The sequence below is a fragment of the Hirundo rustica genome, chromosome 3, assembly GCF_015227805.2.
Source record: "Hirundo rustica isolate bHirRus1 chromosome 3, bHirRus1.pri.v3, whole genome shotgun sequence".
Classification (NCBI taxonomy): Eukaryota; Metazoa; Chordata; class Aves; order Passeriformes; family Hirundinidae; genus Hirundo; species Hirundo rustica.
In genome coordinates, this window is record NC_053452.1 from 44,995,608 (window position 1) to 45,067,696 (window position 72,089).

General features: G+C 41.2%; 1 protein-coding gene across 1 annotated transcript; it reads left to right on the forward strand.

Annotated features, from left to right (window-relative positions):
• Positions 1-22,246: 22,246 nt before the first annotated feature.
• Positions 22,247-56,119, forward strand: KCNK1 (potassium two pore domain channel subfamily K member 1). The gene is made up of 3 exons (XM_040059261.2): positions 22,247-22,642; positions 50,220-50,615; positions 53,521-56,119. Exons 1-3 carry the CDS (start codon positions 22,288-22,290, stop codon positions 53,778-53,780), a joined length of 1,011 nt encoding a protein of 336 aa, XP_039915195.1. The 5' UTR covers positions 22,247-22,287; the 3' UTR covers positions 53,781-56,119.
• Positions 56,120-72,089: the final 15,970 nt, after the last annotated feature.

Below are 72,089 nucleotides of genomic sequence, written 5' to 3' on the forward strand. Positions count from 1 at the left end.
ATGGAACACAAAGTGCTGGAACATGTAGCTTTGAGATGTTTTGTGTGTTAACAATCATGAACATCCATGCTCTAAGAGGCTGTTTTTTCTTGCTGTGCTTAGTGCAGATCTAGTATATGGAGAAACAGAGCACCTACTGATTAATTTATCTGGTAAGTAGTAGATTTTTCAAGCAATATCTCCAAAGAATAAAAGAAGAAAATAATGTCAGTTATTGCATGCTAGAGACACATGGACAGTAGATCGAGCAGACATTATGTGCCCTGCTCCTTCTTTCTAAGAGCTACACACATATTAGTAGTTTTAAATTCAAGCACAGAATTTACTTTCTATTTACATTATTTCAAACTACTGTCACAGGATAACTCAGTCACTGAGCAGAATCAGTTCTATCTTACTAAGAAATGCCAAAAACCTGTTGTGTGCCACACCACAGGTGTGACAAGGAATCTGGGAAATCAGCCTCATATCCATTTTAAAGGTTCTGTTTAAAGACTCCCAGCCCTGATCCATGTCACAGACACTGCACAGCCGTGCTCTTACCAGGAGCTTGTGACCCAGCTCCTGGTCAGTGTGATCTGGCTCAAGCAGATCACACTAATGTGATGAAGTGAGCTGAGACCTCCTTCCATCGCAGCTGAACTGCTGCTTCTGCTCTTCATGGTATGCTGGGAAGCTAAAGGTCCTCCATGTGTCGGGGGTGCTCCTCTGCAGGCAGAGCACATCTACACACAGCCCTGAACCCAGCAGGGCAGAAGACCTGAGGACTTCAGCCTTTCTGGTGCCAGTGTTGGCAGCAGTGACCACTGCTCAGCGCACTGTGCAATGGCCCGGCAGCCTCTCCTTCCCTGCCTTCCCACTCAGCTCGCCTCTCCCTGTGCCCAGCTCAGCAAAGACCCATCTTTGGAGGAAAGCAGAATTGAGTCACGAGTATTTCAAGGGATTTCGCTATGAAAATGGCTTTGTTTAGATAGAGATGCTCCTTACGCTCAAAATGTGTAAGCTGAAGAGCAGCAAGCTCTTCTCTGCAACAAGCTTTTCTCTGCAACAAGCTCTGGCCAAGCATTTGCTTTTTTCCTTTGCAGATCCCCCTGGATCTACTCCATTCTCTCCTGCTCATTGTGCAATTAAGAACTGAAATGGGAATGTGATCATTCAGCCCAATACTGAGGCCCCTGTGGACGGGCACTACATTTCTCTCCTATCTCTTCTAATGGCAAGTCCCCACATTTATTCCCCTGGTGCTCTGCTGTGCTGCTCCGGTAAGAAAGTCATTACCCTTTTTAGGGAAAAACTCCATGGCACGTCAAAGGCCTGAAAAGCCAAAAAGCTGTTACTTTTGAAACAAGAAAAAAAAAAAAAAGGGGGGGGGGGGGGGGGGAAGAAATGGAAAAACAGGTTTTGGAATCTGTAGCAGTTTTCTCGAGGACAGCTGTAAATGGTACTTACTGCATACAAATAAGAGCCAGCAATGATGAAAAGAAAGCAACAAATAAACAAATCAATGACAATACCAACAAAAAAGTGTTCAGCTGCCAAGAACATACTTTATCTCTCATTAGCATAATTATTGCTTGGAGTTTCAACTCCAAATGCCACAAACCATTAAAAAGTTATGTTATGCTTAAATATTTTGTCATTTTTTGGCAAGAAGGCAGGCTTAGGGAGAGGAGGGTATGAATTGCATTGCTGGCTTGTTCTAGGGAGTTATCTCACTCTTTTGAGGAATTACCCTCTTGCACTGATAAGCCAATGGCAGTCCAACTTGACAGAAGCCACCATGGCCCCCATGCAGCGGAGAGAGTAGAGGGAGCTCCTGCCAAACTGCAGCAGCTTGTCGGTTTTTAAGATGCTAAAACCATAACCAACCATTTTCGCCAAAGAACATTTCACACTGAATTTTTTACTCCTAAGGAAAGGTAGGGAGAGGCAAAGAGCTAAAGTCTGGTCAAGGAAGGTTGTTTAGATTGTTTTTCCTGGATATTGCTTCAGCTCCTCTTTCCCCAAACCTTACAGCATATATCGATGGAGCCTAAGGACCCAGCTGGGCAGGAAGCAGAAGAGCAAGGAGTTGGGACTCGCTCAAGCCAGAGAAAGGAGAGAGGATGTAATCTCCTAATCCTCCACAAAGCACTACTTTTAACTGTGTACGAAATTTATCACATATCCCTCCAAATGTAGCTTATGTTTAGGCAGTGAAAAATCTGCATGAAAACTGTAATTTTTACCCAACCTGATCCATTCCATTTAACTTGGAAAATAGTTACTGGCTTTTTGGGTAGCAACGACATTCTGGACCCTTTATGAACGGGTAAATTCAAACTACGTATTTCTGCCTAAGTATACTGCACTTTCTTATCTCAAGGATGGTCCATATTATTTTCAAAATAAATTAAAGGGAGCTTTGTCAGTAACCTCTCTGGGATTAAGGTCCTGAAGCTGATTGAGTCATGTATCCACCTCTGAGAAGTCCCATCAATTAAAAACCAGGTGTGCTGCAGGAAAGTGCTCTGGCAATAAATCACCATCAGAAGGACCTTTCAGAGTCAAGTCCACCCTTATTTTATTGCAGGGGCCTGCTGGGTCATTACCTTTGGAAATCAGTTCTAAAGCGTGACAGATGCTTTCAGCTTGCAGAGCTGTGCTCTGTGGCAGGCACCAAACAGCTGCAGTGCTGCTGTGGCTTTTGTGGGGTCTGTTGATAGCTGGTGGCTATAATTAGCTGAGCCCTTTATGCAACTGTCACATCCCTGAGAGAAATCAATGCTGCAGCATTGCTTTACCTTCCTTGCCTTACCTAAACTGCTCTAAACTGAAAAGCAAACGCAGCCACGAGCTGCAGGCTTTGAACCATTACAAAGTTCCAGCTGTAGCATAAGGTGGTGCAGAATAACGCTGTTTGCTCGTAAAATTGCCTGGGGAGACCTCAGGGCTGGGAATCTTCAACAGGTTAGACAGATGTTTAGCAGGTATGACACAGTATCATTTATCCAGTTGGCTGGTTTAGAAGCCCCCCAGAGGTCCCTGTTTTCCTTATTTTGCAATGGCTCTGTACAGGTGGGATGATCGGGTTACTTACAAATTGTTTGGCAAACTGGAGGTTTAATAAAGCTTTAATTGCACTCCTGAGCGGATTCCCTTACATGTATAACGTGGATGGTGTTTACATCTCTTTCAGGAAAAGCGTGTACGGAAAATTCTCCCTCCACAGAGTTTTCTGTTGTTGTAAATCTTACAGGACCAGAATACCTCTGAGACCTCCAAAGCTCTGACTGAAATTGGCTGGTTAGTGCAGCAGCTATTAGACAAGTGCTGACACACCTACCTGCAAGCAAGCACAGAGAGGGATTGTGAGAGCCCTATTACGCCGTGAAATCAGGCTGAAATGTGAAGCTGATGCAGGAGCCTTATGAGGCAATTTAACAAATGACCACTCCGTGGGGGAAACAGAGGAGGTACACAAGGTTTTAATTACACTGATTATGGAGTGGATTTTTTAGTGCATTGCAGCCATGATTTTGTGATAATTAAGGCAATTCAGAGCCATCAGAAGCTTCTCTTAAATTTTTCTCATTTATTTTGTGTCACCAGTAAAGGAACCTGAGTGTTCCAGTGTATCTAATTCCTTCATAGTAGCCATCACTGGTAAAACACTAAGGACTATAACATGCACTAAGGGCTTATTAAGAGGGGTTAAAGCAAAGCAGAGATTAATAGCATGAATTTTATGTGGAATTTTATTTTTTGTATGCTTCAATGACACCTACTCCTGAAGGCAGAATGAGAGCTGCAGGTGATGAACGCATGCATGAGTTTAGTGCTGATGATTTTTACTTTCAGAAGGCAGAAGTCTTGGGGATGCATTTGACCCCCTGTGTAACATTGCAGGAGTATATCCACTCTAACCTCTCTCAGAAAACCAAAGGGGAACATGCCAGGTAATGCTAGTTAGCTGTGTGTTTGGGGTTTTTTTGTTTGTTTGTTTGTTTGTTTGTTTTGTTTTGTTTTGTTTTTGTTTTGTTTTGTTTTGTTTTGTTTTGTTTTGTTTTTTGTTTTAATAAAACTCTAAATAGTGACAAACAAATGGGGAAAGTTGAGTGGGAAATTCCTTTGAACCTCAGAGGCTGGTGCAGATGATCGTTAAAAGAGCGAGTCTGAACACAGGGGACACGGACGAGGGAGCACATCAAGGAACAGCATCCTCATTAGGGCAGAGAGTGATGCATTCCACACTTAGTGGAGGTAGAAACTATGCCTTTTTTTCCCCCGTATCTTCTGCTGACAGAAGAGAGAATAAGTAATGTCAAAGGAATCACACTGAGACCAGGTCAGAGGAGCTAAAGAAACACTGTGTGGATCTACCTAAAGAAGTACAAGGGATTAAAACAAAACTGACCAAGAGATTCAAATTTATCTTTCTGCTGTGATCCTTGCTTTTCTCAGTTTGTGCACTGCTTGTTTTATCAGTGTGCATTTTTACAGTTTCATGCAAATTTTTTCCCCAGGGTTTCTGAACAAGAAATGTGTAGGTGACCAGCCTACATGGCAGAATTAGATGGAAATATTTTGCTCATCTTTCATTTGACTGCAGTAGGTCTGACTAAACACCAAAATGCTGCCTGAAAAATACCAAATGGGATGCTCTGGAGTTCAAGACTGCAAACGGGCTAAGGAAAAAACGTGCCATTAACGGCTGCCACAGGCAAATGCTGTTAAAAATGCCACTCAAGCTTCTCCTGCCCTCCTCTGCTGACATGTATTAAGAGGAATCATCCAGGGGAAGCCACTGGAATTTGATGAACCTAGCCTTATTTCAGGTGATTTGGTGTGCAGGGTGGAGGCTATTGGGAATAAGCTCTGGAAGCACAAGTTAGAATAGATTATTTGTCCATTTAGTGGCTTGGAGTCTTCTGTCAAGTCTTACCCACTGATGGCTTTTGCTTTTGCTGGTCTCTGAGATGGAGTGTGATGAGGTTCTATGCCTGTTTCCAGACTGAATTGGGAGTTCCAGACCTCTACCCTTATTCCAGCTCAAAATGGTGACTCAAACATACTGCCACTGAGCTGCCATCCCTCTGTCCTCTGCGGGATGTTTATGCAGAGCTGGAATGGTGGACACAATGTTCTACTGGGAATGGCAGCATGCAGACAGCTCTGTCTCAGTCAGACTGCTCAGGAAGGGCACAGCATCAAAGAAAATACCTTGTTTTGTGGCGTTGGGGTTTGTTTTCTGATGTGTCTGTTTTTAATTACCAACATGTAGGAAAAAAACCAAACCAAAACAAACACAATATGCAAAAGACTTTCCCCCTCGATTTCTTAAACCCCCTGGTGCCACCTGTTTGTAGCACACAGTGTATTAATGCTGGATACAGGACTCTAGCAGCCAGGGTAGGTAGCATTTTAATTATTCATATGTGGTCTGCTTGTCAGAGCTGTTTTCTCTCTCTTCACAACAGGACAGCAGCGCTTTCCTTATGTGACAACTGGAATGTTCCCTCCAGACTACCCTATGCACAGTCACTCCACACTGTTTTCAGGGCCCAGGCAGCAGATGAAAATTATCAAGGATGCATAAATCTTCAGCAGAAGGCAAGGGTGGTACAGAGTGGAAAGATGAACTGATCTCTGGATTTATTCTTGTCTTGCCCTGCTGCTGGCTATTTTAGCAATTTCAGCAGATTTTTGAAGTATACCAATTCTACAGTTCACTGCTGGTTCTTGATAACAAAGAGTCTTGCCAGGGATCATTTCTAATTAAAATATTAAAGCACAAGGATGAAATTGAGAGGCAATCAATTTAGAGTTCCAAGTTTCAGATGCATGGAAGTTGTTTTCTTAGCTCTGGATTCAGAAAAAAACCTCTGTGCTGATATGTGTCATGTTTTCTTCATCCAGCTGCTGAAGAAAAGAGGCATCACTCCCTTTGAAGTTTACCCTTCTGAGCTTAGTGCCAGTACAAGTAACTGAAGTGGCAGCTTTGCCCTTTGAAGACGCCTCATTTCTGTCTCAGAGTTTCCTTCATTTTTTCCTTTGGAAGCTGATGGAGTTAAGGGAATACAGAGCCAGTGTGAACTCAATATCAGAAAGACCCTAAAGTCCTGGTAATAAGAACACTGTAATAAGCTGAGTGAAGGAGTAACATTATAACTATCAGGTTTCATCATATCTATCCCTGATGAAAAATACTAGTTCTGGTCTCTCCATGGAGTGTTGTGGTGTTGGAAGCGACTCCCTCACCACAACTACAGAGGGGTGAGTCTTGTAACTTAGCACTGCCATTAGGTACGTAAACCCAGATGAAGTGAACACCCTACAGCACCCCATCAAATCCATTCACACACCACAATTCCACTAGCTCCTTAGAGATATGTATAACTGGAGCCACTTCATCATATATTTTACATATTCCGTTTACTTTTTCTGTGTTCTTAATTAGCAATTAATTTTACAGCATCATTCTGACTTCTTGATTATTCAAACATCTTTTCTTTATTTAATATGCTATAGACAGATTTAAAAAAAAAAAGTTAAAAAGTTCAGCCTCTCCCAGCCATTTTCATCATTAATTTCATCCATTTCTCATTTTTAATTGCTGTGTTATCTCTCTAGCTCCATTTTCACTCCAATGTGTTAGGGGAAGAAAAAACCCATCCAGACCAACCTTCTGGTTTCTCCTAGCCCCTTTGGCTAACAGTAACTCATTCTAGAGTTTTAATTGCATTTTTAAGTAAGGCTGCTACAGCTATTGGCTTTGAGGCTTTCATCACGCACAGTATTTTGTTAGCATGCAAGGCAGTGCACATTATTCAACAGAGACAGCCTCTCACAGAGGCAGAGATAAAAAGTAGAGCACATAACACTGTCTGCTTTAAGTACCTGGGCAGGGAATATGGAGATGTTAGTTAATTTCCTAGATGTCTCACATGTTTGGGTTTAATTTAGTCACCTCGTGTCTCGGTTTTCTGCCTGTAAAATATCCTCTCTTACCAGCTAGTGGCACAACTACTCAGAAATGCTTAGCCACCTTCTGCCTCAGTCATCCTACCATTAACCAGCAGGTTCTTTGGCACACGCCCTCGCACAGGTATCAAACAGCCCCTGCCTCAGCACCAACACTTCTGGCATTTGCAGGGTGCCAGGATGGCTGCCTTCTCTCACGTGTGCCAAACCCCTACATCAGCTATTTTCCCATATCCAAAACCCTTATCTACGGCACAGAGCCCAAGGATGGATAGAGTGCTCTGGCTGCCTGTCCCTACCTAAACCTTGCCCTTCCCCTGCACGTTTGCCCATCCTTTGTGTGACCCAGGGTGGGAGTGCACGCTCTCTGCTGTGGACAGGGAGAAAATCCATCCTGTCTCTGCAGAGTGCCGCAGTTGTGCCACCTTACGCAGGGTGGTCACACGCCATTAATGCCCAGCTAGCGTGGAGGACACTCGCCGGGGTGTGGGTTCAGCGATCCGCTATTACGGCACTGTGAATGACTCATCCCTCTGACCTTGCGTTAACATAAAATCCAGACGGGTGCTAATGGGAGCTGTGTTTAAGCAGTTGTAAGGGCACACCCTTGACACCGCAGTCATTAAAAACGGCATTATTTCATTTCCAAGAGTACGCAGATTCTAGCTTCCATGTCCTAGTCAAATTCTGGGTATTTACTTTTTGCATCTCAGAGTGGTTTCTGTCATTTTCTCTAGCAACCATAGTTTTGCTCCCTACCATAAACCCTATTAGATTGCTCATAGACTGTATACAGTGCCACAGAGAATGAAGCTGTTAGTGAATTTGTATATTGGAAAACATTCTGAGAAGAAAAGACAGCATATATATCCAAATATAAGAATGTATCTTATTAACAATTGATATATTCTTCCAAATGTTCTGAGTGTTCATAAAATGCTCCGAGTTTCTCTGATGCAGTGTGAGCTGTGAGAGAACAGTCCCTGCTTACACAGTGACAAACTATAATCACAAATGGACCTGAAGTGTCATAATTGCTCTGCCTCCAGATTCAGCAGATTTCACAATTCATTAGAAAAGCAAGACCAGCAATAAGACTGCAGGGTAATTCAATCATTAAAAGCAGGGTGGACTTCTTGTAAAACAAGCTCATTTATTTCAGCTTCTTCAGAAAATCTCTTCAGGCTTCCGATAACCACTGAGCCAGGTGCTACTCAGACACCACATTTAGGGAACTGGTATCAGATCAGCCCTTCCCACGACGAATCCCCTGGCCAGGTTCTGAGGAACAACTGGTAAGCCTGGAGCTCACACGTTCCCCCTGCCCAGTGAGGACAACCCCAAAAATGAGAAATGGAGCAGCTGCACAGAATAATTCTAGGAATAATTCATAGGTAACTTTCATAACATTAGCATTTTAAAGTTAGTTTCTAGAGAAAAGCTGCTGACTCTGATATGGTACCCTGAAAAGTTTATTCCCATGGATTCAGATGTCAGAAGATGTTTGTCCAACTAAAGTGTCATTTTAGAGGCTTTTAATGTGTAATTATTTGTAGATCCCTGCTAGTGGTTTGTGAATGCCATTAATTTCTTTACAAATCCTTGAGTTTCACTATATTCACATATACTATTTTATTTCAGCCATCTCTGCTTTTCACTGATAGTCAAAACCTTGTTTTCTAAGTGTTTTAATTTCTTTTCTTTTCATTACTTTTTCTCTTGAAAGAGAGTTTTAAAGGAAATATTTGATACAATGATATTTAGTAGAAAATTATAACCCTTGCAGACTTTTGAAGCACCCTGTGGAGTTTAAAGGATAGCTGCATCTTCTGTAGAATGTTAGAAGAAGCCTCAAGAGTATCACCAAAAGATGCTTGTAACAGGTCAGAGGTTTGATAGCAATTTTCAGTAGAGCCTTTTGAATGCATCCATAATTCCCCTGCAAAATTAATAAGGCCTCTTGGGACAATCTCAGCTCACTGTTTGCCAATGGATTTGCTGCACACCATTTCCTTGAATGTTCATGGCCTGAAGGCTAAACTGTTACATGTCCAAGACCCTTCCCTTTGTGTTATATGGGCACTATCGATGAGCCTTAGTAGAAGCACATAAGCAAAAAAGGAAATTAGCTTCTACCCCTTTATGTTTGGGAAGACACAAATGATGTGTCTTAGAGACTTTCAAAGTTGTGGGAACGAACCACTTCCCTGATTTCAGAGGGTCTTGAGCCAGGCTGTTTCCAGAAGGGGAGTTTCCTTGCAATTTTTCTGCCTTTGAGTAATCTCTGTAAACCTTTCTTGGCTGCTTCATGTGCTTTGCATTTTCTTTGTTCATCTATTTTTAAATAACCAGAACAGACAGACTATTATAGTTAAATTTATTCATCAATATTGATTTTTTAGGCTGGCATGTGATTTGCTCCCGTGACGGTTTCAGTGACAGATCTTTGGAGTCAGGACTTTTTGATAAAAGAAATCGTATTGTTTCACCAGCCACATGATCTGTAAGCAAGGAGAGCCAGGCAGGCTGGGCCACCTGAGCTGGAAATCATGGCTGTACTTACATGGCAAGTTAGTGGAAATCCATGCATATGTCCTAATTAGATTTGAAATATCTGAACTCAATGTTGTGTGGTACAAAGGGTGCCAAAATGGAAGATGCCACTTTACCTACATAATGTAAAAAATTGTTCCTTTTTTTTTTTTTTAATGCCGGAGTTTAAAGTTAACAATTTAATTAGGTTAAAGTTTCAAGTACAGTCAGAATTCATGTGGGCTGAGGTGTGATTTTTACAGTTCATTTCTGGCTAACAAGGGAAACTGTTTCTTCTGAAAATCAGAGGGCCTGAAGGGAAAATACTTCCACTGCACTATACTTCAATTGATTTAAACACAAATCCAGCATTGGTTGAACACCTGAGAACAAAGTGTACGTGGTAGAGGAGAGGGTCAACTCTGCTCTTTTCAAGGATGAAGGCATCCACATCAGAATTGCAGGCGTGACAAACCATCTACATTGGTCTTGTTCATTCTGCTCAATGCGTGATGATCTGGCCTTGTGCATCTTTATTCCCCATTCCCTCCTCTCCCTGTCACTGCTCAGAGACTGATTTGGGGGGCAGATCTGAGCTGGTCAAATGTTAGAAGTGGACTGGAAGAAAAGGAGGAAAGGATCATGGACGCTTGTTTCAGCACTGCAGCAACTACTACACGAGTGCACATCACCAGGACACATGGCAGAGTGCGAGGTGGCCGGGGACAGCACAGGTTGCTTGTGCGTCCCCCTCCTCTTTCCATCTCTCCACCCTATACATCTCCTATGCACTGCAGGTGTACCCAGAAGACATTAAAGCATAGCAATGTCTTGATAACCAGATGAACTAGCAATATGGTGTCAACAGTTTCTTTAGGAGTCACTTTTTACTTTGCAGTACAGTTTTCAGAAAACAAGTCGCAATTTGGAAACAGCCACCACAGGTGGATGAGTAAAAAAACCTAACCTCATAAGTGATGGCATTATTGTAGGCATTAAAAAAAAACCAACTAAACAACAAGAGCTGGTCAGTTGGCATTTTTTTCTGCCAAAGGACAGCTTTATAAATATCTTTCATATTAATAATATTTTTCTGTATTTATAGAGTAAGATTGCAGAATGAGAAAAATTACTACCGTCGCTGAAATTCCACTGCTCTTTATGTAAATAGCACTTCATATACACAAGCATCACTTGTAAAATACAAAATAGAGACATTTATAGTAAAATTCTGTACTATCCTTAGCTACAGAGGAATAATTTTCCTCACAATCTTACAACACGCAATACATAGAGAACAGCAAATGAAAACAAATTATGCCACAGGAATGAGACTGCATCAACTATTAGATTATCTTTTACAGCTGATATAAAGACATAATCTCCTGAAAGCATGCCACAGGGTCGTAATCTTCAAAAGACGAAGGCTATATTCTCAAACTATATACTTCATAAGGACTACGGTTTGCAGAAATGCTAAAATGCACTGAATGGAGTGACATTTAAATCTAATTATAGACAGATTTTCTAACTCAGCAGACAATATAATTTCCTCTATAGTTTAGTGAAGCTATTTTAAAAATAGCTTTCTTGATTATTCCATTTTCATAACCAGAACCATTACAATATAAAATGATGAGGTGGAAATGCAGTTTTCTGCTTTAACATGAAGCAGAAGAAATATGTCTTAGGGAGTTCATTTGGGGGGCTGGAGGAGAGATCTTTCCTTGCTGTGAAGCATCACACCATTTTTCTTCAATTTAATATCTAAAAGAAGTGCCTTGGGAGCAAAGTCACAAAAGTATATTGCACAATTTTATGTAAAATGCCGTGATATATATTTTTCATAAATGTTTAATGCTTTAGGATTGTTACATCCAGATTATCTTTCACTCTGAACTTCCCAGAAGACAAGGAGGATTTATATGATCCTGTGGTAATAGCCCATTTTGTTCTCACAAAATAATGTCTATCTATCACAGAATATGAATGTGAATGTCTAAACAGAAAGAAGCCTGTGGCTAAAAATTTTGGAGTGTCTATCTTCAAGTTTCAGAATTGGTGTTTAGGGAATTAATCACAAGATTCTAGGCTTTCCTGAGCTGTTACCGGTTCTTTTGTGCAATGGTCCTTCAGATCTCTTGTCCCCTTTTCCTGTGGAAAACCATACATGAGCCACATAATGCCACATGAGGGAGAAGGCAGCAAGCCAGCAGCTGCAGTGTCCCTGGCAAGTGTCCAGCATTTCCACCACAGCCTGGACAGCATGGCAAGCCACTCAGGCCAGCTCCGAGGAGCCATGCTGGAAGGTAATGACTGCACACCAATAGGATTCTGCATCCATTGCCATTTAAACTGGAAACAACTGTTGCTCTTTAGTGGGGGGTGATGCTTGATGTATCATTAGCAAGGGAAGGTGTCAAGTAGAAAGGGCTGATGGCAACTAGCATCAGAGCAGCTGCGACATGGATGAGTTTTGGACATGCCTGCATGCATACAAGCAACCAGAAAATCCTGCAGGAATTACTGTCAGGTAAAGAGTGTGGCCCAGAGAAAGAGCAAGGTAAGACCCTGCCAGGGCAGAGGGCAGCTTGGAAATCAGACATCCCTTCCACATGCTGTAGAAAAATACACTTTCCCTGTGCTTTGCACATAGATTTTATTTCCAGGCAGCGAGCAACTGATTCCATCATTGCTTTCTCCTCCATGGAGTGACTTCAGTCACTGGGGATTAGAGGTTCAGGAGACTGCAAAAAAGTCCTTCATGAGAATGCAAAAAAGTACTGCTACCAACTGTACATGTCAACTCCTAAAGATGTCAGTAGGGGTTTGCTGGCACTCCTGACTACATTATTAGGTGGTCTCTCCCCACCTCATGGTGACTGGCTTTCAGAAAGTGATCTTCTGTTTCCATGATTCCATTTTCCAGATATAAAACCAGAAAACCAGAATTTCTTCACTCACAAGCTATCAGGAGATTTAAAGCACTGAAACTTTCTCTCTTTTCAGTGCTCAAAATTATTAAATTGTTCAGTAAGTATGGCACAATAATATAATATATTAGATAAATGTTGCAGCTGAATAGATTTGATAATAGCATGAGGATATAAATATTCAATAATATTGAGGCTTTTTGCAACCCTGGACCAAATTGCTATGGTTTTGGATGATAGGAATAACCATCATCATTTTCTTTATCAATATAATCCCATACAACTCCACCCATCGTGTGATTCTTGTAACTATTTTTACCTGACAAATAGTATTTTTCTTCTAGTTGCCTTAAACTTTTGAGGCAGTTCCACAAGATCCTTTCACTGATCTTAGCTAGGGGAGATTTGTCCTTACTGAAATTCTGGCAGGAGATCATTCAGCCTCTAGCTGCTTGCTGCATATCCTCCTTGAGTTTCATGCTTGTTTCCCTCGCGGAACGGGGCTGAGAATCCTTTGAGGACTAAGGGGTTTACTCAGCACTAACCTAAATGCTTAGCACTGTTCATTAAACAGTGAAGTTTAATGCTTAGTATGTATCAGCATGCACTATTCTCACAAAAGTCTTGCTGAAACATTCCTTTATTACAGTCTGATTCTTCTGGTTTCACTCCTTCGAATGCACTGTTTTACATTACATGGTTGTAATCAAAACTCCGATTAACTGAAGAAGAGGAAGAGTATTCAGCCCATAAGTTATTCCTCTATAAAGAATATTTTCCTTTTCAATTCAGTAATAGGTTTTGGATGTACTGAATTTCATCAGCAGATTTATTTTTGTTCACCAACAGTGTTTTGTACTGTTGCAAGTAAATTGCACTCTATTAACAATGCTTTTTGAAAAAGGAGACATTTAATGTGGTATGGTAGGCACACAGCCTTTGTATTTTATAGTCAAATGCAACACAGTAAAAATTTAACTGCAGTGAAATAGAAGACATCAGTACAATGTGAAAACTATTCATTTGTCTAATCCACTAGTGACATTAAAATTTACTCCAATAACCAATAATATTAGGGTTTCTCTGTCATCTTTCTTCTCTGTGTAGAAGAGAAGAAAAACATTTCCCTTTAGTTAATGAACACAAAATAAAATTGTCATCTCAACAATACATCTGATTATTATTAGTTATAACTTTATAATAATCATTAATATTTGGATTGGGTTTATGTTGATGAGGTATATGATATTGACTTGGAAACAGAGGTTCATCCAAAGTACAAAACCTATTAGCAAGATTGTTCCATATACTAAGCTGTATATCTACTGTCCCAAAATTAATTTAACACCAATTCAGTTTCATTGGAAAACCCATGCTAATGGTTAACTCTGCAGCCTGGTTTAAGATTTGATCATTAGCTTTTTGCACTGAGGTGATGCTTAGGACTTCATTCATGAAAGGATAGCTTGAAAAATACACACAGTGTTAATTTTATTTCATTTTTCTGTTTCTAGAAATATAGTCCTAAATTCACTTTATGGGATGTGTAGGAGAAGAAGACTTTAACTAGGAGCAAGAAGAGGCACAGGTAGCACTAGTTTGAACAAAGAAGTGGGGGAGGTAGAGACAATCACAATGCAGCAGAAAAAGAAAATCCACAGTTGGCAATGTTCAAAGGGGCTGAAAATGTTAGGTCCCAACCTAACATTTTCAACTTTTTTTGTAGATCCGTCTTAAAATCAGGTGTAAGACATCAGAGGGCAAATGGTGGCAATGTGAGAAATGTGGGATGTTTTCCCTGGAAACTGGGATATTTCGGTCTTTTATTCTTTATTCCTGGCCAAGCTGAAGACTTTTTGAAGGATAGCAGACTGGATTCTGGAAAAGAGTTTCTAAGAGGAAGGAAGGAATGATCTTCTAGCATGTGTTGTTATTATTTCCTATTTAAGTCTCATGAATCAGACAGAATAGGATCAGGCCACTGACACTTGTTTCGCCACAACAACAAGAAAACCAGATTTTGGTGGTAGGGGTGGTGGTGAGGTGTTTTTAAATTGCTTCATGCACTTTTGAAAGTACAGGGGGAAAAAATGTCAGCTTTTTAACAGAGGTTCTTTTAGACAGTCCTACATTTTAAGCCCTTTCTTTAACAGCTTGTAGGCCAAATAGCTTTTATAATTCTGTATCTGGTAAATGTTATAAGAGCATACAATGGACTCTGATGGAAGTGGATAAAACAATATTACTATTGTATTATATTTAAAATTAAGCAACCTAGTAGTATAAAAGCTCATATTAAAATTGTCTTACTTCACAGAAGTTTTACCCTGTCCTGTGATGTTCTTTCTATCTAAGCGTACCTTTCCAAGGAAGAGTGTAGGATTTGGCCTTGCTGAAATTGCAATTTTTGTAAACTTTATAACACCTCACATGACTCAAGATTTGCAAGGGTATAAGGTGACAAAACCTTTCTTTTTTACTTCTGATCACTTTGTTAGGTTGATTGAAAGTCAGTGGGTGATAAAAAGATTCAGCCTCGGTTTTGATTGATGAGTCAGATGACACAGTTGAGATAAAGTAGGACACTGTAGCTTGTGCTCCCTCTAAGTGGATAAAAATAAAGGACTAAATTTTCAAAAGATTCAGGTCACTGAAATAGGCTTTGGTATTCATTATAGCAGGTGCATGTGGCAATATAGTACCCATAGGCTGTTCCAGACATTGGCTCAGTCAAGCAATGAATAGCACTTATTAAAATTTAATATTGCTGAGGCAGAAGGGTTGCCTGGAAAAGGGACCAGTCCAAATAGCATGGCTAGGTGGGAGTATCACAAATTAGAAGGTTTTGCCTGTGTTTCCTCATTGGTGAGTAGTAATTCCTGCTGACTTCATTGTGGTAAGGCGGGCCTTCAGCTACCAGGAATAAATGCCATGGCTGAGGGTATCTGGTACAGTGTGTTGGTTTGTGCTGCACTCCCAGAGAACTATTAGTCCTTTGAGCTATCAGGACCAGCCACAGAAATACACGGATTTGCCCTGCAGGAATGATGAGAGGAAGGTTTCTGTTTGAGTGCTCACCCCCCACCATGTGCTGGCTGTAAACCTGTGCCCAGGGAAGACGGGTTCTCCATCCTGCTGGACACTTTCAGGGAAGCATTGGAACTTATGCCGCCCTACAGTTAAACATTAAGCTCCTTTAAGATGTAGGATCCAAACAGCACAGGAAATGCTCGAGGTCAGACCCAAGTGTTGTTTTCAGGTATGCCTGAGTATCTGTGTTAGAAAGTTTTTTACATTCTAGAGATTAAAAAGATGGGCCTCTCATTAGGATTGCTCTCTAGGAGCCTAGAGCCCTGAAAAGCCAAGCTGCAGTACATCCTATCAGCTATGGATGCAGCAGGAAAGAGAGATCCTTTCCCAGACCTTCAACCTTACTTCTTCCACAGCTGATTACTTCTTGGGCAGTATCTAGCAGCACCTGAAACTCATCCTAAGAACCTGCCCTGTATGATCCACATGCAGGCAGCCACATCCAGTGCCAGACTTCCCTACTTTAGCGAAGTATCTTGGCCTGGAGGTGATGTGCACTATCCACTAGGTCTCCTACGGGCTGGAACCATTGCGTTGCGGGCATGAGACATTCACTGCTACAAATGACAACAGCCTCAGAAACATCTCCAGTCGCTGGAGCCCAGCTGCCTAAGGCAGAGTCAAAGAGCAGTCAGTGTCCAGACCAGGTTCCAGCACACCGGCCCCAGTACATCCTGTCCAAGCATGCACATATTGTTCTGTCCAAACTCACAGCCCAGGGCAAGGAGGCCTCGGAGAGCTGTGCTGTGTACATGTGCTGGGGCCCGGGAACACAGAGTCAAATGGAGCTGAACCTGAAAGCTGTTTTGACAAGTTAATGTGACCTTTCTGTGAACGGATAAGAGGGTGCGTGAGCTGTCAGAGAGAACGTCACCACTGCTGGGTCCAAGCTTTTGTCTGCCACTGTAACACAAGTGCAACTCAGCCTGTTGCATAAAATTGATTTTACAACACGTACACAAATTCTGCAGTGATGCAAACCAAATTAAAAGAGGCAAAAGGATGTACCACTATTGCCCAACAGCACCACTAAACTAAGACTGAGACAGGGCCCCAGTTAATCAAATTGGAGACCATGGAAATATAGCCCAGCTACTGTAAAAAGTAATTACAGGCAGACCATTTGGGGTGTAATCCATTCTAGGTCGGTATGTTTTGAAACTAGCCCAGACAAAGCTGGTGGGCTTTGCTGACACCATCATTTCCTGGGCGCCCAAGAACTGGCATCTTCAAGACAAAATCAAAACTAGTCTCAGATCTGGTAAGATGAGGATGGAGGCTTGGACACCCACAGTTGCTTGAGCCCCTTCAGCTACTGCATTCTTTTATTTCCCACTATAACCACCTTTAAGAGCAGACCTCCAAGCTGGGGGAAGGACAAAAAATTCTACAGAGTAGATGGAAGAGATACAAAGTATTTTGTGACTTGAACCCTAATTTTTCAGTACAAACTATTAAGTGTATCAACCATTTGTCTTTTCAATATCTTGAACAAGAGATTAAAAAGACCAAATCTGCTGGGTGACTGTCACAGGACTTAGGAGGGAAAACTCACTTTATTGAAAACATTGAATTTTATTTAAAGTAATTCTCTAATAAGGTCAAGTTTAGTTCCTGAATTCTTGGAGCTAGTACATTTCTTTAGTGTTAACACAATGCTACAAATAACAGGTAATTACCTTTCTACAAAGATATGGCACAGCTTGGAACATAATAGTGAGGAAGTGGAGTTTGAAAAAGCATTGAAAAATTATATATATAATTATATAAGACCATATCCATATATACAAGGATGTGTGTATTTATGTGCATATAGCCCTCACTGCCACTGGACCTATACCTCTTAGAGAAACCAAGCTGCTTTCTGAATACTGTCATTGGTAAACCTGATGGCAAATATACATGACATTACTTTTTCCATGACATAAAATTCTTATCTTAGTAAACAGTTATCTATCAGTTATTCTACTTGGACTATTCTACCAAGATCATTGGTTAAACATGAACACTTACTGCAACTCTAAGGAAAATGATACTTACGCTGACCAAGGATGACTCACTCAAGAAAGAAATTGTGCCTGACCATGCATATAAACTTCCTTGATTCTAAACACTACTACTTTATGATTCAAACCTTCCCCTAAATATAGCTCCAAACTAGGCACATTCATTCCTTTGCTATCATACATCAGTGGTCTTAACCTTTGTGGAGAGTGTTGCGCCATTAAGTAAACAGCATAAAATGGGTTTTTTTGAGGAAACCACTAAATCTCAGGCTTTCTCCCTTCCCTCTCAAGGAGAATTTAGCCAGGCAGGTTTTGTTGGAAATGGCACGAACATGGACACTCTTTTTCCTCCATAGCAAGTCACCAGTATGGCTGCTGAGAAATTTTAAAGACCTAAATACATCTGTACTCTCTTATTGCATCTCCCTCCTCCTGACAAATTAAAATGGGAATGCATCCCCTCTTCAGAGATTATTTTTTTCCCTGAAAAGTCAGGCTTAACTTTTCTAAGTTTTACTTTATTTGACCCAAATCTAGATGATTCCATTTAGCCAAAATAGAACACCTTACCATTGGAAACAGAACACACGGCAACCCATCTGACTGCTTCTCAACTTAACTACATTTGTCTCAGTGCCTGTGAGGATGTGATTCTTGTAATTCACATCCTGCCTGCCCACAGGGCCACGACATTCAATCAGAGCCCCTAGCCAACCTTGTACTAATTTCTGCAAAAGCTTGCAAATTGAGTATTTAGAAACAATTGATCAGAAGAAATTTCTTCTATAAAAGGAAATGTATTATGTTCCAGCCTTCACTTGATAGAGCAAATCATGAAATATTCTACTTCTTATCAGTTTCATTAAAAAATATTCGAGGGACAGAATCATTAATTGAAGTGAATTCAGAGAATCTCACATTTACGGCAATCTTTCTTCATGTATACATAATTTAGGACTGATCAGTCAGACTTCAAATTTGCCATAACCATTGAATTTATATCCATGCCAAGTTTGAAGAAAGGTTCTGAAAGACAAATCAGTTCCCTGCTGCTATTCAATATTCAGCTGTCAGGGTGACACAGATTTGATACTGCCTCACATTCTCTTCACCTAAGTTTTTATTGCCTCCTACACTGTCCGGGTTCATCGCACCGTTCCTCACCAACACCTCCTCTGTTCCTTGTACTGTGAGGTCATGCTGTAGGTATGCCAGAGCAGAACAGGTTTGGCAGGATAAAAACTGCCTGGTAACTAATTTTATTTACACTGCTTCTAGCACTTAAGGTGCAACATAATGAGAGGAAAGGCTTATTCTTCCAAGACTGATGTAAAAAGTTTTGTGATCTGGCCACAGGACTGCCCTTTTGGGGAAAAAAAAAAAAAAGGAAAATAAATAATCTTCTCAGTTAGCTTGAAGTTTCTCTGCATATGAGTAATTTCAGTTTTCTTTTTGGTGCTGAAAATATTTCATACTCTTTATATAAGTAACAGTGCCAAACATGGGTGTTTCCCTTTCTCCAGATTCATTCCTGCCCACAGACTAGAGCTCAGCGATTACAGCAGCAAGAGTCCCCATGTCAAATCTCCTCTTTGGTCTAAGCCACCCAGCACAGACCAGGCTCTGGGCACTGGAGCACTGCTGTGAGCTATTCTTGCTTTTCACCGAAGCTCCTGTTTTTACCTATTGTCATTTTCAGTCACTGGACAAAAGACCAGAATCCAGTGATCCCCCTCTCTGGTCACTGTCTGCCACCAGGTTGTCCTCCTCCTCCTACCGCAATCTCCTTGTCTTCTTGTCTGGTGTTTCAAGCGCTTCAGCATTTCATTGGAAATGTTTCAGTAGTTAAAGATTATTTTAGTTAACCAAAAATCTCAGAGAAAAGCAGACTGCCATTAACACAAAGCCTCTTTACTTAAACTTCACTTCTCCCAGTAGAAAATGTCAGTGATTCATACAGCTCTGAAAAGGTCTTACACTTCTCACGTACAAGAGAGGATTTTCTCAGCCTCTGGACTATGCTATAGAAGCTGCTAGCCCCGTGATGTGGTAGGGAAGTTGTCCTACCTCCCCAGGCAGCAGAGTCAGAGACTACTGACTTTCTCTGTGGTTTTCTAGCACAGCAGGACACAACTGTGCTTTCTGTCTCAGTTTTATGGTGGATTAGAATGTCTGCCTTCTTTTCTGCCCATGTAGACAGGCAGTTTCTATTTGCATTTTCTGTAGCTCAGAGGGAGTTTTGTGCAGTGGAGAGCAACAGTATCTACCAATAGTGGGTTTCTTCACTCTGCTTGCAGCTGGACTTTTCCAACAGTAAGGAATCCAGTCACTACAGAGCATTGAGGGTGGACAAGCAATGTGATGATGAGGTACACTTTATTAACTAATTAATGTTTTACTAAGAGGGATAATCACCATAGAATGAAACTTCTGTTCTGTAACAGCCTGCTCACCAGTTTCAGTCACTTCCTGCTGAAGCATGTTGTGATGTCCTGTTGTACAGGACATAACACGGAATTCAGTACACTGAATCCTTGACTAGCCTAATCTTTGACTAGCAAAACACAAAAATGGATATAGCGTGCTATGGAATGAAGCTGGAATGCCATAACTGCATTCACATGTGATATCACCATGTTAAATACAAACACCCAAAATCAGAAAACTGACTATGAAGACACCTTTATATCCCAAAGAAAACCAGTTATGTTAAGCGCTTTGAGTTAAAACATGAATATCAATAATGGTGCCAAAAACACAGACTGTCCAGATGCTTGCTTTGGAAGCAAGAACTGAATGCTTTGGTGACACAGCTGTGATGCTCTGCCATTGTTCCCCTTAGCCCCTGCCTCTAAAAATCTTTGGGGAAAAAAAAAAAAAAAAAAAAAAAAAATTAGTTAGGAGAGCATTGCAGGCTCTGTTCAGCAGAGTCCTCCTCTTCTATTCAGCCCAGCAAGCCTCCAAGTGTGAGAGGCTTCTAAAAATGGAGAATGACTGATTCATAAAAATGGAAAACTGAAGGAGGCTGGTAAATAAAACAGTTCAGCTTACCCAGCCACAGTTTCCTATAACTGAAGAGAGGTGTGTTCTTAGGCAAACATTTTCTAACCTTTAAACAAATATTTGGCTTGAAGGTTGGGAAAATACTGTTTTACAGCAAAGACATGTCCGCTGCCTACCACGAACACCGCACATGTGTTCTCCCAGCACGTTATCGAGAGAGTCTGCCCACTCAGCCTGTCTCCTGTGTACCTCCCACATCCCCCAAGCACTCTACTGACCAACCATTCGAGCAGCTGCTGTTTGCATGTAAAAACACATTTACATTTTAATTAAACGGGGGGTGGGGGATGTGTTGAAGGGCCTGGAATGACCCAGCTGTGGCTGGCAGTGGGGAATAGACCAGGAACTGGATGAGCTGTTCTGTCGGGCCAGATTTATCCCATAGCTTCATGCAGCTGTTGTATAAAAGGAAATGCTGACATATAGCTTAAGTTTTTAGCCTGAGAATTTGTTTTTTGCCTTTCATTTCTCTATTCTTTTCCCACAGCAGTCCTTAAAGCTTAGAGGGGTTCCTCACATCTTAAGATAGGTTGCTGGATTTAATTCACTCTGTACAAATTCCCTGGCTCAGCCCTAGTAAATTTCTAATTTGCAAGTTAGTCCTTTGTGTCTGTATAAATTGCCATCAGCTGAGAGGTGGAAGGGCTGTAGCAGAACTTTGTGAACCTTCTGCCTTGCCTTTAACAGAAGCTGTCTTTATTCACCCTAAGGGATAGTTTGGGAAGCTGTAATTTTTACTGATCCTTTTCATCTGGTGGGGAACCTCATCTGGCAAGTTTACGGTGTTGCTGGTAGGAGTTTGAGATGGATGAATAAAGAAGCATTCAGAGTGAAACTTGTGAAGGTTGCTGGCTGGGGCTACACAGAGCATTTGTATTCACTGTGGATGTTGCTCTGAACACTGGCCAGGCACTCTGCACCATTAAAAAGTGTCTCCAGGAGCCCTGCACAAGAGCAAAGGCTCCTTTAGCTTGTTAGGGGAGCTGCTGGAGGTCACCTGGTTCAAACCGCACCCCCAAACAGGCCCCATTTTGAAGTTACAGGCCTGAGGGAAGACTTCAACACCTGACGTCTGGGTTTCTCCTTGAACTCACTATATCCTGCACTGAATGAAATTCAGCCTCCTGCTTCACACTGCGTCACCTTATTCTGCGTTGAAACGTGAATGAATGAATAAGTAAATGATAACAACAACAAAAAAAAAAGTGGCAGGAATTGCTGTTTTGGGGGTTTCTCACTGCAGGGGGCGGGGAGCAGGAGGGCAAGGAAATCTCCAGAGGTTTTTGTGCGGAGAGGGGAATAAAGCGTCCGCCGCAGCGCGCGGCGGGGGGAGGCTCTCGGCCGGCGTCCTGAGCGCCAGCGGGGGATTCCACGCGTTACTCGCGGACAAGGACAGTGAGAGAAAGCGCCGGCGTCCCGACACGCGGCCACGGGAGCAGCATCGGCGGGAGCAGGAGGAGGAAGAGGAGAGGGGGAGGCCCTTCCTCCCTGCGTCCCTCCCTCCGCCGCGGTACCTGCGCCGCGCGGCCACGTGAGCGCCACATCAGCGCCGCTCCGCGCCCTCACAGTCAGCCGCCGGCCGCGCAGGGGGCAGGCGCCGGCCGCGCTCCCCCTTCCCTTCCCTCTTTCCCTGAGCCCCCGCTGCCCTCGGCGGCCCGGCCCGGCCCGGCCCGGGGCTCGGCCGGCCCCGGCTCGGGAAGATGCTGCAGTCGCTGGCGGGCAGCTCCTGCGTGCGGCTGGTGGAGCAGCACCGCTCCGCCTGGTGCTTCGTGCTGCTGGTGCTGGGCTACCTGCTCTACCTGGTCTTCGGCGCCGTGGTCTTCTCCTCGGTGGAGCTGCCCTACGAAGACCTGCTGCGCCAGGAGCTGAGCAAGCTGAAGCAGCGCTTCCTGGAGGAGCACGCCTGCCTCTCGGAGCAGCAGCTGGAGCAGTTCCTGATGCGGGTGCTGGAGGCCAGCAACTACGGCGTCTCGGTGCTCAGCAACGCCTCGGGAAACTGGAACTGGGACTTCACCTCCTCCCTCTTCTTCGCCAGCACCGTCCTCTCCACCACGGGTAAGGCGAAGGGGGCTCGCCCGCTGCCCGAGGCCTTCCGGGGAGGCCCGGACCCCCGAGGGCCGGTGTGGGGCGGCCGGGGCTGCGGGCCGGGGCGCGGAACCGGCGCCGGCCCCGGGGCCTTGGGCGAGAGGGGGGCTCCCGAGGGAGCCGTGCTTCCCAAACTCTCCCGTGCGACAGGCATGGTTTGTGTGGGATGCAGCCCCCATGATTGACCCCCGCTTGAATTCAGCGCCAAGAGCCAGGCTGCTAGTTCTTCCACCTTAAAATCCTTGGCTGTTTCGAAAATCCGGCGAGATGCCCGTCTCTTTCTTTGAACTTTTAAGTGCTTCTAGAGGTGGCTCCTTTGCGTTCTCCTTTGGGTTTATTTTTTCACAGACTGCGAACCTGGTTGTAATGAAGTTAAATAACATTTTCATGTTTTACTGTCAGTTTCCATTTGATATTTGCATGTAAGTGACTGAAAGATAATGTTTCCTTTCTTCCAGATAGCAATTTGCATTGGTGTTTTGAAAAGCTCGGGGAAATGTTCCTCTGACCACAGTTTTCACAAGCACCTATTTTTATAGTAGCTGCATTTCACATATCATCACAGTGGACAGCCTTCTCCTAAAGGATGAGTGCAGGCATTTGTGCTGAGACGCTGGGTTCCGGTGATTTGAATGCAGGTCACTGACATAAATAATTAGGGCTGGTCAAGTTAGAAAAGCCTAAAAAAAAAAAAAAAAAAAAAAATCACACTAAAATTTGTCCAGCCAAAGAGGGCTTTGTGTCTTGGCAATATGTTGGTATGACTATAAAAGATGCAGTGTTTCTTTCTTCTTCTTTTTTTCTTTTTTTCCTCCCTGCCTCCAAGCTAGCACTCCTACTATGGGAAATTTAATCAGCTGACATTAATAGTGACATTTAATAATTTGCTCACCTGATCATATTCCTGACTGATCTCAAACAGGCAATGCTTGTCCTATAAATAGTTGTCATTGAGTATACAGATTAGTGTTGTAAGGAAGTTGTGTTTTTAAAAAGTAAAACAGGGTTATGGGCCTCCCCACAATGCCTCCCTTCCCCACTTCTTAATTACTACAGTTTGTAAGAAGAAAGTGACACACTTAAAGCAGTTAAATGCTTTCAATGACTAAATTTCTAAGCATTAATCAACATACAGGAATACTACTGATGTAAACAAGTGTGTGTATATTTTTTATGAATCGGTCAAAAAATATTCACTGTTGGGACAGTGGGGCTGGGTCTGAGTTGGTAGCACCTTAACATTTCCTGCTGATAAACAGCTACAGGATGTTTGGCTTCAGTAGTATGGCTCAGGCAGGGATATCTCTTTCCCACTGCATGTCTGCTGAAGGACAAGGCATAACCTGGCCCTGCATGTTTAACTGGCTTCATCATAGAGGCCTTACCAGGGAAGAAGACTCAAGGTACTATTGTCCAAATGGAAAACCTTTTAAAAAATGCCACTTACATGGCATGAGTGCAGAAAACCCTGAGGTCTGACATGTGTGAGTTGAGTGTTCATTATTTTTGTCAGCTTCATAAACTGAGGTCATCCAGTCATCACTGATGTAATAGACCAGGCATCAAGTGGTGGTACTTCCTTCTGTGTCTGATAGTCCTTTGACTTGGGCCCTTTTAAACTAAGTCCATCTGTTTCTTGTTTTATGCAGTGGCCTTTAGCTGTACTTAATCCCTATTTAATATAAATTAGAGTCTGTACAAGTAGACAAGTATAAATGCAGACCAGTATAGTATGTCCAATGCTTGTTCAATTTCTTCCCAGAGCATGTGTATTTCTGGTGAGGTGCATTTTTTTCTCCTCAATTAACTCTGCACCTGTGCAAGAAATCTTTCAAGTCTCTTGAAATGGTCATTAAAAGAGACGACAAGCAGAAGAACTTGCCTGGCCACCTCAAACAGTTTTTCAGAAGTGTTTGGACATTTAAAATATGCTGTATTGTTATAAAGGGTACACCTGAAAATTCCTCCCTTTGCTGAGTACAGTAAGGGGAAAAGGAGAAAAGAGAACCCTGCTACTGGTGGTGCCAGCTGAGGGTTGTTCCTGTGTGTGAAATTACAGGGAGCACCTGGATGTTCCTTATGTTCAGCTGACTGAATTTGTCTCTCATATGTAAATAAATGCACACCTACCCCTTGTACAGAGGACAAGGCTTCTTTCATAGCCTTCCAGTTTTCTATACAGAGCATGTAGGGAAAGTGTTTAAATTTGGCAACCCTGACTTTTCTTCTTGTTTCCTCCTATCCTTATTATAGTCTTTGGCTTCTTACTCAGTAGAGAAAATCCTTGAGGAAAATGATAAAGCCAGTTAAGAACTTGGGAAAAAAAAAAATCTTAAATGAAAGGAGATTGCAGAATAAGGCAATTTGCTACTTGAAAGCAATTAATATTGCTGTGCACATGGGCTGTCACAGGACTGTCACAAGCTGCCTGAAGGACGGGCAAACAAAGGGCAGTGAAATGGACTTGTGGTGAGGTTTCAGCAGATTGTAGCAGTGAGGTTTCTCTTCTGACTCTATTCCTTCCTATGCAACTTAAGCAGTTGTGCAGAATGCCATATGAGCGATGTGTAAGGTGAAGCAATTTGGTCATTAATAATTGACAACCTGAGCACTAAGAATATACAGTTGTGTGCATTTAAGCACTGTCTGCCTTGGAAACTCCCTGTAATTAATGCCTGACACACATCTGTGGTCTGGTTTTCTCAGTGCTAGATGCCATCAAATTGTTGTGCTGAAGCAGTTCTTTCTGGTTGGCTTTGTTGTGGTGCCATCTGTACAAAAGTCCTTTATTTCTAACAATAAAGATGAAGTAATTTTTTGCACTCACTCTTCCAGGTGGCATTTTCACTTGTCTTGGCATGCTGTCAGTGTCTTAACATCTTATCCCATATTGCAGTATGGGAACACTGCTTTACATGAGTTGTAAGCAGAATGAAGAAACCAAAGAGATTGGTACTGGTTGTGTTGACAGATACAAAGAGTACACTGACCTCTGCTTGTTGAAGGAAAATAGGGATGGAAAGGAGCTACCGATTTAGGAACTTAGGGCCTGTAGTTTTATATTTGTTTCTGGAATGAGTCTTCTCAGTGCAACGATATTCCATGGCATTTTATACAAATGGACTGTAAGTCTTATTCTGACTTCCAGCTTTGGGAATTTTTGTCTTCATCTGTGAGCCTTGCCAAGCATGGCTAGAGATTTTGCATAACATTTAGGCACCAGAGGGATGCTGAGGAAGAGCTGCTTTGGACCCTTCTCTGCTGTGATATTGTCATGGGTTAACACAGTTCGGTTTTTTGTTAAAGAGGAATATGGAATATTGCTTGGGATTGACGAGATAACCCGTTAGAAGGAAGTGAGGAGAGCCTTGTCCCAATTTAGGGATTTGCAGAGCAAAGATGAGAAGTTGACTCTTCTTTGATGGCAACACGTGTTTTAAAGTTTTTGATTAAGGTCAGCTGGTCTCTCATTTGAACCACAGGAGTTAAGGCAATAAGAGAGGGGAGGATTGTCAGTACTCAACCACTTCTGAAGCCGGTAACGTGGTTGTCTGCAAAGTGGTTTGTGAAAGTAGCGTTTTCTCCAGAATTCAGCTTGTCCCAGTCTCATTGTTGGTGCTGAGGATGGGTGTATTGTGCTGCATTCAGAGAATGTCACCCAAGATCCATGATGGACTGAATTTTTGGGTTTCTGCTCGCTGTATTCTGAATGGAGTAAGGAACAGTAGTAATTCAGTACTCGGAGATAAATGCTGACAGAGGCTGTTACTTTGAAAGTGCTTAGTTGAAGGGCTGGTAAAGATACAATATGGCTTTCAGGGGAAGTTTTGCATTCAAGTTATTTAACTACCAAGCTGTATGAGAAGTTAATGCATCTATAATTTGATTTATAAGGGTGTTCTCTGTTAGGTCCGGCTCTCATAAGCACTGCTACCGGTGACTTGCAAGAGAAACTAAACTATGCCTTTATTTATGACAAGTAACAGGCTGTGAGGTTGTGATGTACTGCAAAACTGTGTTCTGTATGACGAGACCAGGGAAGAAGAAGCCTGGCAGTCTGCATAACTTTCTCCATGTTCTTTTAGCAGGTGCTTGATTTTCTTGCCTTTCTTCCCCCTCAGAGGAACAGACCCCGTATCCAGTACATATTTCATGTGCATTATGGATCTTAACAAATCCACAGAAGATGAGGGAGTGCCATGAAAGCATCGCAATGGAGCACTATAAAGACATCATGAGATTTGTAGGCTCTTACAGTAGAGCCCTCAGGTGAAAGAAACTACTGGGGTCTCTCATACCTTTATAGAAGGATGTGAATGTAATTTGGATAGGATAATAAATAAAGGGACAGTTTGCAGAAGCTTTAGGGAAAACAAGTTTTTTTGTCCCATGCTTGAATTCAATACAAAATGCATATATTATTTTTGCTGCTGTCAGAATATGTGTGCTTTGTCCCTTGTGATGCCTGTATTATTTCATTAATACACACCAAATAAATGTGTTTCATAATTCATACCAAATGTCTGTCTAGAGACCTGACATAGGATTCTCTGTTGCCTCTTATCTGAAAATACACAAACTTGATGATAGATGAAACTCAGATCTGTCTCACTGGTAGTCACCCCTGAGTCCAGCAGAACTCTGGAGCTTCATTGTGCTGATGCTCTGACTTCAGCACTCAGAGATTATCTAAATTGGTGTGATGAATTGCAGCTATTCACGAGAGTGAGGGTGCCAAACTTTGGGGACTCTCTTTCTCTTTTAAGAGTTGTTTGTTACTTGGAAACAGCGCTGACAGGAAAAGGTAATTTGCTGGGGATCATCCGAGAGGCAAAGGGAGGTTGTGCTGTGCTCTGCAACAGAGTTGTTTTTATAGAGGAGAGATTTAAGAGCAAAGGAGATCATGAGGTAGGTTGAGAAAGACACCAGAGGAGACGAACAATTGAGACAACTGTTTGGATTGGAAGTCAAGTGGTTGAAGCCTACAGGGTAATCACAGCTACTGGCCCCAAGGCCGTTGGCCCCCAGATCAATAGCCTGTCCTGGAGCCAGGCATCCTACTTCTTGCATTAAGTGGTATAGACACAAAGTCAAAGAGTCATTCTGTCTGCCCATCTGTCTCAGGGGAAATTATTCTTCTCAAGGGAAGTTCCTTCATTCTATACCCATGGAGCAGTTCCAGATTTGCTGCTGTCATATGTTAGTTTGGCCCCAGGGTTAAGATGCTGTCTCCTGGGATGTGGGAGGTTTCAGTTGAGTTTGGCCTAATGTTATTCTCAGGATAAGGATTTGGCCTAGAGTTTTCTATAACTCCTTAGGAAGAGGAGACAAAAAGACCACCATCTAGGGAAGTTGTGAAAGAAGTTGAATATGTATGGACCAGTACTGAGAAAGTAGCTTGGATGCTTCTGGTATCTCTGCCTTACAACACAAAATCATGGGAAAGTTCAATGAAGTAGTAAAAAAGAAAAAAAAAATCATGTTTAAAAACAGAAAAGAAGGGACTTATTAATTAAAAAAATACCACAATAAAAAACCAAGCAAACCTACCAAGATAAACAAACCAAAAATGTGTGGTGTGAATATCTCCAAAAGCCCTGTATTTTGTCAAAATCAATGTTAATAAACATTTTTGGGAAAGATATTAGGCTCTGGACTTCAGGACAGAAGGCACTCAGTTACCAGAGATGAGTTACAGCTGGCAGCAGATTTGTCATTATCTCTTGTATGCCCAGGACAAAGGTCTTGTTTTCTCTATTGAAGTAAGCAGTAGAAGAGAGGAAATCTGGGTCTCTCCCTGTCTCATGTTCCAGGCAGGGTGGTAATTCCTGGTTTCGCATAGGACTACAGCAATCAGCTGAGCCAAAAATCCTGCTAGTGCTTGCAGAAACAAAGGGTGTCAAGAGTCGCTCTAAGCCAATATTTGGCCTTATTTACAGGCCAATGAGTAGTAAAGCCCATCTTCTGACAGAAATTGGAGAAGCCATGGATTACCAAGACTGCTTTATTGTTCATAGCACTGCTGGCTGCTGATGGATCCTGTATCCTTCACTCCTGTATCCTTCAGTTCCACTTGCCTTGCTAAATTCCCAATGATGAGGAGCCACTCCAGCAGCTCTCAGCAGGTGAAGAACTGCGACTGCTGCCTCTGTAGTCCTTCTGTGTTTGGTCTGGGGTCATTCTTCCTGTGCTGAAACACAAACAGTTGAAAGCAAGAGAGTAATCTCCCCTAAAATTGATTTGCATTAAATGTTTTCTATTTTTCAACCCTTTTGTAAAGCTGGACTTTGTACTATTATTCTACCAACATCTCCAAATCAAATCCTCAGTTAAAAGTCATGCACGCTTTCAGAGCAGGATTTCTAAAACTTAACAACCAAATCCTGCAGTTCTTGACCATTACTTAGTAGGATTTTCACTTTTGTCTGAATATAATTTTTAAAGGCCTTTTAAATCTGTAATTTCTCCTGTTTTCATTTATTTTTGGTTGTTATGGTTCTTTCCTTGCTTCATTTTGGCTCACTGCATCATCATATTAATAATCTGTGGTGGTTTTGGGATAGAGTAACATCATATCTATGGACAAATGTCTATTTTAGTCACTGCTCCAGGTTATTTATAAAGTAACTTACAAGCTACTAAAACATATGAAGACCAAAAATATTTCTTGGCCTGTGAAGAAGTTAAGTATTTTGAGGGAAAATCAGAATTCCTATGAGAGTTTTGATGCCTTCAGGATTAAAGGAACAGTAATAGAAATTTTCTTGGGAATTATCTACCTAAATCCCTACTGTTTATTTGGGTCTGACCTCAGCTACTTGAGAGTTGTGATACTTGTACAAAATTCAGCTGAAGACCTACAGTAGTTACTGATAGTGATCCAGAAGATCTAGGAGAAATGTACCAGTCGTCCTTTTTACTTGCCTAAACCTTAAACAGATTGTTTCTTATGAGGTCATAACAACAATGTGGTCCTGGTTAAGAGCAGGACTGAAAGGAATGAACGGAGCAAAGCTTTTCAAGTGGCTTGGATATTCACAAAAATATCCAAGTGCCTCTTGGAAGAACATATGGATTTCCTTTCCCTTGGAAAGGAAAAGATACACATTCATCTCTGAAAACAGAATATGCCAGCATCCTTGTAGGAAGAGCACATATGAATCCAAGTGGTACACCAGCTGTCAGCAGACTCCAAACATTTACCAACTGATGCTTCCTAAGTATTGCCATGGTCTGTACTGATTCTGTGCCAGTTGCTTGAGCAGCATTGGGAGTTATCACATCATCTTTGAGGAACCAGGGAAATGCCAAGTTGCAAACTGGGCTGGGAAACAGGTTTTGCCAGCAGAACAAGCCAGCCCAGTAGTCTTCCAAGTACCCTTTGCTTGTGTATGAGAAATGGAGTCTGTGCCCTCTCACTCTCACAAAGCTGCATACTATTTACTGCTAGAAGCTTTACAGCAGAATTCGTCTTTCTCCTGCAAATTGCGAGTCCAGGCTGTTACGATAGCAGCAAGTAGAGGTTTTCTGTTGTCCTCTACTACAAATTGAAAACTTCTGGCGTGACCAGAATCCCTGTATAGAATGTTTTCATTGCAAATGTAGCTTTTGAGAGCACTGGTCCTGTGAGAATGGGGTTTTGTAATGTATTTTGTTACTCATGCATTTCATGTCCGACACACTGAATATTTTCTCAAAATTGATTTAAATTGACTCAGCTGAATAAATTCTTTAACAGTAGCTTCTTCACAGAAATTTTCTAAGACTAGACATAAATTGGTTTAAGGTAAAAGAGAGACCTACCAGAATTAGATATTGAAATGATAAGGTTAAGACACATCATTGTTCACTTTTTTTTTTCCTCCAATGAGTAGAATGAGAGTTGAATATAGTTTCAGAATTGTGGCTTTGGCAAAAGAAAATACATTTCAGGCAGTACTTAGATTTTGTGAGTTATTTTCTTTGTTGAACTGTATGTATGATATGTTTAGCTGTAGTATGTTGAAATGACTGTAAAAAGAGTCCTTTTCTCAGCTTTATTGAAAATGTTTTAGGAGCACTTCTCCTATGAGAAAAGGCTGAGAGACTTGGGATTGTTCAGCCTGGAGAACAGAAGATTCCAGAACGATCTCATTGCATCCTCCCAGTACCTGAAGGGAGCCCCCAAGAGAGCTGTAGAGGGTCCTTTTACAGGGGCACGTAGTGATAGGACAAGGGGGAATGGCTTAAAACTGAAAGAGGGTGGGTTTAGATTGGATATTAGGAGGAAATTCTTTACTGGGAGGGTGGTAAGGCATTTGCACACAGAAGTTATAGATGCCCTATCCCTGGAAAGTGTTCAAGGCCAGGTTGGATGGGGTCCTGAGCAACCTGGTCTAGTGAAAAGTGCCCTGCCCATGGCAGGGGAGTTGGAACAAGATGATCTTTAAGGTCCTTTGCAACCAAAACCATTCTCTGATTCTATGAAATACATACTAAAACCATAATTGTTTCCAAGTGTGAGAAGATTGCTCAGTATTAAGAGGCAAAAGTAATCCTTCAGAAAATCTCAAATGATGTATCACTGACTGGAATGGGACTTGGGTATGATTTTATTTTAAAGTCTGTATTGAATTTTCTCTTATGTGAAGCTTGGTCTTTTACTTTCTTTGTTATTTTAAAACTATGTGGCACACTATGAACACGTATTTTGCTCGGTTGAGCTTTTAAAATGTGATTGGCAGCCTTAGACATTGCAACATGCAGTGCTAGTGCCAAGGTCCAGAGCCAAGTTAAAGTAGGTATCCTCTTTTGTCTACAATGTAGTTTGAAAAGATGTTACTTCAGAGTCACCAAGTGCAAAAGTAAGGCAAAAATCTGATTTCACCGTTTCTCCGATTGGCTGAGACTCTACTGTATGTGGCTTTAAAGTGGAAAAAACCTCCTCATGTTCAGAAAGTAGGATGTAGGAAAGTAGGAACAGTTTGGATATTTAACTTCTGGGGACTTCATTATAGAAGTCTATACATCTCCCTCCACAAAAAGGGGAAAAGAGCCTTAAAAACTTATCATTGTATTTAACATTAATATGGGAAGGCCTTGGAATTTCAGATTTGTATATTATTTAAAGCAACTATTTTCCCAGCTACATGCTGTACAAGAATGGCATAGACCTTTTCCTTTGAAGCCTACAGCCTAAAGGAAATGAGAAAACTCTAAAGGAAACCAGCAAACTTCCATCTCTTGTAGAGTTTTGGAAGCTCTAGGCTGTATGATTTACTAATGGGCAATTAAATTTTAAACACTTCATAGCAGGTCTTGTTACTTATTTATGTATGTATTATATAGGTTGATGGTTCAACTTAGTGATCTTAGAGAATTTTTCCAACTTTTAACAGTTCTATGATCACTGATTTCCATGGCCCTGTTTTGGGTTAGCGTTGGAAAGCTGACTGAGCAGTATGGTGAATATGGACAGGGCTCAAAGAAATATCATTGTGCTACTATTTAAAAATCCCAGCTACTGTAAACTCTAAGTGGTGCACAGAAATTAATGCAAAATGCTGTAAATAATTTGAGTGATTAGTACTTAGGAATTAATTTCTCTAATGTGAGGATTGTTTAATTTACCTCTGTGCATTTACACATTTGTTGAGAAATCCAGGATTCCAACTTGGCTCCTGGTCCACTGCTGCAACTCTGGTTGGGTAACCAAAGAACTGTGAAAGGTACAGGATGCTGCACTGTGTGAATCAACAGTTCATGTTGATAAGAAAAAAAAAAAAAAAAAAAAAAAGGCAAGACTAATCTCAGGTCTTAGATTTAGGCCTCAGTTTATTATTATTGTTGTTAAGTATTTACATTCTGCCTACCTACTATAGTAGAAAGATACATCTTTAGTTTTCAGTTCTATCTTTTAGTGCAGCTCTATCTACTCAGTGAAGCAACCTGAATGTTCAGGTCAGGTTTTCTAGCTGCCACCTGAGAGTATTTTATATGCTGCTTTGAGGAAAATGTCCTTTATCCTAGGAGTTATTGTTAGCCATGAATCTCAGTCAAAGCAAAAGTTGGAAGATGTTTCAACATCTCAAACAGAAGTTTGAGCTCCAGGTTTCAGCCTTGCATTACACCATCTCCTTAGATTTCACGAAGAAGATGGTGATTATCTTTCACATTTCTGAATAATGTTTTATCAGCGGATCTTGAAGTGTGTGCATACCAGAAACTGCTTTGCTGATTAGCACACTACTGTTATGTTCTGCATCTTGAGAGATTACGGTGACATTTCTGTATGTTTGCTAAAGGATGAACTAAGGCAAAGGAAAAACAATCGTGAAAGACCATGTATGAGTCATTAGTATGGCTGAGAATATGAACCTGTGTATTTTGTCTTGCAGTTCTCCATTTCTGCTGCTAGGCTGCATTCCCATACAGTAAGCTGATTTCCCATCCTCTGGATGCACTTCAGCAGGCTTTTATTTTCTTGAATTTGATGTTCTTTTATGTTTTCCTTTAGTAATAGTTTTTCTGCTTAGTAATATTAGAGGAAATCACAGCTACCTGAATAGTTTTACAGAAGCCACATCAGAGTGTGCAGTGCACATTCCTGTATCTTTACTTCAGTGGAGAATGCAGAAATAATGCCTCTCCTTTCTAGAGAATTGTTCAGTTGTGTACTATGTGTCAAAAACAAGCTACACACCAGGTAATGCTGCCCACATAACTGACCAAATGCCTGAGTAGCCTCTGTGAGAAGGTGGCAGTATTTTCTCTGCTTTAGCATGCTGGATGCCTCTCTTTACCTAGCAAAAGGTTTGCTCAAAATGTTGTAAAATAAAATAGGCTGAGTCTACATAACAGCTTTGCCAGTGGTAGGAAGATACCTTGCATCCCTGATCCTCATCCTGGGGTCCAACCCTGTGTTAGGTCTGTTGCCAACAGGACCACAACAATAAGCCAAGTCAGTTTATCAGACCAGAAGAAACATATTCATTCCTTTCCTGCTGGATTCCTTTGCTCTGAGTTGCTGCATTTGAGCAAACTGTAACCAATACAAGAGGGGGCAGAACCAATAGCAACATTTTTCCTTGCCGTTACCAACTGGGATTAGTTAGGCATTTCATGTAGCTATGTGGTAAAAGCACAGAAAGAATCAAACAAGTACAAATCAACAACAGATATAAGAAAGGAGCTGGTAACATAAGAAAGTGTTTCCTGTACTGATAGTGTATCTGACAATTGCTAGCTGCCCCTTGTAAAGGAGCATTATTTCATGCAGGATTAAAATGTCAGCTAGCAAAGCTGAAAGACTTTTAACTGTACTCCTTTTTGTTAATTCAGATGCCATCGTTAAAATATTTCTATCCACATATCTGGTCCAGATATCTTCAGGGCAACTTCATTTTTTCCTGCTCGGTAACTACAGTTACGTGGTGGGTTGCGTTGTCTTTGGAGTTGGTAGGGAAGTAATGCAGTCATACCATTGTACCCGGTCTACAAATTCTTATCATTGACAATTACAAGAAACTGGATGCATTCATAGGACCAGACACTTGCAAAAAATCTGTCCCTCGTAAAGATGTGTTAACTATCAGTTTACTCATTGCTGCTCAGGCTCTTCAGTGCTTTTGGAATTGCCAACAATTTTACATTCCTCTCCCCTTTATGCTGATATCTGAGAGATGCCATATACAGCAAACTGTTTTCCTTACAGAGTCACAGGTTGTGTCAATCCAGCCTTTTCCATGTTGGTCACTGTTTCCAAGTGCTGGCAGGAGGGTGCTGAACATGAAACCTTCAGCGCAGATGATTGCTAAGCATTTCTGATATGTGTGCTACCTTACTGGAAAAGGATTTAAGGAAGTGAGTCTCACAATCTTTGGTCCATGTTGATGGTCTTTGACTGACTTGGTGAGTCCAGAGCTGTGTTTGTGCAACTGGAGTATTTTTTGATGAATTGTCGCACTGATTTAATGTTGCCTGCTCTCGTTATATGAATGGCTATCTTATTCTGGCCCTGAGAAGTTAAGATAATGTATTTCCACTAGGAAACTCATCCTATAGGTATAAGAATTTTTGGAATCATCAGCTCTCCTACCAAGAGAAATTTTTATAGCAAAGTGAAGTGCATTGTTTTGAAACAAACTGCCAATATGGGTTTTGAAAACCACAGAGTATTTAAGTTGCTCTGTCTGTGTCTTTACATTGCTGGCTAAATGTGCTGTGTATGTAGTTTACCCTTCTAAATGCTTCATTCCTATTTATTTCTAAATAACTTATTCAAGGTAAGCTAAAACCTCTACATCTCATGTGCTTGTGAACATAAATAGTATGTGCAGCCACAGTTCTTTTCCTTTATCTTTATTTATTGATAGGACATACAGCTGTGATTATCTCAGGTGTCCATATTCCAGTGTAACTAATCAAATTCATGTTTCCCATAATTGTTGTTTGCTATGTGGGATGTCTTAAACGTGAGTAATTGAATAGGACTAGTGTATCTGTAGAATCTGTTTATGGTTCAGTAAACCAGTTCTCACAACAGCTGAAGTATTTCCCCATTGAGTTTTGCAATTTTGTGTTCTATTTTGAGCTTGAAATGGTGAATATATTCAGCTAGACTGTACTCAGATGAGAGAATATCATCAAGCATCATATTTAGGACTGTGATTTAGAGTTTTGAATAAAACATCTCATCTGTAAAAGTATCTCACTTTGGCCCTTATGTGAATATTGTCTCATAATTTGTCTTTATTATTCCAGATGGAATGTGCTTGCATGAAAGTGGTGCATGATACACTTCAGTTCTGTGTGTTTTTGTTAGCTGCTTTAGTGATATTTTCCAATTTGCGTTAAATTGTTTTGTTTCTGTTTGGCTTTATGTATTGTTAAATTCTTCATGTTTCTGAGAAACAGCTATTGAAACAGAAGACAGTAATAGGATTTATTCATGTGCAAATACAATACGGTGACTGACTGACTTATATATGAAATATTGAAATATCTTTCAAAAATTGTCAAGGACTACGCGTCTTCCTCTGCCAAACAAGGGAGCTGATGCTCGTAATTTCCCTGAGTTCCACATGTCAAATCAATAACAAGTTAGAAGTAAACATTCCTATTCCCCTGCTGTATCTAGTAGATAACGCTTTCTTCTACGTGAGGTTGCATTTTAATCCAAAGATGCTGCTTACAGATTTGATTTTTAAATCCACAGCGTGAAATCGCCTAATTTTTTAATGTTGTGTGATAATTCCTTACTGCCCACAATGCAAGTTTCTTTCACTGTTTTCATGTTCTATAATTTCTGATGGTGCAATAAAGCAATCTTTGTTTCAAAGTGGAGATGGAAAGCCTACTAATTTGCAGCTAGTTTTTTCTTTTTATTTCCAGATGGTCGGATGAAAAACTGTGGCTCATTTCAGTGCGAGAAATTATTAAGTTAGTAAGACTAGATAGGTATTCTTCAGTAATTGGACGTGTGATTAAAACACTGCAGTAAATGCCACTGCAACACATTCAAAGCTTTTGACGCATCCCAGGGTGCTTTGGGATGGTAACAGGTGTGAATTATAAATTTTTAGAAGTCTCTTTTCCAGTGAACTGTACCAGGCCTCAAGCAGAGCACCACAGTGCACAGGTGCTGGTTTCAGCTGGCACATCTCTGTGATACACAAGGTCTTTCAAGTGGTGGAAAGCTGAAGTAATTGATAGAACTTTAAAACCTGTTACATGAAAATTAGAGGGGCTGTGGAAAGACAAAGTTGCTGCATGAAATGAATCTGTGGTTCCAGACCTTTTCTGGAAAACAAGCTCCATCTTCCATCAGTCTCTTCAGAAAGTGTGTGTCCTCTGGGCTTCACTGCCAGTTGATGCCAAATGTGTCTTAGCTGCTAAAAGGATTTTTTCCATAGGTACAGACTTCTGGAATTAAACACAAAATCTGGATGCATAAAATCTATTGTGTGAGATATACCACTTCTGTGCTGCACTCAAGGTGAAAGCCTCATCTTTTTTTTTTTTTTTTTACTGAATCAACACAAGAAATGAGAAGATTAGTATTGCGGACAAGCTACTGGCTAAGTCTAATCAATAACATTTTCTCTCTGCCAAAAAATTGCCCATGTTAGATGCTTTTTTCCTAGTTTGAATATTTCAGGATGTGAACCTCAGGAAGAACTGTAGAAAGGCTTGTACCCTGCCCTGGTTTCAGCTGGGATAGAGTTAATTTTCTTCTTAGTAGCTGATACAGAGCTCTTTTTTGTATTGACTATGAGAATAATGTTGATAACACACTGACATTTTAGTTGTTGTTCAGTAGTGCTTACCCCAAGTCGAGGACTTTTCAGTTTTCCATGATCTGCCCGGGAGCAGGTGCACAAGAAGCTGTCAGGGCTCATGGCTGGGACACCTGGTCTAAACTGGCCAAAGGGATATTCCGTACCATAGAACATCATGCCCAGTGTACGAACTGGGGGAAGTTGCCTGGTAGAGGGTGGCATGGACATCAGTCAGCAGGTGATGAGAAATTTTGCATGCTTTTGTCTGTCTTGGATTTTGTTCTTTTCATTCTCCTTTTCATTATTATTATTATTGTCATTATTATTATATTATTGCATTTCACTTTGTTTCAATGGCTAAAATTTATTATCTTAGCCCATAAGTTTTATTTTTTGTTCCTAATTCTCTGTCCCACAATGAGGGAGGAGAGAGCAAACAGCTATATGGTACTTCATTGCCATTTGGGGTTAAGCCACAGCAGCCCCTTTCAATACCTTAAAGGTGGTATTGAAGTTCTTAGGAAGGATTTTAAAGAACTTGTTTCATTGATTGCTTCTTAATCTTGGTAATCAGTGGCTTTAAAAGTCCATTATTATGGGAATGCTGCTGCAACACATGTTGCTGAACATTCCAGTGCAAAAACCTCATCTTGTTTTCTAATGTTTTCTAAGGACAACAAGCCAAACTCTCCTAATAAAACTTACATTTCTCTTTTAGCAAATTTAAGTTTCTGAGGCTTATATAGTTTGTTCTATTAGGAAACTTAATAATAAAGTAGTCTGTTGGAGCCCCTACTTTGATACAGATTTTTGACCATCTGTTGCCTGGCGGGCAAGTAAACCAATAAAAGAATAATTGGAATTTTCCTGGCTGAATTCGCAGAGGAGCCCTCAGGAAGTCTCACCTTGCTTTTGACCTGTTGGTTTTATGCAACAGACTTTTGTAATTTTTATTTCTTTCTCCATTGGAAAATGAGATAACAGAAAATAATTGTTGAAACAAGAGTTTGTTTATTTATGCTAAATCTTTGCTAGAGGCAGATCTAAAGATGTGATGTTTGTGTTTTGGATAGGTATTTCTAGAAAGGCACTGTTATTGAGAGTTCCATGGGGGAAAAATAGCCCAGCACCAGATGGATCCTGGTTGTATTGCAGCTAGACCCTTATAGGATCTTAAATCAGGATGGCACTAAGAGGAACTGATTTGTAGTATAAAGACTTTGGACTTTAAAGAAAAAAAAATGCTGCTAGCTTTTTTTTAAAAAAAGAAAGAAAAACCACAAACCCAAATGGCAAACCCAGAAATTCATGTATACCTCTTGAGTATCATCTGTGATAGAATTAAGGCCTGAATGCTTTGGCATAGAGGTTTAGCAGACCTCTGCCTGCTGAAGTCACTCACATTTAGTCTTTGCTCCTGCCCTTGGAGCACTGTGAAGCACACACAGAGGACAGGAAATCTTTAATGACACATCCAAAAACATGACTGAAGTTGTCACAGCTCTGTGGGAGTATGGGTCCAGCTCACACAGACTACATGACAGGCTGGAAGCTTAGCATGTCCCAATGAAAAGGAGTTTCTCAGCAGGCAGTCTGATAGGAGCCATGTAGCTGACAGGTAGGGTTTGGAAAAATCTGATCTTGCGGAGTAAGTGGGAAATCTTTGCCTGCTGTCTGAGTGCCTGGAGAGCACAAGCTCTTCCTGCTGAGAGCATGTTCTTTATAAAGGCAAATTTACTAGCCCTGGCATGGTGAATGTGCCTCACCTCGAGCCCTGTCTCACACATGGTGGGCATCCTTCTGGTGGCCAGGAATGTGTGCTTTCATGTAGACTCTGCTGGAAGGGTGTAACAGTTCCCTTGGGTTGATAATGTTTAGTCAATTACCTGTTTTGGTCATACATAATCTATCCAGGCACGATGAGCAAGACCCGGTGTCGGGTTGTGGCAGGAAAGAGTGCTATCATTTTCCAGTTAAAGTTACTGTCTTTTGAGCTGTGTTTTGCTCTGATACTTTTGTTGAGCAGAGATAATACTGCACCAAACACTCATAATAATCATCTCAGATGTTGGGGGGAGATACTGATTTCTGTATTTAATCGTGTCTGCGTTTGCTTCCTGTGCAGTGGATCCCATCTGCTGTTGTGCTGCTCTAGTAACAAGTGCTTCCTTGTACACACCCCCCATACCTTAACTGCTGATATGGGAATGACTTCATCGTTAGCATGACTGTTGTAGGGTTGTGATGTTTTTCACTTACTTGCTTGCTATGGGTAAATACTGTCTAAAACAGCCATGACTGTAAATGGACAAAATGTTACTACTTGCTGCCTTTTGCTTTCCCATCAGATTGTAGGTGTGCCTTGCCTTGCATGGTGGTGTGAGAGAGACACGGATGATCTTTCTGCTGACAGGAAATACAGAATACTGTCATGAGAATTAGGCGATGCTAGCATTAGTTTGATTTGGCTCAGTTATATTTAGTTTCCCATCAATTGATAGAGTGTCCTTGTGCATTATCATGTGACCTGGGGTTCAGATAGCCTCACAGACCTTTAATGCTGTTGTGGTTCATCTTACTGAGCTATGATGGAAATTCAGAAATGGTAAGTGAAAGCCTTTCCTCCCGAAAATCTGAAGCCCATCAGGGAAGTATGGGGAGCTGTGATATTAAGCCGGTCTGGCACAGCTCTACTGTGGAATACCAGTGGAGGAGCTGATGCTAGGGAAGCACTGAATTCAACTCCAAATTCTGAAGGCAGCTGAAGTCTGCCATATTTCTTGGCCCTGTGCTTGGGTGCAGATCAAGTGCACTAGACCAGTCTGACTTCCTGCTTTGATTCACACTTGTGGAGCAGTTTTGGAGCATGTAGGCTGGACTTCTTTCTAATGAAAAAGCTGAAGCAGTGGAGAGTACCTCAGCAATTACTGGGCATCCAGTCTTTGTGAGCTGCATAGAGTAAATTGGAAGTAAACCCTGGCTTCCCTAAATATAATCTTGAATTCAGGTACATGCTACCAAGTATTCCACGCTATGGATCAACACTTACTGTGCTATAATACTAATGTAAACAAGGTGACCATGCAAATTTTTTTTTGTTCCATTTATTTTTTTCCCTGTGGCTATACTTTGCATTCCAATGGTCAAAATAATTGATTACGGGCAGGAATTGGCAGATGTCTGATCTCTTAAGTAATATCAAATACTACTTTTTTCATGACATTCAGATATAAGATCTAAGCTCCTGTTGCAACCAAACTATTTTCATGTTTTAAAGTTTTGCTCACAAGCCAAACACAAAAACATTTTCTTCATTGTGGCAACTTGCAGTTTCTCCTGCTACCTTGGTGGTATGTGAAGAGTATCAAAAATTATCATGTTTTGAATAGTAAATTACCATCTATAAATATGTAGTGTCCAGGAATCCTCCTGCACTGACTGCGGATTTTCTCCTGCTGATTGAAATGACAACAAGATATTTGTACTACCTTATGTTTTTCCAGTTGAATTTGGTTGAAAAAATGTCTTTAGCTTGCATTTTTATAACAGTCTTTGTGGATCATGAGAGCAGCTAACTCACAGGGGAAGCAGAATGAAGGGTTTTTTCATCAGTCTTCAAGAATGTGTGGTTTTTTCTGGTTTAAAAGTCATGTTTATGATTTGTTCTCTGCATGACAGAAAAGTATAATAATAATAATTCATTACATAATAATATTATAATATATAAATTATAAATATATACATATCATAATTATAAAAATATAATAATAATTTAGATGAAAGTCTATCAGAATTTAAAGGAAGACATAAATTAAAAGTTATTTGTGCTTTATTGTCCTGAATATAAAAGGTGGCAACAATTTCTTCTGCTGTATTATTGGTACAGAAAAAATGTGTAATTGGAAAGACATGCCTAAGCCATGACACCAATATTCCCACCTTCTATACCTATAAATGTTTATATACGAAGGTGCACAGTAACATTAATAGATTACAGGGTACAGAAATTTGTTCCTGAACAGCTCTCCAGTTGTTAGCAGCTTCTCCAGCATTAGCAGTTGGGTTGGAACAAAAGCAGTAACCATCCTGATGCATTTCCTAGCTGAGAAGAAAATATTCCCTGGAGATCATGGAAATTGGTTAATGGTGAACATAAATAATGTAAGAATTTCTGTGCCGTAATTTTGGGATTATGGAATGTTTTTTGGAGCTGAGAGTTCACAGGAACACTAAGCTGCAGAAGGGGACAGCATGTATCTCTCTAGAAAAAAGTAAATGGTTTTACAATAACAAAAAAGATACAGGACTTCTTGTTAGTAAATGGTTCTGTAATTTTTCTTTTGTTAAGAAAATTAATAGATACATAATATATGGCTTTATTCTGATCCTACTTGTTTGCTTCATTGAGAAGACTTAATGCCCTTTCAGATTTCCTTGCATAATTAATGGGGGCGGGCGAGCCAGCAGCACACCCGGATGGCAGAGAGGGCTAATGGTATCCTGGGCTGCACCAGGAGTGCTGCCAGCAGGCTGAGGGAGATGATCCTTCCCCTCTGCTCAGCACTGGTGAGGCCACACCTGGAGAACTGCCTCCAGTTCTGCGCTCCTCAGTGCAAAAAACCCCATGGAGCTCTTGGAGAGTCCATCCAAGAGCTACTAAGGTGATGAAGGGACTGGAGCATCTCTCCTGTGAGGGTTGGGAGAGACTGGGACTGCTGAGAAGAGAACTTTTGTGGGAAGCTCACTAATGTATATGAACACCTGAAAGGGTAGGTTAGGGATTGATGTTGTAGCTGGCATATAGATGCTGCTGTCTTGCACACTGCCCCTGTCAGATCGTTCTTTTCCACCTTTCCATTCATGTTCACTGGCTGTCTAGTATTTTCTCCTTAAGCTGGACATTTTGAGGGCAAGGAAATATTTTCATTCTGCTTTGCTAGCACAATAAGTATTAAATAACTGAAAAGAATATAAACGGTAATTATTACAGGATACATAGAATACTTTCACATTCGTTTTAGTTTAGTTTTAAATATTTATATGTTAAATTCTAATGGCTTATTACATTTATTTAAAAATAATATATACACAAATTATTTGCTACATTTTTAATGTATTTTTATATGGGTAATTATTTTTCACCAGAAGTGCCACTCTGCTCAAAGGTCTCAGTCAATAAGAGCCTTTGTTGTCACTTCCTGTAGGACTCCTAGAGAAGTCAGAGTTGGGATGGGCTTATTGCAGGAAGGCTTTTCAGAGGACTAAGAACATAAAATTGGAAGCATTACTGGTTTTGCTTCCTGCAGAATATTTTGGATTTTTTTTTTTGCTTGTTTCTATTACTGATCACCATGTTTCTGAATGAGTATATGTTGCATATCCATACACAGTAAACCTATTTTCACACATGTTATTTAAGCTGATGCAGAATGTATAAGAACAGGAAGTGAACATCAATGATTTGCTAGCGGTGGTACAAATCCACAGGCAGTTTAAACAATACCAAATATAAGACTGTAGAGCAAGCTGTTCTTAATATAAATATAAATACAGTGTAAAACTATCCCTTGTTCTCATAAAAACATTTTCCCCAGTTTGATTCATTAGCATCCACTTTTCCCAGCATCTGTGGATGCAGTTTCTTTGGGCGAGTCTTCTTGTGCAGGAACAGACAGGGCATATTTTGAATGCTTTGCAAGATAAAGATATTCTGACATACATCTGTTTTGGCAGAAATTGATTGTGAAACTGGCTTTGACCATAGAAGGGAGTATATATCCATGCCTTGTTTCTTTGCTTCAGATATTTCTGAGAGTCAGCCGAATTGCTCATATGAGTGTTTATTTATTATTTAGTATTTATTACTAAACTGACTCTGTTAAAAGCCATTTCAGCTTTCCTTGGTGCAGCAGGTGACATCTGTGAGCTGCTTAGATGAACACAGTTCTTTCCAGGGCAAGTCCAAACCTAGCTGGCAGGACATTGATTCTGAGGAATTAGCAGTCTTTGGCTTTGATAACTAGTGGCAGCAGAGAACAGTCTCAGAAGGAATCAAAACCACACAGGAGATGCACATAAATCAGTGTGTTAGAATCTCTTTGGAGTTTGGGTTAGTTGGTTGGTACTTTTGGAAGAAGCCCCTTGACTCTAGAAGTTGGCAAAACAAAACAGTTATATTATGAGAAGAGATTAGGTGAGATTTTGCTGTGAAGATCTAATCTTCATGGTTACAGTAATTTAAATATTGTTTTACTACTTTTATTCTAGTGAGGTTTGAGGGGTATATTATTACTGAAGAGAGCTGGATCAGCACCATACTAAATCACCTCCACTTGAAGTTCTAAATCACTTTTAAATCACCTTTACTGCTGCTGTGTGAGAATGAACCTAATGACTGTTTTCTTCAGTGGTAAAACTGGTTTGAGAGGTTTATGCCACACCCTTCACTACATCTCTAATTGTGCCAGTGCAAGTCTTTGAGGGCCGCAAAGTAAGCTTTTTTTAGTGAAATGGGCTAGTTTTCAAACAAATCTCCCTCTCCTCTCCCTCTCCTCTCCCCTCCCTCTCCTCTCCCTCTCCTCGCTGAGAAGGTAGCAAAATGTAATTTCCAAATGGATTTCCTCTGCTTAAAAATGCCTGTCACGTTGGAATTTTTCCTCCTCATTTCTGCAACATAAGGTGGCGTATTTCAGCCTGGCTGGAAATCCAAGTTCTCTGATTTGTTTAGCAAAACAGTGTTAGGGAACTTTTCCAAAGTGTTCCAAACAATGAAATACATCTTTCTTCATAAAACTAGGTCTCAAACTATTCTTTTCTACTGCAAGGAAGAGCACAGCAACAACCAAGGTGATCTCTCTCACCGCACAGATCTACCATTACCTGACCTTTCCTTTTCATCTTGAAAGATAATAGACCAGTTTTGAAGAAGGATGTATTTCACTGTTAAACACAGTGCAAAATGTCAATGGCTTATAAAAATAGAAGTCTAGGAATTATGTAAATATTATCATTGACCATCTTCATCATACTCCAGTGAGTCATGTTATGCTTGGGATGAATTGAAGATCTTTGCATAACTTAAAAATACATAGTACATTATGCACTTGATTTATTGGGGCATTTTTGAGATTATGAGCTGACTTAAAGGTCTGACTTCTCTTCGAGGACACTGACTCAGACCAGCAAAGGGATGAACTCACTTGCTGTGCTCTGCTGCGTGGTGTGATTCTGCCATCTGAATGGGTGTGTTGGGGAGGACACTGGATGTGCTGAACACAGCCCTCTCTGTGCCCTGAGAATCTCAGGGTGCTGCACAGGGCTGCTGGTGTTGCAACAGGTCACCTGGGGCCAGAGGGAGCTGTGGCTTGACAAAGCCTGTCATAGAAGGAGCAGTGCCTCTAAACTATGAATAGGCATTGGAAGGGAGAGACGCAGGGCTGCAGCCAGGTACACACCTGCCAGGCTTCATCATCATAGCCTGGGAGAGGCTGGCTGGGGGAAGCTTCCTGAGGGCTGTAGCACTTCTGTTTGCCTGTTACTTGCCTCACTTGATGTCAGATTCATCTCCACCTTTCAAACAGCCTCTCTTTGGGGCATCATCTGGGGATTTGTGTGGAAGTCTAGGCTGGGTAATTACAACACAGAACCATGGCACCTCTGCACTCTGGCACTCCGTGCTCCATTCAGGTTCCTGAAAGACCTGTAAGGCAGCCACTCTTAACACAGAGAAGAACTCACTAATGAACTACAGGAGAGACTGAACTATAAAGAGATAAATCAGTGATGATACACAACTGCTTAGATTGGTCAAAGCAGTGTCTGAAAAGGATGAAAGGAAAAAACACCCACTGCCAACAAGTGCCAAGCTGACAGAGGGCGGAAGAGTGTGAAATACTCAAAGGCAGTGCTGGGTTTGACACAGGCTATTATGAATTGGACATTATTGGAAGTTACTTAGAGACTCTGGAAAACAAAGTCTTATGGTATATATATATAAATGGAGGGAGAAAATATCTTAACCTGGAATATAATGGTCAGTTCTATGTATTTATCTATAGAGTGATCTAACAGGATCAATTAGTCACAGCTAAGACAGAAGACAAATTAACTGAAAGAGGAACTTGTACAAGAGGGATACAACCCACTGAGAAGTGTAGAAAAGTAATGACTGAGCCTTTTTAGAAAGATGTAAGAGCAGAAGACCAACTTGAAGTACAGCAAGGGGAAATTTTTTTATTGAACACATGATTGACGTGTATAACTCAGCACCAAAGTAAATGTAAAAAGATTTAAGTCTTTTAAATTATTTCTAAAAAGAAACACTTTTGAATGTATGTTGTTACTTTTGTGACAACCTTCATAATTACTTCAGAATTACTTCTGAATTAATAAAGACATTTTCTATATTTATGTAAGCGTATAATAGTAGAAATCTTCCTGTTCATAAGAGAGTAAATGTTGGAACCCTGGAACCTGAGAATTTTAGGCTTTCTGTGCAAACAGATACTGACCCTCAAGCAAGCACTACATTTGACTTGAGGCCATGGAACAGGCTTCCGAAGTTGAGTGATAGCACTGGGATTATGGATGTGTAGTTGAATAGAATTGTGTAATATCACAGTGCAGAAAACTTGGGATTTAAGGCTTCAGACTATAGTAATATATATATAAAGCAAGATGGAGAATTTAGGGTGTAGGCTAACTTCTTTTACCTTCTTCTGCATGGGTTTCGGTGGTGTATTGTAACTTAGTGAAAAAATCCACATTGTGGACCATGGGTGGTTGGTTATAGGGTTAAAAGTAAAAATAATATAGGTGTCATCTCGTAATTGGACAATTAGTGCTTAAAAGACCTTGTGAAGAGTTAGAGACAGAGCCATTTTTCACCTTGTTAGCTAGAACTCACAACTTGTGAGACTGTACTATAGATGATAAGAATTAATAAACAATTGAGTCCAAATATGAAAACTGCATCTCTTGAGCATTTAATCCTGGCTCTAACAGAAGAAAAAGAAGATAACAAGCCCACAAGTAAATGGCTTTCAAGGAAAAAATCCCCACATGTGAACAGAACTGAAACACAACTGTCAACATCTTGTGGAATTTTACTCTTTGTGTAATCAATCCATTATTGTCTATCTCAAGACATTTTACTAGATGGATCATTGATCTTATTTCATTTGGCAAATTCTGCTGATCTTGGATGCTTTCTTATCCATTCTTTATTTTTTGAAGGAATAGTACCTCTGAACTATGAATAGACTATAGAAGGGATTTTTTTTTTTTTGTGATATCCTTTATCTCTAGTGTCACTGTGAGTAGCAGTGCTTGGACAGGTTATCTGAGGGTTTGATCTTTCAAAGGTCAGTGCTTTTAAATGGGTTATTGTTATCTGATATTTTCGTTATACTATATGAAAAATAACATTCAATAAATCTTGTTTTCTTTATAATCAGTAATACAGTTATCAGACAGGCTGCATTGATAATTTAATGTTGGTCACCCATAGCATGTGCCCTTGATAGAATAAAAAAACCCTTCATAAGCACTGCCCTTTTGGTGAACATCCTTTTATCACAGCAAAAATAACACCTTAGGCTTGCAACTGTAATGCTTCTGATCATGGTGGTTTCCACTGAGAAAGGTGAATGGGCACACACACCTCCCTGCAGAGGACACAGTACGAAGTACAAACAGGTGCAGGAGCAGAGATGGGAGGCACTACAGCACAAGTGTCTGAAAGCAGACAATGGAGTATCTTGTGCCTTGGATCCATAATTTCCTCCCTTTTAAAGTGTGGCCGTATTGGTTTGGAGTGTTTTAATGACTTTTGTACAGTGATAACTAAGATTATAGGCAATTTTCTTGACAATTGAGATTGTCATGAAAAGTTACATAGAAGCAGTTGCATACTGGGAAAAAAAAAAAGGAATCCTTTTCTTCTCCACTTGCCATAGCCTCATAAATTGTGATTTTTTCAGCTCAAGATTTTCCATATAATAGCTCCCAAGCCGTGACTCTCTTTCCCAAACACTGATCACTCATACATTGCTTTTGGAAGATGTCATCTTATTGCTGCTGGTTGAGTGGAGCATATATTCTCTCCTTAGTCTGAAACTGTCAGTGCTCTTTAGTATGGTAGTTCCTGTAATTGGTAGAGCAGAGTGTTCCTTCAAACTCACTTCCTCTGAGCTTAGGAGCATACTGTGTTGCAGTAATTTCTGTCCTTCAGAAAGAATTATGAGAGAAGTATCAAAGAAGTAACAGAATCCTTTGTCCAATCCAAGAAATTAGTTTATTGCTGCCTGGGTCAGCACAGAGGCTGGAATTAAACCATCATCAAGCTGCTCTGTGTGTAATGGTCTGACAAATGTGTCTGATGTTGTTGTTTGTATGCATGCTAGAGATATTTGTGTTCAAATTTATCAAAGCTTGGATTCATCGTACAGTGCAAACGTGTTAAATTTAGGAACCTGGAGTTTGCAAGGGACTTTCTAAGCTTGCAATCTCAATTTCTGCTTGTCACGTATAGCTTTGTGTTCCTGCACAATCCACAGAGTTACCAAGCTTCATCAGGCTGCATTTTAACATAGGCATTTGGAGTTTTTTTTTCCCCAGTTCTGGAAATGGATGGCTGCCCCAAAACTCTTCTCTGAAGCTTAAAACCTTTTTTCTCATTTCTAGACTAAATGTATTCATGTTACATCAAAGCTTGCCTTTTTTTTTGGGGGGGGGGGGGGCACTATTATTATTCTTTGTCTAAGGCATTTCTTTTTGGTGGTACTTGTATGCTGATGCATTAACAGAGAGATACTTTATCACTTTTCAGCCTCCATTCAGTTATGCCAAGAAAGTCAACCCTTTTGTCTTCCTCTCATAAAGAAGTTGTGCTGGTTTCAGTAACTTTTTCCTGCTCTTCTTCCAATATGCTGGCATTCTTTAAGCATGGATATACAGAATGAGGTCTGATCTGCAGCTTACTTAAATAACATACCCATAGGTCTGCTTTACTGGAGATACCTTGATGTGATGGGGCAGTATAGTTGCCTTTCTTTGTGTTTGTGTCACATGGATCAGTTTTAATTATCCTATGATATACCCACAACACTCTTTGCCAAACTTGCAGTTCATTGTCTCACAAAATATTTTCAGGAAGACTAAGTAACTGGGATTTGCGTGGATGTGAGATATGTAAAGGTAAAGGTAGCAAGCAGACTAATAGAAATGCTTAGTTCTTGAAGGAATGGTTTGTTCATTCCCCTAGGCATTATTGCAGGTGGTGTTCCTTGGAGATCAGTGTTGGGCTTGTGCTGTTTGACTTACTCCTAAATGACCTGGAAGAGGGAAGCAACTAAGTGCACTAAAGATACAACATTGTTTAAGGCAGTAAGGAAGATGGAAGAGCCCCGTGGCAACTGGGCAGTAAAGTATCACTTGAAAATGAGTGTGGATAAAATCATGCTCAGTTATTGTTTCAAACATTAAGTGATGGGATATGCCCTGGTGGATGCAAGATCCAAGAATTCTGATAGACAGGGCCAAGAACACTTGGTGGTAGTCAGAAATACCAGTCAAACCTCCAGCATTATTAGGCACAGAGTAGAACACTTCTCTACAATTTCATAAATCTGATTAAACTGCTCTGTGCAATTTTGATCCTCTTATCTCAAAGCAGATAAAGCAAACAGGAGGTGAGCAGGAAAAAAAGCCATTAATAGGATTTACCAATCAAAAATACTGAGCTTGGGTAAATTATTCATAATATCATTAAAATTCAAGTACAACTGAAATTTCCTGTTGAGTTAGCTAACACAGAGAAATTACACCTCATGTGTTTCTTCTACAAGACTTGGTACATTGTAGTGATAAGATGTTTTGCCTGCCTCTCATTGTCCGAAAGTGTCTTTATCCATATTAAGAAAAGGAAATGTTATTTTTTATTTACTCCTCTGGAAAACTTAAAAAGCAATGATTCTATTATTAAATCCATCAAAGTAGAGAAGATGTCTCTTTTGTTCATATAAAACTCGAAGGGACTTGTAGAACAGCCAGTTTCACAGGAAAGCAGGCAGACGGTTCCCAGGAGGCTTCATGGAATGTCTGCCCGGTCTAGTGCTGCTCTGGGCTGACTGGGGAGGTGCAGAGTGAGTCCAGTTCAGAAATCAGAGGCAGCATAACCCTGAATTCACTGTGTGTTCTGCTTGGACTGCTCAAGATAGCTAGTTGCAGTAGCTCTGGAAAATGCCTTGCTGTACAGCAGTAATACAACCCAAATGAGCTGGCTGACCTGGGGCTGCAGAATTGGGAGGGCCTGTCTGCACTTGCTTGGTTTGATACTGGTGTAAAGGCTGCCCAGAATAAATTTCAAGAGATTTCCTTTTCCTAGCTGCAAGGAAAACAAAATACTCCTCTTTTTTTTTTTTTTTTTTTTTTTTTTTTTTTTTTTTTTTTTTTTTTTTTTGTTGGCAAAGAGAAGAAAGCATTCCTGGTTTATGCTGGATTTACTGTTCCTTTCTGTGGCAATGACTTACATTTAGGCCCAAATGCTGTCTGTCAGAGTGTGTCACGAGGTTTGTGACATTGGGATTGTTGGCTGTGATCAGCCCCTACACCAGGGGGTCCATTCCTGTACTCTGAACGCATCACTGTTCATCTGTTCATCCTCCTAGTGTGTAAATGGTGAGGCAAAAATCTAGCTACAGTGGCTAGATCCTTGGAGTTTTGATGTGAAAAATGTTTATTCTGCTTTTAGAAACCTTTGATAGGTTATAATTTGCGGAAGCATGGAATTAGATAGCTTGGAACGTCGATTATAGTACTTCTGTGTAATTTAATTGATTTTCACAAAAGCTGTTAGTGTCTTACTACTGTAGATGTAGGAGCATTTTTCTGAAGTATGTATTATTCCAGTTTACAGGGTGTGTAGAAAAGTTTACACCCCTTTGTAAAACTAAATAAAAAGTTCAGCAGGAAAACCTAGAATCAAATAGGGATTCCCTGGCATAAGCTTTCACTCCTGGCTTGGTCTTTCTTCCTTCTCTGAAATAAGCATTTGTACAATAACATTCACAGTTTTGAACTCTAAAAATATTTGGGTTTACTTGCTCGTGGCCAGTACTGAGTTTTGTTTGCCTGCTTAAAACAGACCTTTAAACAGCACTTGTCAAGAACAGCAGAATTCAGAATTAATGATAGTGCAGCTTATTCTTCTCACTCAATATAGCCAGTATCAGACTGGCACCTGAGCTCCTAACTTTAACTCAACCCAAGCCTGCTCTGCTCTGTTGCAGGTTATGGACACACAGTGCCTTTATCTGATGGGGGAAAGGCCTTCTGCGTCATCTACTCGGTCATCGGGATCCCGTTCACGTTGCTGTTCCTGACGGCCGTGGTGCAGCGCATCATTGTGTACGTCACCAGGCGGCCGGTGCTGTACTTCCACATTCGCTGGGGCTTCTCCAAGCAGGTCGTTGCAATCATCCATGCTATGGTCCTCGGGTTCATCACTGTCTCCTGCTTCTTCTTAATCCCAGCAGCAATATTTTCTGTCCTGGAAGATGACTGGAATTTTTTGGAGTCTTTTTATTTTTGTTTCATTTCCCTGAGCACCATTGGCCTCGGAGACTATGTGCCGGGAGAAGGCTACAATCAAAAATTCCGAGAGCTATATAAAATTGGAATTACTTGTAAGTGTCAAACTAACCAGCTAAGTAAAAGGCATTTTATGTTAAAAAAAAATCAACATCAAACTGGCAGTCAGACATCTCCTCTCCATTCTGTGAATAATGAGCATTTGTTAGCTAGCAAACTGGGCATTAATTTAGATAGCTATGTAAAGAGGAAGCTGTTAAGTAAGGTCAATTTTCTCTAGTTAAGAAAGAAAAAGCTAAAACTAGAATTCCATTATTCTAACCATAGCTATGTACTCTCTTATTAATAATAGGAAAAAAAAAACCTCACATAACTGTTATGAAAATGGTTAAGAGCGTCTTGGGCTAACATTTCAGTGCGTCACAGAGCCAAGAAGATCTGTGTAACCTAAGTCATCCCATAAGGTTAAATGACAGGTGGACAGAGATGAATCAAGAAGCCATGGAAAATTAGACAGAATAGCAAAGTTTCTGACTTAAGTTGTTAACAGAAGGTATCTGAAGCTGGCACTGGTACATATCCGCTGTCAAAGACAGACAAGTAGACTGAGATATTAGAAAAGCAAGACCATGAATGCTAAATTTAATTTTTTTCATTATATTTGACACAGAAGAAATCATGGTGATCAGTGATTTTAAGAAAGTGAAACTTTTAAAGAAGAAAATTACGTTTATGTTGGTATTCTGAGTAAATGTATGCTGAGGGCAATATTTTCCAGTGACCATGTTTTGAAACATTGCAGTTTCTCATCCAGCTTCAACCTGAGCAGTCTTTGGATCATCCGAGGCATCAGTTAAAAGATCTGAACAGTCAAAGCAAACCTTTCCTGTCAGGTCCATTTCTTAGGCTGGTCTGCATTTGACTGTGCTTCCGTGCATGATCCAGCAATCATAATGTAGGCAAAGAGTCTATCAACTTGGTTTTGTGTTTCACCTGAAGAGAGTTTTTTTCATTCCTTGAAGCAGGGCCTTGAACTAGCCAACAAAACACTTTGTTTTATTATCCTGCTAGGCCTGTTGCTGTTGCAGATTTCCTCCTCTCCCTGTCATGTTTATCTTATGAGTGGTAACTTTAATTATTAACCTGCTGATCTGCAGAGTTGATTTGGAGATGCTAAGTGATGAAGGGAATGGAAAGTCACACATGGCAAAGGCCTTGTTACAGGCTTGCTGTTCTGAAAACTCAAAATCTGAGGAAAACATTAAGGCTCAGATTAAAGATTTTTCAAGCTGTAGAGCAATTAGGAAATAAATTGCAGCAAATACTAAAGGAAACACTAAAGGAAAAAGTAGCTTTCAGGCAAAGTTATGACCTTAGGCTATCTAATTTCAATAGGTTTTAAGGTTGTAACTTCCAAATTATTCTTTTTCCTTTCATTGAACAATTCAAGGAACCAAATCAAATGTTTTCTCCTGAACCTAAGTTTTCTATAAGATATTGAACTTCTACATCAGAAAATCCTTAATGATTACTACTGGCTTTTCAAGAATTTTTAGGAGAACACAAGTCTTGTTCTAAATCAAGTGGCAATCAACAGGACTGAGTTTCAGAGATAATTGCGACTTCTCAGTGCGGGTTTATAGATGCTTTTCAATTGATACAGCTTTGTCAGTTCTTCCTTGTGTTATTGCATAGCTCCCATTTGATGTTACAATACAAAGTTTAAAAACAATTAATAAATTTTAGCTGTAGTGCTGATTTAGATGAGTATTCAGTATTAAAAAATTGATTAATCATACTCCTGGCAGGAAAAGGAGAGTGTTCCTGCCAGTGCATAATCTGTAACTACAGGTGAAATATTTATGCCTTTAGGTAACAGAACAGTGACCATACGGAAGTTATAATCATTAATCTGTGTTGATTTTTCAGCACACCTAATGTTCAGCCCTTGGACAAGTGTGTTCTGCTAATAGTTACACACTTAACTTCTGCTTGATTTACTTGATTGAAATGATGAAATAACTAAGTAGTCATGCTCCTCCTTGAATTGTAATGATCAGAAGTAGGGATCTAATGAAACACTGAGAATAATAAATATTCGTTTTAACACCTTCCTTTAAACTATACATGTGTATGTTTGGAGAGGATAAAAAAAAGAGTACAGAGTGCTGCTGGTCATAGAGATCTCCATTTCCAAAAGTCTCAGTCTATGAGAGCTGACTACTACCTCTAAAAATAAGTCAGTCAAGTACATAGCTAAAGTCGTTTGTAATACATTTTAGATAACACTTCCAGGTTTGGGGTAATCTGTGTACCTTAGTAAAGCATTGCAAATACCCCCAAAATGTGGAGTAACTATGTCAGGTTTTTCAAATTCCAGGAGTAATTTTACAGTAATTTTTCTTTTTGGTTTTATTAGGTCTGTACGCGTTTCTAGTTGCTTTGTTTTTCCAGGTATTTCAGGGTGTTGTAGGTCTAATAATTGTAGAGGAAAATAATTCCAAAGTTTTCATGAAATAGTAAGTGATTTGTCCTGCTAAACAGATACAAATTACCAATGACCATAATTAGCTCCCATATTTTTACTTCTGATTGTAATATGTAGGAATATTGTGGTAACATTTTGTTTTTCGTCTTCTAAACAAAATATTTTGAAGGACACTTAATCATGAAAGTCTTAAGTAAGTAGGGGAGTGTGCATTTAGTAAATTTTAGTATTCTGTTTTTTTTAATACCTTTGCATGTTTTTTTTTTTTCTTGCACAGTTACATCAGTTGAAGCCACTAGTATTACTTTTTCTGTTTATGTGGGGTCTTCCTGGTTGTAGAATTAAAAAGGGGAGAAAACCGAGGATATCACCGTTCAAAGCCCTGAAATTGTGCCAGAAAGAAAATTAACATAAAATTAACAGTCACAGTCTTAAAACTGGTCCAGTCCTACCTGGTTAGCTAACAATTAAAGTTTTTTACTCTTTTTTTTTTTTTTTTTTTTCCCACTCAGGTTATCTGTTGATGGGCCTTATCGCAATGTTGGTGGTTCTTGAGACTTTCTGTGAACTCCATGAGCTCAAAAAGTTTAGGAAGTTGTTTTATGTGAAGAAGGACAAGGAAGAGGACCAAGTGCATATAATGGAACATGACCAGCTCTCCTTCTCTTCCATCTCAGACCAAGCAGCCTCCATGAAGGACGATCAGAAGGCAAATGAGCCTTTTGTGAATTCCCAGTACCCAACTTGCAATAACAGCTCTGTAAACAATTAATACACGGGTATCCATACTGGTGTTTTGGTGCATTTATGCTACTTACCATAAGAAATAGAAAGCCTCATATTTTTTTTCTCAAAATAGACAAGCTGGAAGACTGTGCTACTTTAACAAGGATTCATCACTTCTGACATAGAAAAGACTTCTGGGAAAAATGTGGGAGCCACCCTGGGAAAAGGGAATAAATGTAAGATGTGGGTGGGAACATAAGGCCATTTTGGTTGAGGGGTAAGGATTTAGGTGTACCATGTTCAGAGATGCCAGAGAGAAAGTCTTGCACAAGCAACTTCATTGAACATCTTTAGGAGACTAGGCCTTCACTGACATCCAGCTCATTGAATTGCACGCCCCATCTTGCAACTGGTTGACAGCAGGTTTTGGGATGTGCACTTTTGATAGTCACAGTTTTAATCCAATAGCTAGCATCTTAATCTGGAAAACATTTTCAGAGCAGTATCTCTAGATCTGGTGGAGGAGGGAATATCTAGGTCATTTGTCTTATTACCCAGTAACTTGCAGGTATGAACAATAATTCTAGGAAGGAAAAAACAAGACTGCAGTCCCTCCTTTGCCCATGCCATTTACATCTAAATTTCCTGCTTCCTTAAAAGGTCCTCTAATCACCAGAAAAATTTTGTCCTGAAGAGAGTGTGCCTTGAGTCTTCCATGCTGTTTGTTTTTTGTATGAAATACTTTTCTGAGAGATAGCGAAAGCAATTCAAAGCTCTGGATGAGACTGTAGGGAAGGAAGACAGATGCATTTCAGTCTTCTGAAATGGGCAGGAGTGGGTATTTAGCTGTGTGGAATGGAATGAAAAGGAGTCAGCATATGCCACACGTGACTGGCACAGTCATGTGCTTATGGCATTCTCCTAATAGATGGTTGAAATCTGTTCAGCAGAAGGACTCGGTGCTGTTCCTCCCACGGTCCTGCCCAGCGTGCGCTCTGCTGAGCTGCTGGGTACACAGAGGAACAGAAACAGCATCACCTTTGAACATAGCTCTTATTTCTTCTTTTGCTCTTCTAACTGTTACTCGGAGCACTTTGGAGGAGAAGTGAAAGTTTCAGGTCAAAACAATTTTTCAGTTTTTCATATGGCAAGAAAAAAGGAAAAATGTCACATCTGGTTCGGATGGAACCGAATTTTTTTCCCCTTGGGAAAAGTCACTAAAAAGTCTAGATCTCGCTCAACTTCTGAAGCTGGAACCTCTTTGGCTGTAACACGAGAGGTGTTTTCGTCCAGCTACCAGTCACTGTGCTGAATGCAGGGACCTCGGAGTGAATTTCAGTGAGCATGAGACGAGATTTAAGTGGTTGTAGTTCTTTCTCTTCTGGCCTTAAGAATCTTACGATAGGGGAATCTTGATAATGCTTTGCAATGAACAAAAGATCTGGAGCACAATAGCCATATTAGGAGAGCCTCCCACATAGGAACAGTGTAGAGGAGGGCCTTTTACCTGCAGCAAGCATGCCAGATTGCCTGTAATTTGGCTTTTAGTGTTTAGAGCTGAATAATAATTTACTGTAAAAGAAAAAAAATGCAGTGTGTCTAGATTTAGCGCACGTGGGAAAAATACTTGAAAGTAAATAACCCAAAATATACTGTGTTTGAGCTTAATTATAGCTAGCATCAAACAAATTTTTATATCTTTACTGGAAAAACTTAGTTTATGGTTAAATCAGCTGAAAGCCTTCAATTGAAATTTATATTTATAGAAAATCAGAGCTAAAGGTTTTGGTTGTTTTGAGTTTTATAGATTAGGTGAGAGCATATTGTGTTTGCATGTTCCCAGGAAAGTGGCTATTTTTATACTGCTTAGGTTAACACAGTTCTATTTATAATGAATGTTAACCAGTATATATGTACATATATACATAAATATATTTATATACTGTACATATATCATAAATCACCAGAGTCTAACAGACTTAGGAATGGCATTTTAGGTAATTTTTCCCCTAGTCTCCTCTTTATACAGTCAATATTTGAAAACTATGGCATTAAAATGACACTGACATAAAATTAAGAGTACTGTACTATAAGAAACATTTATACTATTTTTTTTCAGTGGAACTTTATTGATTGTTTTCGGTACCTTAAAATCCAAAATTTCTTTTAATGTCCATGTAATGTTAAGCTCCAAGGGATATGCACAGATGTTAAATGACATACAAAGTTACTTTTTCAGCGTGTACACAAATGTGTAATGTAGACACGTGAAATGAAAGCACAGAATTCAAAGCAGAAGCGATAAACTAAGTATACTGTGATTGTAGGTGAATATTTGTTATTTTAAACTTAAATAAAAAGTCTGGCTTTTGCCTGCCTGCACTATGAAGTGGGACTATTTTCTTTAGTGGTGTGTGGTTCTTCTTGTGAAATTCTGTCTGCGTTTGTGCGTCTTTTAGTCAGCCTGCCTCAGCTCAAGGAGGCTCTATTAATGCCAGTGTTGTACCTAAGCTTGATATTAATTGTGACTTAGTATTGTGCTGGTTCTTCCTTTAAAAAAAAAAAAAAAAAAAAAAAAAAGAAGAGCAATCGAAGTTATGTTTGATTTTGTTTTGGATGCTGACTGATTATAGCAAATAAAAAATAGTGACATAGCATTTATCATGTCCTTATGAACCAACTGCTCCGATATTTGAGAAATCTGAAAAACTGATGAAAATAATGGTCCTCATTTCATACAGCTTTTACATCTTCACATGAAGCCAGCATATAAGACGAGTTAAAACTGGAATCCAGATCAGAAGGAGGAAGATTATTATGCAAGAACCTCAGTGTAAAGTGCATCCCTTACCTAGAGGCAAACTGTGAAGCAGGTGCATGTAAACCCAGATGGAGAGAAGCAATGGTGCTGAAAATAAGTTGCAAGAAAGAGTTAGAAACACAAGCAAATTACTTGTACGCATAAAAGGATTTCCTGGGTTCTGTCCTCTCCTGTCTTCAATTGTTCCAGGCATATATCCCATTAATAGCTTTATTCCTGTGCTACAGCTGACATTTGCCATCTTTATCTGTCAGTCATGAAATATAAACTTGCTTTATTGTTATTTCAAGGGAAAGAACTGGCAGGATAGTCATTGTGTTGGAGGAGAGAAAATGGAAAAACCTACTCGAGTTTTGATTTTGGAGCTGAGTGACAGCCATGTGGTCCCTTAATGAATGTGTTCTCTTCCTAAAGTTTCTTCCCAAGGTTCACTAGTGGCACCTTGTGTGGGTGCTGAAGACTTGCTGGTTGTTGAAATGAGTTATTTTCTCAGTAGGTAACTCTGGAGATTTTGCAGCTTTAATGTCAGCCCAACAAAACCTCCCTAGCTGAGTGGTCATGTCAGAGGAGTTGCATAAGATCAGCATTTCTGGATTGCATTAAATATTTGTCTAGCCCAGTGTTTTGTCTCTGGCAGTGGCCAGGAGCAATATATGAACCTGTGTAAGGAAGGGACAAGTGTGTAGCAACCATTCCCCAGGATGTTCTCCTAGCTCCCAGCAGTGTGCAGCTCTGGATCCATGACAGTACCTAGGAGGGATGCAAAGTCATGTAGGTGTGGTCTGTGGAGGAGATTTTACACTGAGGTGCCTGCTCTCTGCTTTGGTCAGTGAGAGACTGTCCTGCACAGGATCAAATGGAAATTTCCCACAAAGTTGTTTCAACTTAGATGCTTTGCAGTTAGCAGGTAACTTGCATGGGATGGGCTCTTGAAAAAGGGAAGGAAGGAAAAAAGGGGAAAGCCTTTTATGCGCTGTTGCTTGGACAGTGCTGTCCTCCAGGTAGGTAGGAACTTGCACAAAACCTGTTTGCTAATGCCAAATCTTGAATCTCCACTTTACAGATTGCTTTGTAAACAGTTGCCAGAAATGTAGTGGGATGAACCATAAGTTGCTAACAATACTACTGTCCTAACGTTATTCCATTATTATTCATTCTTCTAGTCTGCTTTCTATTGAAGCAAAATAAAGTTACTGTAACGAGAGGCAGTGTTACTCCAAGTGTGCACCAGTGCAAGAGAATGGGGTTTCTCTTCTCTGCACTACTAACTATCAGTATTGCAGCATATATCAAAAAGCTCCTCGATAGCCAAAAAAATTTCTTGTTGGCTTGTTTCGAACAGAAACCGTATTTTTGAGATCCTGGAAATCCTCCTTGAGATCCTCTGCAAAGCTGGGTCATGCTTAATTCAAATTAGGTACTTGGTGTGTGTAATTCTAATGCCTACCATGTTAGTCTCATCGCTTCCTAAGTTACCATTCTACTTACTTTTTATCATGGATTTCTTATAACAGTTATCTTCAAAGATCATCGTCTTGCCACTGAGTATGAGGACTGTGATGCAGTTCTTTTGCTGGTGGTGATGCAGGTTTGCCAGAGCCATTGCCTTAGCTGATAACAACTTGAGTTTGGGCCAGCTGACAGATTTAGGTAATGAGGAGGGACAGTGTGTCTGGGAGCAGGTGCACAGGCTGACAGCCAATGTCAGGGAAAAATCATCCTGGCAAACTGCTAAGTGACCACACAGTTTTCGCTGGGCTTCATTGCCTGTCACTAGGAGTTAGAGGAAGGAAGAGCAAGGACGTTGCCAAAAGTCATCTGAAATGAAGTTTAATGGAAGTAAGATTTTCGCCATTTATCCACAGTCTGCAGCTCTGTTAACTTCAGTCGCACCATATATTCTATGAATCAGGATAATGGTTTGGCATTTCCCCAGTGTAGATGGCTCCTGTGGCCCCTGAGGCAAGTTTTGCTTGTTATCCTAACAAGTTTTTTCCTGTGTTAAATTTACTGAGTGTTCAGACCCATGAGCAGGAGGTCAGTGTCACTGCTGAAACTTTCCAAGGGCAAATGTGGCTCAAGGTGCTGCCTGGCCTTGGGTCAGCCTTTCATTTTAGTGCCTAGGCTGTCTGGAGAGAGCAGTGAACGCTCTGCCTTAAAAGGTGAGAAACCCACTGTTCTGGGAGGCTCAAAACTCCCCAAATCTATTTGGTGCTGATCCCAGGGGTTTCATAGTCTTGTGTGTATAGTGCATGCGTGCAAGTATCTGGAGTAGCACATAGAACTGCCACTTCTTTATGCCTGATTTTTTTTGAGATTGGCTAATCCCCTTAACCTTCTCAATTTCTCTTCTCCATTTAGGAACATGGCTCACAGTATTTTCTGGCTGTTCCTTAAGCTCTCACTAGTACCTAGCTGGGCTGTATCAATAGGTGGCAAGGTGAGATTCAGAGAGTAGAAAGGGACTTCATCATCTGCCCTAATGATGGGGACTAGGTGAGGGGACAGGAAAGCCCCCGCCCTGCCCATTAGCTTTAGCTGCAGCCACCACTTTATTTCTAAAACCTTTTCCAATGTCTGGCACAAAAGGACTGTATGATTCACTCGTCTGCACTGTGCATATCAGCCAGTGCTCATGCTAATGGTAGCATAATGACATAAAAACTAATAGCTCATCTAGAAGAATTAAATTGTTTTATTTTTCTTTTTGAGTGCATTGCTGCTTTGCTTATGAGCATTAGACTGATTGGATCCTGGCCTGCAATATTGTATCTGGACATATTATCCTACAACTGTAAACCTTCCATCTTGACCCCACATGGGTAAAAATTAATTAGCATGTTTGCATAAATGGAAGACAGCAAACTGTAGTGTCAGTTTAGATAGGAAATAGCAAATCCTAATTCTGCATTTCTGGGCTGGTTTCCTGATTGTGGGCAAAGATCTATTAGATTTGTTTAGCAATTGCCAGCTGTGATTTGAGGCATACTTTCTGAACAGAGATGCAAAAAATATCATTGCCCAGTAATGAAGTACAACATCACCTTTGGGATAAAGTCCCTCGAATGTTTAATAGGGCTACTTTTGCAGATTAATGCTATTTGCATGGGATAATAAGCCCTGTTTGAAACTTATTATGCAAAAATGAAAATCCACACTCCATTTAACTCAAATTCCTACTGCATGATCAGTGAAGAGAAAAATCAATATGAAAGAAGAAAATGGCCCTCATTTTGTACCCTCTCTTCTGAGGAGCTTGACCTGGTATTGCTGACCATGCTGAGAGCTGAGAAAACCCCCTGGCTTTCCTGACCCATGCAGAATGTGAAGTCAGGCAGTCTGCCCTGGGAAGGTTTGCGAGCGACATCATCAGCCTCAGGAAGGTGGAGTGGTGCAGGGAGAGCAGCTTCCGTGGAGCACAAGAGGAGACCACAGCTTCCCTGAGGCCAAAGGTAAGTAGCAAAGATGGCCAGTGAAGGGGGACCATGGCGGGAGTTGGAGGGCCAGGGGCAGTCAGTCTGCTCCAGTCCAGCCCCTGGGGAAGAGCCGGTGCCCAAGGCAGTGTGAAGAGGAGAATAATTTGACAGCAGGATTATTAAAGAGGTAGTGTCACTAGTACAAAACTTTTCAACAAGTCGGAGGTGTGGAGGGAAAAGATGAATTTCTGTCTTTTAAAGGCAGAAAGGACCCTTTTGATGTTCTTCCATGGCCTCTTACAGGAACCAAGACACATCTACAGTATTAGAGCAGATGGGATTTCCAGATCTGACAGAAACAGTCCCAGCTCTCATCTTCTGTCCCTGATGCTAATTATCTTCCCTGTTAAAATTTCCTGTTTTCTTTGGCTAACTGCACAATTTCTAATTGTTCAGAAAACAGCATTGCTATAGGACTTCGTTGCATGTTTGTCTGCTAAGTGACAGGCCACATTATATTAAGCTACCAGCTTGCCCTGAAAAGATGAGCATCCTTCAAATGTCTTTTTTAATAAGTGAAGCAGGCCATGCTCCTCTGAGTGCTGAACATGAGCGTCTTGTCAAAAGCTCAGCCCATTCCCAGTCCAGTTTTTCAACATGCATTTTTCAGCACAGCACAGTACAGCACTGAAACCAGGGTGCTAGTTCTGCAGAGGAGCTGTGCTATGGCCATGGAGCAGAAAAGGAAGATGACGTTAGCCACTATGGCCCTACCTCTATGCTTTCCCTCTTTTGGGGGACCCTCAGGTTTCCCTTCATCCTTCTCCTCACCTGTGGAGCACACCTTGTCCCTACCCCTACCAACCTGGGGGAAATTCATGGGGACAGAGTCTATGGCAGCATCTCTGCCCTAGATGGTCCTAAGTGTCTGACACAGAGACATTGATTTTAAACACAGTCTGCTGCACACTACAAGAGCCAGGAGCTTTTTAAATGCCTCCTAGTCCATCTGCAGAAACTGTTTGCCTCTTTTGTACACCCTTGGGATGCAAGAGGTTGTTAGAGCTCAGAAGAAATGAGTGGTGGGCAGACCCACCAGAAAGGTCAATTGCACATTTTCTTCAGGCCATCTCAGAGCACTCATTTTGGGCAGCAGGTCTACCTCATCCATCCTCCTGCCCTCCTGGCTGGGCATCAACAAGGTGCTGAGAAGAAATATGAATGTATAAACGCACCCTTGGTCAGGAGTGAAGCCCCTTGCAGGGAGGGTATTGAACAGAGAAGGAAGATGTAGTTTTATTAACTTCAGGGTGCAGGTCAAAAAAAAAGTCTCACATGCACTGGAGCTGCTCCAGGGCTGTAGCATCCCCTGTGATAGACAGTGCCCCTGTGACGCTCTTGGGGACACTCGTACTGCGGTCCCCTTGGAGACGTCTGGTTGTTATTAAAATGCAACTGAGGCTGCAATTTCCTATTTGAGATGAGGCAAGAGACATAACTCCAAGGTACTGAGGTGAGTAAGGCAATGTTCTGAGTCAGGCAGCGAGGTCCCGCTTCTAAACAATCCAAAACCCTGTGATATCTGCCAAGCTACTGATAATTTTGATGGTGCAAGTATTGCTACCTCATCTTCTCACAGAGGAGGCTAATAAGAGTTGCAGTTTTTGCTTTGTAAGTCATGCATTGAAACATAAACCAATCTCAATGTGAAAATTGGTTCTTTAGAAGTTTGAGTCCTGAATGCCCTTAGATGTGCCCTTGTAATGTAATGATTGGTATGCAGACACGACACTAACACTAAAAGCTTGAATAGATGCCCTGGGCAAATGGTTACCCAGGACTTTCTTTCCCAGCTGCAAAATGTATGCCTGGATCAAACTCAGAGGTGGGTAGCTGGATCAGAGAAGCAGGCACGAATGGAAAGCACACAACCCTGGTTCAGCAAGACCCTCAATAAGATAATTTCACTGAATTCCAAGAAAAAAAGAGGATGTGTATGCGCCAAACTGACCTAGAGGACAGCAAAGAGAACAATTTGCTTCTGCTACTTTTCTGCCTTTGTGTCACTATCACTCTTTGCAGCCTTCCTGTAATCCAGAAATTTCACCCTTCTTGAACGCAATACAGGCTTGGTTTTAGATGTTTTCAGAGATGTTACATCAGCAGCACGATGGTGTGCTAATGCTATCATGTTGGCAGCTCCATGAGGCATTCCCTGAGGTCATGTGGTCAAGCTGGCATTTTAATTGCATCTCATCATTTAACCTCACATCTCAGTAGAAAACCTATGTGTCAAGTATTGCAAGGAATTACCACTCCAATTCGGCTTGTATTTTTGCACCTCAGAAAGAACCCAGTTTATCTGTTTAATGATTTTATAAACCCTTCTGCTTGATAGATCATGGCTCTATCACACTTTAAAAATGCAACCAGATTCTGTCCACTTTGTATTTGTGCTACTATTTTACCAGAGATGAAAGCATTGGCACAGTTTATCCAAGAATCAGAAGCATGTATGCGACCTGGAGCTTCTCCCTCAATCTCAAGAGCCAAAATTCATCTTTGTAATGACAAAGTGGTCTCTAAAGGACTATGAGGAGGCAAGAATAGGCAGTGAGATCAGAGGTGATTTTCAGTTCCTGTCTTGCTTATATTCAATTCATATTCTCACCCTGATGCAGCAGCCACAGTGCACATTCCCATGGAAGTTGAGCAAATTTAACATAAAATTGGCCTATTTTGCATCCAAACTTCAAGGGCACGCACAAATCAGAACATTAATTGCTATTCTTCTGTGTGGTATTCTTTAGCCTCAAACCCAGCTAAGTGGATTACAGGAAGTTATTTGTGACAATTCAATTTGAGGGACAAATTCAAAACAAATAGACTTAAGCTTCATACCAGCTGCAGGTATGTATTTAAGCTACAGTAGAAAATATATTTTTAACAGGTTTAAGTCTTACTCAGTTATCAATCCTCTGAGAGATGCTGCTGTCAAATGGTTTAGGCTAAAAACATTCAGCATATTTAATGCTGGCAGGACTGGTTCTGAAGATTTTTTGCTAAATGGTGTTCCTGCTGAGGAAAGAAGACTTCATGCCCATTTACATTACAGATTAGCAGCTGGAAAATATTCCTGGGTTAAAAATGTGCACTTTAAATAACAGCTCTGTTGGTTATGTGTAAATGGGCTGTACCTTTTCAGGTATTTATATGCAATGTTTTCTATTTGTTGTCACTTAATAGGATTTGGTTCTCCAGTTCTAATAAAACAAGAAAACCTGGGTGAGTGTTCAGCTTGGGAAGGGTATAGATTGGAAGTCGTACTTTACAAATAGTCATAGTTTCTACAGGCAAATTTTCCCCAAAATTAGAGGATCTCTCCCAGCCCAGATCTACTGATGTGTGGAAACTTTTGCAGGGCACACTTGGGTCAGATCAGAGGAAAAAGCCCCTCAGTTGCAAGGACATCTCAATTGGAAATGGCAGTACCTTTTTTCATCATATCCTTTTTCAGTTGCATGCTCTGTCAGCTGCCAGACATGAGAGTCCAGCCCCTTTTTATCTAATGCCACTTAAAATTTCATGGAAAAGAGCAAGCAAAGTTACTTGCAGGACCACTCTGAGGCCAGGGGGGATGCAAACTGGTGCGCTGCCGAAAAGTTGTCCATGTGCTACTGACCTGGACCAACATCCTGGTGCTGGCTGAAAAAGCTGTAGCGCCCTAAAGAAGAGTAAAACTCAAACAAACCAAAAATAAGCAGCATCAACTGCAGAAGAGAAATCTGTCCTGGCACCAGGGGATAACCAGGAACCTGGCCTAGCATGAGGTTAAACAGCTAAGTCTTGTGTCACAAACACATGACTAAGTCTCCTTTAGACTGGAATTCTGAAAAATGCTAAAGCAACTGAAACCCCATATATTACACCGTCATTTCCAAATCCAAGAACCTTCGCTGTGTTCACACCATCTCTTCTGTAAGTTAATCTGACATTATCTTGTAACAGTCAAATACCTTCTCCCAGCATCCCTGCTCAAAGGCTGCTCTGGCACTTTATTTCCGAAGGTTAAATATCTTCTTCTTTTCAAACTTAATCTTGTAGCAGCTTTTATCTAAATGGAAATAATTCCTCTCTCTTCCTGTATTTATTGCTCAAATGTAATCCAGCCTTCTCTCAGTCTTGTGTTAACACAGCTACGCAAGACAGGCTATTTCATCTACCCTTCAGAAACAGAGAAACTCCACTTGTGTTTCTGAGTAGCCCTTTTCCCTTTTGTCTGTTTAAAATAATCTTTTTGAAAGGCAGCTGATGAGAAGTGTGCACTGACAGCTCAATGAGGCTGTTGTGGTGCCTTAGCCAGTGCCAGAACCTTCCATGACACTGTGGAAAACTTCTCAATTCCTGGATCTACTATCACGTCTTTCCTGGCTGTGACACTTACCCTAAGCAGCAGAGTACTGTTTTGCAGTGTAACCAGATCCTCCTCCTCCTCCTCAGCATCCCTTGAAAATATCTAGCACAAGGCAACACACCTTCTTCTTTGACCTCAGGTGAATTATGCCACACTTTTTCCCATCACATTCCATACTTTTACTAGTTCCAGGAGTACCTAATTCCTCCTATGACAGAATCCAGTCATCCATCATAAATACAGGCCTTGTCTTGCATTGTAGGCATAAAGGGAGATGGACTAATTTGTGATTTGAGATACCTCTGTGGGCTGGTAACATCCCTACCAACTGATCTTTTTATACTGTCCAGTTTGCCCAAGTCCTTAGGTTGTTTGTAATTCTTGAAGTACATCCCAGCTTTGCAAACAAATTGTTGTGAGTCACTCTTCCGTAGAGATGAGGCCAACCAATCTGTGCTATTTTCACAGCACTTCCCATCTCTATGTATTTGTATGTAGCAGGCATACAGTTCTATGATCACATATTCTTTTCGATGATCGTGATGAGTTTTGCTATCTTCCAGTTTTACACCTGCTCATTGATAAAATGTAACAAAGGAGATGAAAAATACTTGCCATGTGCGCTTGAAAGAAAAAATGAAGTGTCTTGTGTCACGGTGGATATCAAAACACTGGCGGTAGAGGTGAAATACAAGACCTAAAATGGTTTAATCTATTGGGTGTTTCTGCTTGATATCCTTCCCTTTCTCCCAGTAAGAGGTGGTCACAGAGAACCCACACCTGCCTCTGCTCAAGTGAGCAGTGCCTTTTGTTTGCACGATTTCCAACAGGTCCCCAAGAGCTCAAGAGTTAAATGAGATTCCCTTCATATGAGAAGTGGGGAGAAGCCTGTCTCACCTTGCCTTGCCTGTGAGGAGGAATACTGGCCAGGGCCCGGGCTGGCTGGTGCCTTCCCATTGCTTGGCAGGCGGGATCGCAGATGGTCCGGAAATCAAACCTCCTTCCACGCCGGCTCACCTCCCTGCCATGGTCATTGATGAAGGTGCTTATGCTTTTTTTCTCAGAAAGATCAAACATATGTTGGCTATCAGCTCTCACCAATTCATTTTTCCCCAGTAATGCAGTGTTGCCATTTGTGGGCTTTGCTTGTCTGCAGGCTCACTGCAGAATTTGCTTCCCACAGAAGACGGCTGCTGCTCTGTGTTCATGCTGCTTTAATAATTTTCCTCCTCGGGATGAGGGCTTGTTTGTTTGTTTGTTTGTTTGTTTAATCATCTCCTGCTCTGTTGTGCTGAGCTCTTTCTCAGTGCCTTGCACTCCCCCACTCTGTTCCAGTGCCTGCTGTTATTCTTGGCACCCGAATCAATGCTAACTGGTATATAATCAGCCTGTGTTTTACCGACCAACATTTGTTCCACTGTCAGCTTTCATTTCAGCTTCTGCTCTGATGCCAGTTACTGTTCTGCTCTCTGGTGTGGAGCTCAGATTGCTTTGTGGGGTGCTGTGCACCACTCTTTGGGCCTCTTCTCATCAAGTTCTTGTCTCTACCAGGGAAGCTTGTTGCCACCTTCACTTCTTCCTAGTCTGCATACTTGGTCCATTTCTACTCTGTGCCTGCATGTCCCATCCTCTTGTATTTGCAGGTTCATGTGATTGCAATTCTGCACAGAGATTTCCTAATTTCAAGCCTAGTATGATAAAATATTAAACAAATGGCTCTTGAGAGGCACATGTAGATTATAAGATGACTCTTTGGGTATTGTGGTATAGAGTTACCTAATTACATTCTGCTTGTGATAATGAAAATGCTAAAAACCTATTTTACTTGATCCTCACTTTTCTAAATTTGTATTTCATCGATCGCTGGATGCATGTGTTGTGCTGAACCAATAGAAATGTAGCCACCTAGGCATTTATCTATATATTGTCTATGCTGTGTGGGACCAGATTGTGTAAATCAGACTTTGATTTTTTTCAGTGAGAGGCCACAATTAAAATAAAGGAAGTTGGTGTAGACCACAAGGTACCACAAGGAAAGGACCACAGTGTTTGGGCTGGTGGGGAAGGGCACAGTGACCAACAGAACAGCCCTGTGGTTAATGAAGCAGGACAAATGGAATAATGCCGACAGAACAGCCGGGCTCATGTGCCACCTATTCTGGACTCCAGGAGTCTTCCTTCTCCAGCATCATGTAGCTGGTAAGTTCCAGGCCAGCTGGAAGGAGGACGCAGTGTATCATCATCCAGAATGTGAGAAAAGCCTGCTGGAGAGAGCTGAGCAGCCACCAAGGACACTCACCCCAGAGAGCCAGAATATAAAGGGAAGCTGGCTGAATATAGCTTTTTTAAAGTTTCCTCAATTTAATAAGCAATGAGGTAAAACAGCAATAACCAAACAAAAGGAATCACAATTCTTTGCTTTTTTTTGAATAAGGAAGAGATAGAAGAGTGATCAGGAGATAAAATATTCTGATAAGATGCAGAAGTTCATTTAAAAATAATTAAGGATGACAGCCTGGATCCCAAGATAAGGAAAATGATGGTACAAAAAGGAATCATCAGCTCAGTAAGAGTCTGGCAGCTCTTTTGTGTGGCCTGATGTGTTTTCAAAACTAGACAATACTGTCTGTTGGGCAAATACCAGCGGAGAGTAAACAAAGCTTCATTTTTTTTTTTTCAATGGATAAAGTAGATATTACCTTAAAGGGTGAATTAATATTCCTCAATAGACCAAATCCTGCCCCCAAATCATATTCAATGCTATCTTTAAGATGTTGTCATTTTCTTTTAGCTAAACATGTTTGCTTATTTTACAGGATTAACCTGAGTGTACAGGCACAGATTGATTGGCAGAGTTCCTTACAGAAAAAAAAGTGTGTCTTCTGGGGTTCAGGCAGCTCCACCTCTAACTGGCCTCAATGAGGCCAGGAAGCTGATGTAGGTGATGGCAATCAGTGGTTGGGTGGGGAGAGGTTGGTATGAAGGACATGAGTTTCCGTGTGGAGAGATTAAAAGGAATATCATGAAAATGTAAGGGAAAAACTCACCTGGTAAAACAAGTCCTGGCAGCTTTAGCTGTGGAGTGAGGGCTTGCAGCAGAGAGTGATGGTGGCTCTTATCAGTGCTGGCAGGTGCAGGAGGTGTGAGCAGCCTTGCAGGCAGACTATCCAGGTCAGTGCATCCATGTTAGTTCAATGTCTCTGGCCTCACTCCTGGAAAAAGGCAAGCATGCATCTCTTGCTCAATGTACTTTTCCCCAGTTCAGGGCCAGAGCTGTGGAGCATCCTGACCTGATTCAGGGATGCCAGGGCTGATGAGGAGTTGCAACTTGTGCTTGGGGTGGGTGCAGCTGTGAAGGACTGAGTGTGATGCTGGGGAGTGAGTAACTGAGACTAGAAAGGAATCAGAGGGCTTTGCTGGAAGCAAGTGTAAGGTAGAAGATCAATTTTCTTTTTAGATTGTCACAAGTGCTGTTTGAAGACCTAGAGAAAAAGGCTAAACTGTCCTGGGACTAAAGGATGAGTTTCCTATCTGAGGGAAATAGCAAGGCAAGGATAAACGCTTTCTTATGAGAATAGCCAAATATATTCCTTTGATCTAGCTGGGTTTAAACCTCATTGATATGTTTATTAGCTTCCTCTTATCTGAGCCATATGCCTTCTTGCAGCTGCACTTCCCTTATCACACAGCAGAGGAAAAGACTCAAAATGCCTAAAAAGCATGTCACTTTTTCAAATGCTTCATAAAATCCCAGCTGTCACCCGTATTAATGTTGTAAATGATCACTCGTCCGTGTCCGTAGCTGCCTTAAGTTATCCTCGCTTTCCCTTTGATTGCCCCCTCCTTTCTCCTCCCAGTCTTCCCTCCACCGCTGTCACCCTTCTCCTCTGAGCACCTCCAGCTGAACCATCCCCTTCTGGGGATCCCTTGGGCTCTTCTTTCCTCTGTCCCTGCCCACTTCGCCAACGCTAACTTTAAAACCTACTGGCTTGCAAAAGTGCCCTCATGGTGAGTCTCTGGCACCTTTACAAACCCAGCTGCTCCAGACACTTCCCAGAAGAAGAAATCTCCCCATTGTGGTGCCGAGTGAATACCAAAGAGCTGACTGCCATGGCGTGTCAGGCATTAGGGTTGAATGCTTGTGAGGTTCCAAAAAATGAAGCAACCTTCAGCAAAATGTAGGCTGTCAGAGATTGTAAGTCTGATTTTTGCATGGGACATCCCCCTGTGGGAAGGTGGATGTATATGTTGGTGCCCTAAAGCACACCTGTAATGATTTGACCTCTGTCTAATCTCCTCCTAAGGCTGGAACTTGGCTTTGTTTAGGTTGAGTGAATTTCACATAGAAAATTTCTTTCCCACATGCAACAACTCAAGTGCATTTCCTGCTTGGTGGTAACCTGTAAAAGTAGGACATGAGACACTATGATACTTGTGCAGAGCCTGTGAGAAGAAGATGATCACCTGGGGCCGAGGCACAGCAGTGTACAAAGGAGCTGGACAGCCAGGTTGAGAATGAGCTGGTTTGAAAACCTCACCCACACCATGGCTTTGTGGAGGACATGGACATATTCTGAGGCTCTGCTTGACCCCACAGCCCAGCAGGAGGCAGGACCAACAGCTGTGGAGGGGACACAGCAGCTAAGTACCCCAGTAAGCATGAGCTGAGGACAGGACCCATCCCTTCTTTCCTGTGCAAATTGTGTGTCTCTTGGCCCAAGGTGCTTGTCAGAACATTCTGACTGAGGGTGTCTTCTCAAGGCAAAGCACCAAGCCCAGGCTCTGGTGCTGCTTCTGGAGGACCAACAGAGGGCACAATGAAAAAGTCCACAGGGAGTAGGGGTACCCTGCATGGAAGCAGTGTTTCGGCACCTGCAGTTGCAATTACAGGCCTCCACTTGCCTGCAGTCCTTCTCTTTGGTTTGTTTTCCTTAAGGGAAGTTCGTGCTCTGCCTGCATCTCACACGACCCCAGCTGAGGGAGCTGTGGCTTGCAGGAAGGGCTCTTGGTAGGGCTCTTCTCTGCCCACAAGGCTCGGATGGCCCAGGTGGCACCTCACACCAAGCAACATGGCAGAGGAATCAGGAGGTTTTAATTTAGTTTTGTTTGGGTTTTTTTTTAAATTGTTGTGCCAAACTTCACTGATGGAATATCCTGAGACATGCAGAATTACAGCTTTTGTGTGTTTGATTTGTCAAACCCACCTTCATATGAATAGATTGGGAAAAATCACGCTGCACGGCTGCAGCCTCCCAGGGCTCTTGCTTACGAGTTTATTCTCAGCTGGCTGTCAACTACAGACACATCTATTTTATCGGGGTTTTTTTCCCACTAAAGGATTTTTTTCTCTCCTTAACTTTCTTCATGGAGCAATTAGCAAAATGATTCATTGGCTTAAGAAGAGACTACACCCCCAGGATTATTCTCTATTGCTAAAGTTTGATTTCTGCTCTGCTAACCAGGGAAAATACTTGACAGGGAATAAAGGAGGAAGAGGACAAGGACACACATACAGGACAGACTGATACAAGATCCTGTGTACTTCTTTACTGAGGCAGCTCCAGAAACTGCCCAGCTTTGCCAAGTCCCTCAGCCTTCCCCGAGCAGTGTATTAATGAAGAAAAGCAAGTGGGACAGGGTACAGGCAGAACACCACGGTGCGGCTGGAGCACAGACATCATTCTCATGGCTATGCTCAGCCAAGGGCTGCTACAAAGGACAACGTGGCAGGAGAGTGTAAACAGGCGTAGATCAGTGTTCGGCATCAACAGAGCTACTTCTAAACACTTCTTCTTGCCCTAAGTCTTCATTAAAACAAAAATAAATAACAAATTTTCATTCGTGTTAGGAAGACTGTTTAGGACCCTTGATGTTAAGGTGGTGTTTGGTGCTCCATCCTCCAGCCACATCCAGCCTGACACTTGAGTTCACCCTCTTGCCTCCTCTGACAAGGGAAGCAAGCCGGATGCGCACAGACTGGTTACAACAGCAGGTTTTGTATTTATTTTCCTGCTCCAGGCTGTGTTGAGATATTGCTGCATGGATGTCTGACAACTAATCCACAGAGCCCAAATCACATGGGTTGTTTCACCTAGCAATCCCTTTTAACACCTTCCCTTTCCCAAATAACCAACCTGCCTCTATTTAATTTTCACCCACAGGGCTCAGTTTTGTTGATTCGACCTCAGTGACCTCAGCCAATAAATCAGCACCTCCCTATCTCTTGGGGTTTCACCTAAAGGGAGTTTCCAATGCTCTTGTTTCACTTGCTGAAATGCCTGGTATTTTTTTCTAGTTCCTGTTGTATTACTTCAGTCCCAGGTGTGGCTGACCAGCTGCTTTCCCTCTTCTCTCCTGTGCAATGTTTGGTGCTTTTCCACACTTTTCTCCTATTAGTTCAGCCTTAAGGGCTGATCACCTGTGCCCGACCCTTAACAGCTAATACTTCCTTCTAAAGACTGCAGAGTATAAACTCTTTATGGCTGTATTTAAGTTTGTTGTTTCAAAAAATGGTTGTTTCAATTCTCTGTTCTACCAAAACACTAAGGCTGAGTGAAAGGAAAAAAAAGCAAAATATTGAATCCTGTGAAATACTGCAAGATACTGAATCTGTGTGTAGAACACCAGTCTCTCCCAAGCTGTTCAGCTGGCATTAACAGTACAGCCAGCTTCAAGGTTTCACACATTTGCAACGTTTTTTGGCTAAAAAATACTGCGTTAAACCCAGACCAGACTTCATAATAAATATCTGGTGTTCACTGAAAGAAGTAATGTTTTTTAGACACTGTCCGCTCTAAGCTTTCATCAACTCAGCAGCTGGGCAATTTGCTTTTTATACTCTCTCTGGCCTCATTTGCTCTCTGTGCCCTGCGTTTGTTGTGGGACCAATTGTACATCACTTGACAGAGAGATCGCCAGGGCTCTCGGGCAGAAGAATCCATTGTTTTGATTGCAGATCTTGAAGTCAGCAAAAGAGAAACCACTCTCTTTGGACTTTCTGCCCATGTCTGTAGCAACCTGGAATGCTGATTTACTTTCTAATGTGTTTGGGCACAAGCGCTGCGCAAAGAGTTGGCAGAGCTGGGCGAGGTCCTATGGGAGCAGATGGTGGAGCAGGAGTCTTTGAAAGCTGAGCTTACCAGCTGAAGGAAGCAGGAGAGGAGAAGAAAGACATAGGATGGTACACCAAGAGAAGGAAGACTAGAAAGAGGGACCATGCCAAAAGGGGCCACAAGGAAGTAAGACACAGAAAGAAGGGGCAATGATTTGAACTTTTGTAGATCACATGGACAGAAAGACTTTAATTCCCTGTAATTTACTGTTGCCTGCGACAGCTTCTGGAAGAAAAGTGCATGAATCTTGTTGCTTTTCTTCCTAGGAAGGTGCAATTTTGAGGGTCAAACCTTGCAAAACCCATGTTCTAAGCCTCTGTGAGAGGGAGGCGTCTGGCAATTAAATGCTGACATCAGGCAAGAAGCTGCCTTCAGGCACTGAGCTCCCGCCTGAATCACTGCTTTGACACTGTATCAGCTCTTGGGAACAAAGAGTGACCTCATTTTGCAATTACTGTGTATAACTACCTAGTAAGTGCGGTGTATTTGGTTCTGTAAGCTACAAATAGAACCATAAATAAAAAGTTTTGCCTGAGTACATGGGCCATGAGTAGTGAACATCCACCACCACCGGGGTCCTTCCCTCTGTGAC

Excerpts from the sequence above, each read along its gene's own strand:
- KCNK1 (XM_040059261.2), top strand. The coding sequence starts at position 22,288 with ATGCTGCAGTCGCTGGCGGGCAGCTCCTGCGTGCGGCTGGTGGAGCAG. Across the intron at positions 22,643-50,219 it reads CACCGTCCTCTCCACCACGG|GTTATGGACACACAGTGCCT; the intron begins GTAAGGCGAAGG and ends GCTCTGTTGCAG. Across the intron at positions 50,616-53,520 it reads ATATAAAATTGGAATTACTT|GTTATCTGTTGATGGGCCTT; the intron begins GTAAGTGTCAAA and ends TTTCCCACTCAG.